The sequence below is a fragment of the Hibiscus syriacus genome, unplaced genomic scaffold (genome assembly GCF_006381635.1).
Source record: "Hibiscus syriacus cultivar Baekdansim isolate YM2019G1 unplaced genomic scaffold, ASM638163v2 tig00117021_pilon, whole genome shotgun sequence".
Taxonomy (NCBI): Eukaryota; Viridiplantae; Streptophyta; class Magnoliopsida; order Malvales; family Malvaceae; genus Hibiscus; species Hibiscus syriacus.
In genome coordinates this window covers 1,570,653-1,642,741 of record NW_024063527.1, presented here as the reverse complement: position 1 = coordinate 1,642,741, position 72,089 = coordinate 1,570,653, and the positions used below count along the sequence as shown (strand labels likewise).

The following is a 72,089-nucleotide window of genomic DNA, read 5'->3' as shown; positions in this document are numbered from 1 at the left end:
TCAATTGCCCAGTTATCAAACCAAAAACTGATTTTATCTCCAATGCCCACACGAACTTCAAACAGAATTCGAAATTTAGCTCCAAACTGATCCTCTTTGAAATGATTTTGGACTACCTATTTCCAAATCCAAGAAGTATGTGCAGGCAGTTTTCCCTTAAAAATCAGCAACCTAGGGTCCAAATTATACTTACTGCATAATACCTTTTTCCACACTGTCTCCCTTTCATTCGCAAACCTCTAAGACCACTTCCCTAGGAGAGCTCTATTCATATAATTAAGATCTAAAACACCAAGACCACCAGCACTTTTTGCAAAGCACACTGTCGACCAGTTTACCCAATGAATTTTTTTTACCTCTGCCCCTCCTCCCCATAAAAATCTGGCCATGATGGAATTAAGTTTAACAACCACGGAAGAAGGGATTTTAAACAGGGACATGTAATAGGTGGGTAATGAGCACAAAACAACCTTCAATAAGACCAATCTCCCTGCCATTGACAAAGTCCTTGCCTTCCAGCCAGCTAACTTCTTGTAGAACTTTTGCACTACCGGATCCCATAGTGCTATAGAATTCCTCTTAGCACCTAGCGGTAATCCCAAATATTCCGAAGGGAAATGACCCACTGCACAACCAATAGTATTAGCCCACTGCATTACCTCTTTCTTACTAATATTGATACCAAATAATTTACTCTTAGTGAGGTTCAATTTCAGGCCTGATATAACTTCGAAAACTCGTAGAACCCTCTTATCATTAAGAACCTGCGTCTTCGATGCAGTACAAAAAATGATCAAATTCTTATGATACTGTTGATTGGCCTATTCTGTTCAAGATAATGGGAAAATGGGATTATGCTCTACTTGGATCAGTTGGATTAGGAGATGTGTTACCATAGCTTCAATCTCGGTGTTAGTTAATGGGGTTCCAATAGAGGAGTTTCCAATGGCCAAGAGGCTAAGACATGGTTGTTCACTATCTCCCTTATTATTTAATCTAGTAGGAGAATTGATGAATTTATTAATCCTAAGGGCTATTTCAAAGGGATTATTTTCAGGTATGAGAGTTGGTAAGGAGGAAGGGTCTTTTAATCTTACACACTTACAGTTCGCGGATGATTTAATCATTTTTTGTGGGGCTTCGAAGATGCAGATTATGAATGTGAAGATAGTGCTTAGAGTATTTGAGGTTATGTCAGGGTTGCAACTTAACCTAAAGAAGAGCAGACTGTTCGAAGTAAACATATCTCAAGAGGAGGTTCAAACTTGGGTAGATTCCATTGGTTGTGTAGTTGGTAGTTTCCCCTCTAATTATCTAGGTCTTCCACTAGGTTCAATAAAGAATTCCTCACTTATTTGGGAACCGGTGGTGCAGAATTTTCACGTAAAATTAGCAGGTTGGAAGACAGCTACTCTTTCACGAGCTGGAAGAATGGTTTTGATTAAATCTGTCTTATGCTCATTACCTACGTATTTTTTGTCAATGTTTAAGATTCCAGCTTCAATCCTTAAGTCTCTTAATTCTATTATGTCTAATTTTCTATGGGGAGGTGGCAATGGTAAAAAGAAAATTCACTGGGTTAAATGGGTTGAAGTGTGTAAACCTAAGAATGAGGGAGGGTTGGGAGTACGTAATCTGAATTACATGAACATAGCTTTGCTAGGGAAATGGTCCTGGAGGTTTGCAAACGAGAGAAATTCTGTTTGGAGGAGATTTATTTGTTATAAATATAATTTTGATTCCTCCAAGTTATTGTTTGACAGTAAGCTTCCATATTTTACTTCTTGGCAGTGGAGAACAGTGGTTAATAACTATTTCAAGCAAGATTCCTTTGGTTCTAAGTTTCGTTCCTTATGCAATTTTCAAGTTGGTGATGGTAAGCACATTCAATTTTGGCAGGATGTTTGGGCAACAGATTATCCCTTACAGGTCCTATTTCTAAGATTGTTTTTGATTGCTTCTAATAAATCAGGAAAACTATGTGAGTTTGGGGATTTTCATCCATCGGGCTGGATTTGGGATGTTCAAGTTAGAAGAAATTTGAATGATTGGGAGATGGAACAATGGTGTAACTTGATGAGCATTATTTCTTCTATTTCTCTATTTAAAGAATTCAGTGATGGTTTGATTTGGAAAGGCAGTGGGGATGGTATGTTTACAGTCAGTTCTTGTGTTAAGAAGTGTGCTACCGGATCAGAAAAGGTTCATTTCTAGATGAATATTGTTTGGAGAGGTTTAGTACCACCAAGAGTTGAAACATTAGTTTGGCAAATTGTGTAGCAAAAGCTTATTGTTAAAACAGAATTGGCAAAAAGAGGAGTTCAAGGAATTGATGATGATTTATGTCCTCTTTGTAAAAAGGTTGAAGAGTCTTCATCGCATTTATTCTTTACTTGTTCGGTAGTGTGGGCATTATGGAACAAATTTTTACAATTTTGGAGTTTCAGTTCTGTTTTTTATGAAGATGCTAAAACGTTCCTCTTAGGCTGGGAAGAGTTGAAGTCAAATTTTGCTATATGGTCATTCATTCCTAGGGTTGTTATTTGGACCATTTGGAAAACCAGAAACTTTATTGTTTTTGAAGGGGGAAAGTTGGACCATATTGAATTATTCTATTTAGCAAGAGTTAGGCTTGCTTCTTGGTTCCTAGCTAAGTATAAGGATATCTCTATTCCTAAAGACTCGTTAATTTCGGACCCTTCAATAGGGGATTCTCATTCGTCCTACAATTTCCTGAAGTCTTATATAATTCCCTGGTTTCCTCCTCCTATAGGCTTCATTAAATTGAATGTGGATGCTGCCACTAGTAGTGATTGGAAGAAAAGTGGTATGGGAGGCATTTTAAGGGATCATTCAGGTGCAATCTTAGGAACTTTTCAAGAGTCAGATGGTATGGGCCCTCCAACATTGAAGGAACTCAAAGCTATTCAAAGGGGATTTCCTTTTGTCGCTTCTATCCAAGGGGAGGAAAAATTTCGACTGATTGTTGAGAGTGACAACAGGGTAGCAGTGGACTGGATTAACAATGTTGATTCTTATCCAGTTGTGTATGCTTTTATTGTTAAAGATATAGTTGAAAATCTTAGGATTTGTGGGGGGATTGTTAGATGGGTTGCAAAGACAGCTAATACGGATGTTGATGCCCTAACAAAGGCTGGTATAGGCTGAATTTTATGATTCTGGTCGAGTGGGTTTCATGTTTTTGTTCAAAAGGGGGTTTTGGCTTTTTGTAAGGGTTATTGGGTTCATCTTTCTACATGATATAATTCTTATTTTATTTAATGAAGTTCTAAGGCACTCTTTTCCATCTTCCGCTAATTAAGGAGTTTACACATAAACTCCATTAATTAAGAAGGTGGTTTTTAATGAGGCCTTCAAATCTTATAAAAAAATATTCCCATTTCAATGGATTCCCTCATTGGTGATCCATCTCTTGGAGATATATGATTTGTTCCAAAAAGTCAGCTAGCAAATCAGATTTCCTGGTCCCCTCCCCCATGGGATTTCCAAAGTTGAACGTGGATATTGTTGTCATAGGTGATGGAAGGCTAGCAGTTTAGGTAGGATTCTAAGATATGAGTCTGGCACAGTGCTAATATCTTTTCAAGAAGCTGTCGGTTCGGGTCCTCCTTTAATGGAATAAAAGGCCATTAAACATGGTTTAATTTTCTTTGAATCATTTAGCTGGTGCTCTAAGAGACGGTTGATTATTGAGAGTGATAGTAAGTTGTCTGTGGAGTGGATTAAGAATTTGGATAAATGCCCAAGTTTGTATGTTTCAATTTCTAAAGAAATTGTGGATAAGATCAGGAACTTGGAGGGCAATATTCGTTAGATAGCTAGGCCAGCAAACTTATAGGCAGACGTTTTAGCAAAGTCTAGAATTGTCTAATATAGGGAGTTTTGGTTGGGTTTTGTTTTTTTCTCATCTTTTGGTTTTATCTATTGTATGGGGGTAAGTTTGGTTGTAATCATATGCATTGTATTACTCTTTTATTAATAAAGTTTGAGGCACTCTTTTCCTCCGTCCGCTGATTTCTAGAACACCTTATGGTGTTCTAGTAATCATGAAGGGAGGTTTAACGAGGCCTCCACTTTTTATAAAAAAAATGTTAATAACTTATGGATCAAGTCATCCAACAATTCACAAGAAAAACCTACTTCGATTGGTAAAACTTTAACCTTGTCTCGGTTCCTTGCTTGTGAAGACCCTACGATTAATAATATATGAAATTCGTTGGAGGGAGCTCCTAACCTTAGACTCATTAGAAAGAGAGTTTCAAACCTGTATATATTGAAATAATTTCTATCTTATATTATCACTAAGAATTATCCCCTTAAATAGAGGTCATAGAGGGTTTTATTGTAGTAAACTAAGAAACTAAAATTAACTTGTAGAATTTATAATTAAGGAAACTAAAATTAAACACTTCTAATTGCAACAAGATACTTGCTAAATAAATTATTCTAATTAGGAATATTACTAAAATAAACTTATTTGATTTCTTGTCTTGTCCACAAAAGCAACGTTAACACTTCAAATGTAAAAACAATTTCAGAAATTTTAATTGACGTAGAACACAATTGTCCACCATCGTCAATATTTCTGATCAAACCTTATATCGAACTCTAAGACTCATCAGACATGATTGTTGTAAATTAAAGCAAACCTGTAAAAGACATTCTAATTAACCAATAACAAAATAAACACTCACAATGTATAAAAGACATTTTCAATTTGGAGAAACATTATATTTAAAAATTCTAGAGATGCTTTTAATAAAATTTTCACAGGAGCATAAAGAAAGCTTGAGATTATGACTTTACGAAGTTATTTTTACATAGAGAAATTTACCTGAACCATCTCCGGAGGTCCTTCATCCTTGGAAAGGACCCACTTTGTGAGATACATTGACAAAAGGAAGCTGACAATGCAAACTGAGAAGACAAAAACAATGATTGGAGAAGTACTTGCTCCGATGTAAAAGACATATACGAAGCCCAAAAGGAGAAGTATGACAAGAACTCGAACATTTATTCCCCTAAGAATTCGAAAAATCTGCACACATGAATTAGTCAACTAAAGAACACGCAAGAAAATGAATGGCCCAGATGGCAAGAGGAGAGAAAGATTAAAAATATGTTTAGTTACTGTTAGACAAGAGCATAGAAATGAAAAGGTAAAGGATTCCACATCACTGCTTATTTTTTTTACTAAAATATTCAACTGCGATTTTTTATTAACTTGTTTGCTTAATTCTGCCAATAACAGTCATACTGCCATCTACACCAATTCAGCAGTCTCTGTGAAGCGAATTCTAAACTTCTTTTCCTTTGTTTATGCTACACCTGAAAAACTCTAAGCCAGTATATTTTTCTCTGTTGTGTTTAATAACGCTACAACTGTAATAAACACCAATACACCATAACACCAAAAACAGCAACCGAGTGAATATTAACCACATATATGCACAAGATAATAGTCAAGGATCTTAATTGCAGTTAAGAAGGTAGAATATGACAAAAAAAAGAATCAAGATTTATTTTGTAGGCATCATAACAAGTATTTGAAATACCAATTGTGCTAGAAAAGAAATGTTAGAATGAACATTCCCACCATGGAAGCCTTAAAGCAATTGGTTAATTTTAGAGTTTTAAATCAGATAACTCTGCATATTATGAGAGAGAGAGTGTCAGAGAGAAAGCGGGAGAGAGAGGGAGGTTTTCAGTTGGTCAGTCTTCCGGCGAAGATTGGACGGTTTTCGTTGATAATCTGAGTAAGAGGGTAACTTGGAAAACACTTAAGGAAATTTTTCAACAACAGGGGAGTGTTGTACGTGTTTACATCCCGAACAATTCTAACAAGCTGAATTATAGAAATTACACGTTCTCTTTCGTCCAGTTTGCAAAGGAGGAGGGGTTGATGAAGGCGTTAGCAAATGTTAATGGTATTTGGATAGATGGCAAGAAGATCTCGGTAGAAGTTGCCAAGTACCAGAAGCAGAGACTCAAGCAGGCTGTTAGAAGCAATGGCAGAAGGGAAGAAGATAAGTGGAATAAGGATGTGTCTCGGAGTAGAAGAGTTGGATCAGAGTCTTACAGCCGACTGAGACATGAGAGATCTTACAAGGATGCGTTAGCATCTTTGGACGGAAGGAGGGAAGGTCCGGCGTCAAAAGAGATTCGGGAGGGTCATATAGTTAAGGAAGTAGGAGTGAGGAATTTGTGGGAAATGCATATCCCCTCAGATGAATATGATTGGGTGAAAAGATCATTAACTGGGATCATCAAATCCCACTTGGATCTAGAGATAGTAGTGAAGGGGCTGGCTAGTGAAGGGATCAAGGTCAAGGGAGCTAAATGGGGATATACTTGGAATTCTTGCATCTTAATATTTGGTTCGAAAGAAGAGTTCGAGGAGGTGTGGTCGAGCAGAAGAGAGGAAGTGTCCTTTTGGTTTGATTGGCTTGATCCACTTATGAGTGTAGATGGATTTCCGATGGCATTCTGTTCGGTGGAGTTGGTTGGAACCCCCTTACTATGTTATAATGTACTTTTTTTTTGGAAAATCTTGTCTCAAGGTGGGGGAAACTGGTGTGTTTCCATGAATCCATGATCAGAAGAGAGGATTTGGCGGTGGTAAGAGCTTTGTTGAGGGTGGCCAGTCCTTATGATATACAGGATACTGTCACATTGGGTTCATATGGGAGATCATACAAGGTAAAAATTAGTGTGGGTTCGGTCAATTCAAAAAAGAAAAGTTTTTCTGCAGAAATTCTTACGGTGGCCGGAGATGGAGAGTCTAGAGACGAAACTCCATCAGAGGAGAAAGAAGTACGGAGTTCAGGCAGAATAGGCAGCCCACAACTGCTACCCGAGGACTCTAGGGATTCAGTAGACAGATGGTTGGTAGGGGAAGCCCGTACAACAATAGCGGGCAGCAGTGGAAGTAAGCAATTAATGTTGTAGGAAGGAGAAGGTCAACATAGTGGTGCTAATGTGTCAGGTTTTCCTGAAGAAGATTTGAATTTCAAAGAAGATTAGCGGGGTCTTGGGCTAAGGAATGATTGTATTAATGAAGTTGATGAAGCCCAACAAGAGTACTTGAGTGAGCCCAATACAAATAATTATAGAATTTCGCCATCTGGGCCTGCTGTTAATTTATTAAAACTGGGTTATGGTAACTGTTTGGAGCCTCGGGTGGAAATGGAAGGAGAGCAGCAACAATCTGGTTCGGATGAACCAAAATTACAGATTTGGGCTACTGTCTCGTCAGACTTAAACTCTAATTCGTTGCCTGCTGGGTCCTCAGATAGAGGGCCTTCAAATAATGCAATTGAGGAAAGGTCAGAAGAAGCTATTGTCAGGGATAAGGAAGTATGCAGTGCGGTTGTAAAAGAGGTAGAAAAGGAAATAAGGCCAGTTATTTTGAGTACTCACCAGGGGCTAGGACTTAATAAGAAGTCTTTTGCAAAGGGTCTAAGGAGGTGGTGTCCTTTAGACCATTTATCCAAAAGCTTGCATTTCAGTAATACACCATTGGGAAGGTGGAATAGAGGTTCTACTTCTAGAGTGTATAGAAGATCTAAAGATAAAAAGGTGTGGTTTAATACGAGTAGTGAAAGAGTTTTACAATCTTTGAAGTTGCAAGATCATAACAGCTCTTTAATCAGCCCTCTGCTGAGCAATCAGTCTTGTCCTACTATCTTGGAGGTAAGACATATGGGGGAGGAGGAGGTTGGAGACCACTTGCAGTCTCCCCGGAGGATAAAGGATGTTTCATCAGTTGGTCAATCTGATTTAGGGGCTAGGTTTGAGGCTAGAAGAAAAAGAAGGCTTCTGATCAGGGAAGCTCTGGATAGGGTCAGTTTTCATTCTTTGTCTTCTCCAAATTTCTCGGTATTTTTGGAAGAGGCTTTGGCTACATGGGAGGTTAGCAAAATACTGGGGATCTCATTCAAAGAAGGGAAAAGGCATTCTTGGAAAAAATCATAAATTTTGAGGAGAATTTGGTGGAAAACAGGGAGGGGCTGTGAAACATCCCAAACTATGGGTTAGTGACCAAATTGTAAAGTTTCAGAAGTTGGTGACTAAAGGAGAAGAATGGATTAGTTCAGTAATTTATTTGAAAGTATTTCCTAAAAGTTGTTAGTAATCATTAAAGGAACTAAAGGGTAAAATGGTCATTTGATCATTTAAGGAATTAAAAATGTGATAGTGGGGGATATATATTTACACGTGGGAGTGTAGAAAACCAAAAACAATGTTTCTAGAATTCTCTTCTCCTCCTTTCTTCTTTGTGCGTGAAGCCCCAGCTCAAAGGTAAGTTTCTTAATTAGTTGGTTATTTGTTGAATTAAAAGTTGGGTTATGATTCTTAGGTGATACTTAAGCTTAAGGAAAGCTTAAGTTATCTTAAAATCAAAAGATAAATGAGTTAGTGAAAATTAAAGATTTGGAGTTCTTGAGTGAAATCTTGAAATGGAGTTGATAAGTTGAACTTGAAGTTAAATCTGACTTGTCATCAGCTTAATTAAGAAGTATTAAGTGTTAGAATTGGATTTGAAATATGTGGAAAATAGGGTATGATTCTTGAAGTTCCTAAAGAGGAGAGGATATTAAGGTTAAAGATCATATAAATGAATATAAATGAGTTTAAACATGTGTATGAGAGTTAGATATATTAAAGGAGGTGAAAGATGAAGAGTTGAGATGAAAAGAGAGTGAATTTCGTGCTTGCAATGGAATTTCTGGGTTGTGTGCATCGATGCATCTTCAATGTGCATCGATGCACTCTCAATTAAACAAACATCGAATGTCATTTATGCACCGATGCACAGGTAGTGCATCGATGCACCGATAGGGAATGCATCGATACACTGTATAGTGCATCGGTGCATACCTTCATTAAAGATGAAAATAGCTTTCTTTTAGCCTAAGAAGTGACAATTTAGAAGATATCAATTAGTATATTGATATGTATCAATGTATTATTATGATGTAGATATAGAATGAAGCTTATTCCAGAACAATCTAAGGATTAAGATTGATTCAAAGCAAACAAGGCTAAGGTGAGTGCACATTATTTAGTATATGAGGTTCAATGGAAAATAAGACTTGCGATAAGTCTATTTCCAATAGTGAAAAGCATGAATTCATAGAAGTATGTGTTTGTTATGATTTATATGTGTGCATGAGTATATGTGTTATCGATATGAATATGGTAAGTAAAAGGGATAAAGGGTGAGGATAAGAATAATAATAATAAGGATAATGAAATGATAGATATATATGAATATATGTATTGATGTGTTTTTGTAGGTATTGTAAGATTATATGTTTATGTGATAACATGATAAGATGATAATGATTTACATGTCATATGAACACATGAGAAATGTTATGAGCCATATGAAAGAGAAAGTATTTGTGATACATGAGGGTGAATCCTATGTTTATATGAATATGAACTCATATGAGAATTGACATGAACTACGTGATTACATGTATATGTGAATGAAACCATTAGCTTATATGAATATATAATATGGTTACATGAATATGTAAAATGATATAAAAGATAATGCCCATGTTATGTGTCATGAGAGCTAGGGGTATAGTTGGCATACCAAGGGTAGAGGGTCTACGCGGTCCTTCGGGATATATATATATTCTTTGGAACATGTGTGAAGTCTTGTGAGACACATACTTGATCCCTAGTATATGTGTATGATTCTTAAGGAATGATATGTGGTCCTTATGGACATTATTATATGGCACTACGGTGCAATTCTACGCGGCACTACGGTGCAATTCTACGTGGCACTTCGGTGCAATTCTACGTGGCACTTCGGTGCAATTCTACGTGGCACTTCGGTGTATTTATACGAGCTGTGGTGACAGCATTAGTGCACAACCTCTATGTACTCGCATATCTTTAGTTCTCACATGTGTATCATGGGCTATTAAATAGATAATATTAATAAAGGTGATATGATAATATGTTTGTTTCCTTGTGGAATTTTATGTGTGATATTGATTGTATAAATGGTAACTTATAAGACCATATGATAAAAGGAATCAATGATAGTATATATATATGGTTTACATGACATGATATATATATGTGCAATTGGTTATGGTATATGTTATATGATATACATGAGTACAGGTTAAAGTATATGTGAATGAGTATAATTGATTGAAATGATGATATAATAATAAGTCTATAAGATATATGATATGGACATAAGAGATCATAGGAACATGAGATAAGAGATATGAATGATAATGACATATATGTATGCATATATTTGTTACATGTAAAAGTATGAGTTGAATGAAATAATAGTAGTAATTGTTTATGTATGATTATTAGTTATCGTTTACCTTATATGTTTATTGCCTCACTAAGTCTTTGACTTAGCGTGTAAGTGATTTTACACATAGGTTTCGAGAAGAGTAAAGAGCAATGTGGAGCAAGACATGTCAGTTCTCCTTACTAAAGGTCATATAAGAAAATAGGTGAATAATATGTATTTTAGTATATAAAGTTCTAGTTGGCATGTTTTCAACAGAATACATTGTTTAAACTATGAATAGTTTTATAAATGTTTTGAATAGTTATATGTAAATAAATAAGTGAAATATACACGTTCTGATTGATTTTTTAATAATGAAAATGTTTTCTTTTATATAAATTAGTCATTTATATGTTATAAAAGTTTTAAATTACTCAATATTTTATACAAGTACATGTTTTGAAAGGTCAATGTGACACCTTGGATTCGTATCCGGATCGGATATGGGTTGGGGTGTTACATTTAATGGTATCATAGCTACGGTTTAGCCGATTCTAGGCATAAATCGAAGTAAAAAGTGTTTTAAAAAGTATACATGCCAACATAGAGTGAATAATTTCTGATCTGATAGTGTAAGGAGTGTATTGTCTTGCTAATAGAATTAAAATGTTATATTATATTATATGTATGATCATGAGAGCTTCCAAAGTAAAGCACAAGGCAATAGCCTGAAGGTAATAGAATTCACCTGCCCTGGCCAGGCAGGGAGAAGAGCGAAAAACCTCGGGAAGTGCCTGTGTAAACTTAGGGAATGTCTTCACCATGTTGAAGAATATTTTGATGAATTTTCAATTTATACTTCTTTAACTCATAAAATGAATGTATCGAATTAGTTGAAAAAGTTAAGAGCACCCGAGTTCAAGGATGGATTTGAGGAAGGTTCTGTTGTTACAGACCTATGGTTAGATGATATGATAGAAGGTTTTTATTTCTCCAAAGAGGAGAAATTAAATTGAGTAGTTTCGTTACTACTTTGGCAAGTTAGAGTATGGCGGACAAATGAAGCTCGAATATATGAGCTTGAAGCAAGGGAATTACCCATGCATGTGTATGAAAGTAAGTTTTATAAGTTAAGCAGATTTATTGTTGAATTGATTCTGATTAAGAAGGATAAAAAGGATACATGTGATTGATTGTTTAAGGCTTGTGCCTTAAATTAAAAGAGTTTTACTGGTTTTGAAATTGTTCTCATTTCAAGAAATGGTTGATCGTGTTAAAGCTCTAGAGAGAGCTAAGAATAAAAGGATTAAAAAAATCTCAGATGATTAAGAGAATTAGTGCTTCATAGAATTTAGCACCATCAAAGAAAGATAGAGATTCTGGTTCAACTTTAAACCAGACATGAATTAGTTGTATTCTCCGTCAGAGAATCAAATCAGATGAGAGTTCGACAGACTCCAACAATAGGTTTGATCTTGAAAGATTAAACAAAGAGTTAATTGAGGATAAGTCAGGGTTAAAGACAACCCTTATGAATTGGGTTAAAAGCTCTGTCAGAAGTTATGTAAATCGAAGCAGAAAAAGTATTTTAAATGGATTAGATGAGTATTGAAATCTAGTGATTGTTGAAACAAGTGGAGAAAACATAAGTATAAGAATGATAAAGAATAAGGTTTTGTGCAAGTAAAGTTGACTATAAAAGTAATGAAAATGTGATAAGGAGTGATAGTTAAGGATAAATGTATGTGATATAAAAGAGCATGAGAGTATGAAGAACATGATATGGTTTAATTATGTATAAGACAATGCAGATTATAAAAGGATAAATGGATAAAGACCAAGGAATGGATTAAGTGTTTTGCTAGAAATTAAATAATGTGAAGGATAAAAAGTATTTTAAATGTATCAAGTGAGGTAGATATTGTTTTTGTATTTAAGATGGAAAGAGTTAGCGTTGGCTAACAAGATTATGGGACGAAATGTATTGGAATTATAAGATTTCAAGATATGGTGGGTTATGATAACCAAATATGAAGTGGATATGGATATAATTGTATATATATTCTGATCATAGAGATATGAAATAGTGAAGTAAGTGAGGATTCATATGTTTGAGTAAAACTAAGGATTGATAAGAAGAGGTTAAGTATGAGTACATCAATGATCAGTTTATAAATAAAGGAAGTTATAATGTTAAGCTTGAACCATGGAAGTGACATGGTGTATGAGATTGAATGTTTATTTGATTAGTTGAGTAAACTATTGTTGAAATAATTCTGACTGCAAAGCATATATAGGAATGGTTCGATGAAAGTTTACGTTTTAGATTTGAAGAACCGATGTTGACTAACAGAGTTATAAGATAGTAGTGTATTAAAGTTAAAGAATTTTCTGATGATTTCAGGGTAAGCTAATTAAGTATGGTGTGGATTGAAATATGGTTATGTATTCTAATCATTGAAATGAAAGGTAATAAAGGAGACAAGGCATAATATTGTATATGAATGAGAGTATAGGTTCGATAAGTGAATTACACTGGGTTGATTTTAACTGAAATGATGTTTATGATTAATTTGATCAGGGCTTACGCTATAGATTGAAAAGTTGTTATTAATTAGCTGTAATGGCATGGATGTTAGAGTTATAAGATTTGAAGGAAACATAAAGTAAGTTAATCAAATGAGATACGAATCTGGATGTGGTTGTGTATTTTGATCATATAGATATGATATAGGCAAGTAGATAAATATTTATGTGTTTTAAAGAAAGTTTTGAAGGAAGAAAATACAAGCAAGATACGATAAGAATGAGGTTCTGTATAAGTGAAGTTGATTAGTAAAGTTATAAAGATATAATAAAGATTGGTAATCAGAGATAAGTTTAAGTGATAGGAAAAGAGTATGTGAACATGAAAGAAAGATATGATTGGTGTATAAGAAGATTTTGATTTATGAAGAAAATGAAAGGATGAAGTTTAAAGAATTAGATGTGATAAAGATTATGTTGAGATATAGATTATAAGTTTAACCAGGAGTAAGAAAGGTATGTCGGGTAATATGAGAAATTGTTTAGTTATGCAAAGTGTATGTTTAATCAGCTATGATGAATATTTAAGGTTATGTTTCTTGGTCAAGTGGATGTAGTCAGAGAAATGAAGAAAGATTTATATGTATTAAGGAAGTTTTGGAGTCAGTCAAGTAAGTATGAAATAAAAGTTTGGTTATTCTTGCAAGACAATCGAAGATTGATAAGGAATTTGATTGATTTATGAGTTTGGGTAATAAGAATTAATGTTATTGTCTATCTGATAAGTGACATGATAGGAGACATAAAGTAAAAAGGTAGTCGAATAATTGAAATGATAAGAACCAAGTTATTAATGATGATACAAAAGATTAAGTTCAGAAAGCATCATGAGAACGTTAGAAGATATGTTCTTCTTAGGATGTGCAGAGAAAATTCGAGGACGAATTTTCTTAAAAAGGAGGGGAGATTTGTAACATCCCAAACTACGGGTTAGTGACTAAATTGTAAAAATTTTAGAATTTGATGATTAAAGTGGAAAAGTTAAATTGTTCAATGACTTATTTAAAAATAATTCCTGAAGGGTTATTAGTAATTATTCAAAGAATAAGAGGGCAAAATGGTCATTTGATAGGAAATATATTTTTTCCTATATATGAATGAATCACGTGGGGAAAGGGGGAAGTTATCTTCTTCTTCTCCATCGTGAGCAAGGGAGCAAAGGTAAGATTTCTTAATTTTTTTATTATTAGCTGAATTTTAAGTTGGGTTTTGATCATTATATGATAACTAAGCTTAAGGAAAGCTTAAGTTATCTTAAAATCAAAAGATAAACGAGTTAGGGAAGATTAAAGATTTGGAGTTCTTGAGTGAAATCTTGAAATGGAGTTGATAAGTTGAACTTGAAGTTAAATCTGACTTGTCATCAGCTTAATTAAGAAGTATTAAGTGTTAGAATTGGATTTGAAATATGTGGAAAATAGGGTATGATTCTTGAAGTTCCTAAAGATGAGAGGATATTAAGGTTAAAGATCAGATAAATGAATATAAATGAGTTTAAACATGTGTATGAGAGTTAGATATATTAAAGGAGGTGAAAGATGAAGAGTTGAGATGAAAAGAGAGTGAATTTCGTGCTTGCAATGGAATTTCTGGGTTGTGTGCATCGATGCATCTTCAATGTGCATCGATGCACTCTCAATTAAACAAACATTGAATGTCATTTATGCACCGATGCACAGGTAGTGCATCGATGCACCGATAGGGAATGCATCGATACACTGTATAGTGCATCGATGCATACCTTCATTAAAGATGAAAATAACTTTCTTTTAGCCTAAGAAGTTACAATTTAGAAGATATCAATTAGTATACTGATATGTATCAATGTATTATTATGATGTAGATATAGAATGAAGCTTGTTCCAGAACAATCTAAGGATTAAGATTGATTCAAAGCAAACAAGGCTAAGGTGAGTGCACATTATTTATTATATGAGGTTCAATGGAAAATAAGACTTGCGATAAGTATATTTCCAATAGTGAAAAGTATGAATTCATAGAAGTATGTGTTTGTTATGATTTATATGTGTGCATGAGTATATGTGTTATCGATATGAATATGGTAAGTAAAAGGGATAAAGGGTGAGGATAAGAATAATAATAATAAGGATAATGAAATGATAGATATATATGAATATATGTATTGATGTGTTTTTGTAGGTATTGTAAGATTATATGTTTATGTGATAACATGATAAGATGACAATGATTTGCATGTCATATGAACACATGAGAAATGTTATGAGCCATATGAAAGAGAAAATATATGTGATACATGAGGGTGAATCCTATGTTTATATGAATATGAACTCATATGAGAATTGACATGAACTACGTGATTACATGTATATGTGAATGAAACCATGAGTTTATATGAATATATAATATGGTTACATGAATATGTAAAAGGATATAAAAGATAATGCCCATGTTATGTGTCATGAGAGCTAGAGGTATAGTTGGCATGCCAAGGGTAGAGGGTCTACGCGGTCCTTCGGGATATATATATATATTCTTTGGAACATGTGTGAAGTCTTGTGAGACACATACTTTATCCCTAGTCTATGTGTATGATTCTTAAGGAATGATATGTGGTCTTTATGGACATTATTATATGGCACTACGGTGCAATTCTATGCGGCACTTCGGTGCAATTCTACGTGGCACTTCGGTGCATTTATACGAGCTGTGGTGACATCATTAGTGCACAACCTCTATGTACTCGCATATCTTTAGTTCTCACATGTGTATCATGGGCTATTAAATAGATAATATTAATAAAAGTGATATGATAATATGTTTGTTTCCTTATGGAATTTTATGTGTGATATTGATTGTACAAATGGTAACTTATAAGACCATATGATAAAAGGAATCAATAATAGTATATATATATATATGGTTTACATGACATGATATATATATGTGCAATTGGTTATGGTATATGTTATATGATATACATGAGTACAGGTTAAAGTATATGTGAATGAGTATAATTGATTGAAATGATGATATAATAATAAGTCTATAAGATATATGATATGGACATAAGAGATCATAGGAACATGAGATAAGAGATATTAATGATAATGACATATATGTATGCATATATTTGTTACATGTAAAAGTATGAGTTGAATGAAATGATAGTAGTAATTGTTTATGTATGATTATTAGTTACCGTTTACCTTATATGTTTATTGCCTCACTAAGTCTTTGACTTAGCATGTAAGTGATTTTACACGTAGGTTTCGAGAAGAGTAAAGAGCAATGTGGAGCAAGACAGGTCAGTTCTCCTTACTAAAGGTCAGATCAGAAAAGAGGTGAATAATATGTATTTTAGTATATAAAGTTCTAGTTGGCATGTTTTCAACAGAATACATTGTTTAAACTATGAATAGTTTTATAAATGTTTTGAATAGTTATATGTAAATAAATAAGTGAAATATACACGCTCTGATTGATTTTGTAATAATGAAAATGTTTTCTTTTATATAAATTAGTCATTTATATGTTATAAAAGTTTTAAATTACTCACTATTTTATACAAGTACATGTTTTGAAAGGTCAATGTGACACCTCGGATTCGTATCCGGATCAGATACGGGTTGGGGTGTTACATTTTTAATCTTAATAGACGTCTACATAAATAAATATTTATAACACGATATTATTATTTTTTAAAAAAAACTCCAATTTTTAAGGTCGAGTCTAAGTCTTATGCTCATACATGAACCATAATTGCATGTATTGATTGATTTATGAAACTTTTGCATTTATGTTGCATATGAAAACATTTATGATGTACTTGAATCGTGTAAGGAAATTTTCTGAACTTTTAAAAGTTTTGTTGGAATTATAATTTACCAATTAAGGGTCACGATAATTTTTTATTTTTATTATTAATTTGTGATAATTGAAATGTCATGTGCGGTGGGAATTTGAAGGTCATATATTTTATACTCTTTTTAATAAAGAATTGGCCTATAGTTATTATAATAATAATAATAATAATAATAATAATAATAATAATAATAATTTGTGATAATTGAAATGTCATGTGCGGTGGGAATTTGAAGGTAATATATTTTATACTCTTTTTAATAAAGAATTGACCTATATTTATTTAATTGATAATTATAAATACATTTAATAAAAAATAATAAAACAAATATAATGTGGTTAGATAGATCTTAAGACCCATGTAAATACTAGGTCAACCACTTTAGTCTAACGTATGATGAGGTGGAGCTAATCTTAGACTTTGTACTCTTATAGGTTTGATTCGCCCAAAAAAAATTATCAAGACAAATAATATTTTACGGAATTACATTCTCACATTACGTTTGGTCATTTTCAAGAATAATTTTTTCTCTAAAGTAGCATTTTTTTATTAAAATGGCGGGAATATCATTATCTTCAAATTCTTAAGAATAAGACAATTCCCACTACTTTAGACTTGAATGCCCCTAGACTAATGAATTCCTCTTATAATGATCATTTTCAATTCTTAATTTTTATATTTTAGTCAAAATTACAAATATAATAATAATATATAAAGAGTTTAATTAAATAAAATATTAATAAATTTGAGTATTTAAAATTATTTTATATTTTTATCATTCAATATATTATTTAATTATAATTTTATGAGGTGAAAAATAATATGATTGTAAAAATATAATTATTAAAAATAATCTCTAACTTTAAGTTATTAAAAAATAGATTTTATACATTGAAAAATAATATTATTGTTCACTCGAGATCATAATATTATTTTTTTTATATTATATTATATTATATTTTATGTAAATAAATATGATGCTACTGAAAATTATTTAAAAATATAAGTTTAATACACTAATTATATATTAAATATATTTTTCTCAATAGTTAGATAGTATAGCGATTAAAATATTTCTATGAATTTTCATTCAAATATTTATAATTTAATATTAAAGTTTTACTTTTTTATAAACATATATCACAAGGATAATTTATTAAAATATACAGTCAATTAATCTTATATTTCTCTAACCAAACACTGTAATTTTACGTTACTGCTAAACAAACCAAATAAGGTAATACAAAATTCCCATAGTAATGTTACATTCAAGTAATGTTATTTCCAACGGTAATTTTACATTCCGTGAACCAAACGACTCCTTAACGATTTGCGAAAATAAGAATAAAAACCTTCTTGACAAGGATGAGTGGCACCCCATACTAAGGCTATAAACAAACTGAGTCGATCTCTGAAATGAAACTCTACTCGACTGAAAAATTCGCAAGCTTAAAATTTTCAAGCTCTAAATCATGAATTTGAAGCTCGTAAAAACTTGAAAATACTCGGAATGAAAGAAAAAAATCTTAAACTTAACTCGATTAAAGCCTTAAACTCGAACTTAAATCTTAAATACATGAAAACCTTATATTGTATTTAAAAACAACAACACATAAAATGTTAACAATATTAATAGTTTTTTAAAAAATAAAATTTTAATATATTATATTTTCGAGCTGCTCACTAGCTTTTAAAGTCGAGTATCAAATAGCTCGTTTTGACTCGTTAAGAACTCTAATCGAGCTCGAGTCGAATTGAGTCCCTTCGAACTGAATATTTATTGAGTTTTGACCGAATCGATATTAAATAACTCTCGATTTATCTCATATCATTTACAGCCCTATCCCACACCCACTCTTTACCTTTGACATCACTACCTTAAACTATTCAAAATCAAATTAAAATTAAAATTTAATTTTGTTTAGGAAAATTAAGTGTCAAAGCTCAATTAAAATATTAATTTGTCGATATTTTCAAAGTACAATGATAAACATTAACCAATGTAAAAGATAATCATAATTCATAAATTTCAACATCCACATAATATGATGACATTTATTCAATAACCCTATAGATATAGAAAGATTGATTTGAAGTCGACGGTCAAATGGATCGGATCTTGATAAATATTTCACCTAAATTTGGTCCATCAGAACCCCATATGCTAATAATACAGAATGACTAGAAACCGTTACATGGTTTGTCTGACCTGCCAAACACCCAATTTCAACCATACCACACTCAAAACATTTTGAACTAAACAATTAGATTATGGGGTAAATGACACAAATGGTCTCCCGATTATAGATAGGGTATTATATTATTGAGTCACTTGACTATTGAAAGCTATAAAGTGATCCTCCCACTATATTATGTTGTTTTGTTGAGTCCTCCGATTATTAAAAGTTATAAAATTATCAACTAATCATTCATATGTTTATAATTCGTCATTTTTCGTTGAGAAATTAACGACATTTTGAGTTTAACGTTAATCTACTCACTTAGAAATGATAAATTATGATGTTAAAATCTCAAACAACTATACAATTCAAGCGATTATGAGATCAAATTTTATCATATCATACTGCTAATCTCAACCTTTGATTTTTCTTCATCCAACGATCCTAAAAATATGTAAAACTTTTTAATTTTACACTATGTAATTGAATCCTAACTCATATATATATATATATATTCATTTTGTATTGCTGGCAAGTTATACATTCTTTTAGTTTTAATTTTAATTTTATATCAACTCATGTTAAAAGAAATTTTATTTTAATAGAACTGAAATCTCTCTCTACGCCAAAATGATTATAGGATTCGTTTTCATAATGAATATCAATCAAACATTCCCTTTTTTAATAGTCTCCTACCGTCGTTCAACACTATCACTTGTCTTTGCCGGTCGCATTGTCGACTATAATTTGACCCTAAAATTTTGAATTCACTTTTTTTTAATGTCATGATTCTCATGAATGTAAATTAGATTCTTGTTTTATTAAAAAAATAATATAAACTCAACAATTTAACTTAAAAACCTTGCACGATCCGACTTACCTCAATAGTTAAAAGAATCGTTATTTCTAGAGGTCACAGGTTCACCAGAGACTGTAGTCATAATAATTTAGCGTTTATCGTCAAATGATTGAGAATATTTAGAACAAATAATACTTTATAATCACCTTTGCTTAATCAAAAAATAATAAAAACTTAAAAACCTTCCATTTTTTTTTGTAATTGAACCACAATAATAATTTTATTATCAATATTCTTTTAAAAGTTTTATGGACTTGATTATGATATGGTTTTAGATTTTTTGTGTTCTTATTTTTAAAAGAATATTAATAATAAATTTATTATTATATTTTAATTTTAAAGCAAGCTAAAGGTTTCTATGCTAACTTTTTTGGAGTTGAGTTTTTTTTATGAAACGAACATTATATTCACGTTTGAGAGGTTAGAAAAGAGTGAACTAAAAATTGTATGGTTTACAATCGTAGTCACCGATGATCGATGATGACTGACGAAGATGTGAGACTTTGGTTAGATTTATGGGTTAAGTTGACAATTTATTTGAAATTTAAGGGTAAAATTATTATTATTTTCTAAAATGTAGAGGTTAAATTAAAATTTAAACCCTTTTACCAACCTTCCACAATATCAAACAAACGATAACTAACAGTTTAGTTATAAAAATATAATAAATTGATAATATAAATGATCAAAGTATACTTAAAAAAATTAGTGATCAAAAGTGAATAAAATTAAAACAAAAGAAACTACATATTTTTTTCTTTTGAAAAAGTAAATGCCTATTTAGAGATTACGTATCGTTAAATATTTAAAAAATTTAGGATAAATTACACGTTTACTCACTAAACTTTACTCTCTCCTCTTTTATTTATCATATTTTTAATTCTTCAATTTTCTCACTGAACTTTATACATCGATTTTTTTTGTCACTCTACCGTTAATTTCCTGACGGGGTTATGATGTGACAATTAACATTAAAATGACGTAGTTTTGGATCTTATAAAAAATCAAATTTATACAAAAACGACATAGTTTTGGTCTAAATAAAAAAATTAATTTTATTTGTTTCTTTTCATTTTTTTGCTATTTCTTCTTTCTTCTTCCTCCCATATTCCGACCACCATACTGATCGCCGTTCTAACCATAGTCGGTCACCGAAGGCCAATGATTCTAAAAAAAAAATCACCGAATATATTTTATCATTTTAAATGCAAATTTAGTGTTTTTTTAACCGAAAAATGTACCAAATCCTATAGTTGATATCACTCAAATTATATTCTTAGTGTCTCTTTCCTCGAGGAAGCAATCTCCAACGACCTCTCTTTCTCTTTAACTTAGAATGAACTCTAATTTTTGGGCCCTTCAATATAGTTATGATATACTCAATCTAGGATGAAACTTACAAATAAAATACTAACCCCTAAATAGCAAGCCTCAATGAATTATTCCTTGCCACAAGGAACTAAATCAATGACCTAACAATTTTACAAAACCACTCAACAAATAACAACACCACCTACTAGCACCAGACATGCGAAAAGAAAAAAATAGCAACAAATCCAGTAAACCGAGGATCTACGATCTGGAAATTATTGATTTCAAATTGGGGATATTTGAATTTCAAAGATATAAAATTGTAGAGTGACATTTTGGGTTTGCTTACCAAATAGAGGAGTGTGAGTTAAGTATTGGGAAGGAGAGAAAGAGACGGTGTTGTTTTGAAAGAAGGGGAGTGTTAGATGCACCATCGCATGGAGGATTTCATGGTTTTATTAGAATCAATGGACGGTATTTTGGTTAAAAAATAAAGGCAAAAGTTATAATTTCATTTTGGTAAATCAAAATACAGTTGTAAAGTTCGAAATGGTAGCCGACGTGGTGGTCAGAATTTTAGTTCATTGAAGCTGAGGAAAAACGAAGAGAACTATATTTTTTATTTAGACCCAAACTACATCGTTTTGATATAAATTTGATTTTATATAAGATCCAAAACTACGTCATTTTGATGTTAATTGTCACATCATAGCGTCGTTACAAGATTAACGACAGAGTGATAAAAAAGTTCAATATATAAAATTCAATGAGTAAACTAAAAAAATTAAAAGTATACAATAAAATTTAGTAATGTACCCAAAAATTTATTAAGTTAAAGACTAGAAACTCCACCCATTAACCGAGTAGAAAACGAAGTATTTCAATTATATGAGAGAGGGAAGAAAGACAAAGGCGGACGCGAAACCAGAAGTTGGCTGCAAAAAATGGAATTGGATGAATGGGAGTTGAGCGTTGAAGAATTGGATTCTCTTGAAAGAGACGCTCTCCAGAAGATCTCTCAGCAACGTCACTCTTCTTCTCCTCCCTACATTCAACAACCTATCATCCATTCTCTTTATCAGATGGCAATTACTGTCTTTACTTTACTAATACTTCACTTTTCTGGCATTTCTCTTCTTTTTTATATTATGAATATGGGTTTCTTTTCAATTTTTGGGTTTTCAATATTCTTCTCTTTTCATTTATGATTATAACTCAGGGTGAAGTTTTGTCCAGAGCATTGCCTCCATCAATTGCGCCAAAAGCAAAACCTGGTAAGTTGCTTTCTTTTTCATTTATGTATTCTTTTACTTCTATTATTCTATATAAATGTAAAGCGGTTGGATTTCTTTGAACGTATATTTGTCCAACAGCTGATCAATGCTCCAAGGAACAAGAACCCAGGGTTTCCCTCAAACTTTTTCTCCACGCCACTGGAAACATTGCTGCAAAATTTCCCTATAACCAGGTAAAAAAAACAGTCCTTCCTCAAAGTGAAACTGCTTTTAGTTTGCACTTACCGTCTATTCTTTTATCGTTACTTAGGTTTTAATTGATGCTTTCCGTAAGATCCCTAAAGCCACTTGGAATGCAAAAGAAAGGTTCCTGCTTTCACTCTGATGTTGACAATTTTGACTTTATGGCTGGCAAATTTTCTCTGGCATTAATGTAAATGCACCTTAGCCTGATCAGATGCTGTTGAACCTGCAGATTGTGGATGTTCCCGCAATCTTCTTTGTCATCAGCTGAAAAAGTTCTTTCTGAAATATCTGGTTGTAATGTTGAGGTCATAAATAATTTCATTTTGTTTCTCTCACATTAAGAATACACTACCTTGTTGCTAAACTGCTGAGTTTGACTTCAATATGTCTCAATATTATTTTGTGATGTTATAGGTAGAGAATTTACATCCCTTGGTGCAACGTGCTGTAGCTGCCGCCGCCACACTCCCAGATCTTCAAGGTAATTTTATATGATAGTAAGAATATCTCTTTGCCAGTTTTCCTTGATAGACCATTACCATTCACCTGTTGCCTATATTTGAGTTCTCTATTGGTATTTAGTATTTACCGTTATACTGTTTAGTAGTTCATATTTTCCCCTTATTTCTTGGCTTCTTCCTTTTCTTTTTCCCTAGAGCTGTATGACAGGATTCCTAAGTGTATTGAGTCAAAGCTTCTACCATTTCAGCGGGAGGGTGTCAGGTATGTGATAATTGTGGAGAGTTTTCCTCATCAAACCTTTTCTTTGTGATGCATGGATTAGTACTTTTTCTAAGAAAATAAGAATTTTTACCTCCTCTTTCCTTAGTTTTATATCTGTGATGCTTTTACTATAGGTTATTCTTTCCCTCAGGTTTGTGTTGCAACATGGAGGACGTGCACTTCTAGCTGATGAAATGGGACTAGGAAAGACTTTACAGGTAAGTAGTTGTTGTTGTATATATGAACTGTTCTTTTGTACAATGCATTTATAAGAATTATCTAGATAACTTGTGTTCCACACTAGGATATCTCATGGGAAATACCCCCCACCAAACAAATGGGAAATAAAGAATTAAAGACATAAAGAATCTGCAAGCGTTCTCTGAGTTATTTTTGGGGGGGGGGGGGGCTGTAGCTCATGGACATTCTCTACTGCTTTATTTTCAGTGACAGAAGCGTATATAGAGTTGAAACTCATGTTTTTCTAATTTATGCATTATGTATCAACAACGTTTTATAGTCAGGGTGTATTTTCTTCCTTTGAATTAAAACTATAATAAATGTTTAGGGCTAGTTTAACATTGCTTTTGGAAAGCGCAGTCTAGGATTTCAGTTGTTTACAACTTCAATAAAAAAGTTAAAATTTATAGTTTTAGATATGATGTTGTAAAGTAAAAAATAAGTTAATTTAAATGATATTCAAATTCATTAATATAATGATATATGGAACGTAAATTTTAAATGATTTTTTTTAAAATTTAAGTCGAATATATAAATCATATACAAACATAACTCTTACAAATTAATAAAAATTTCATAACTGATGGAATAATGAACTCGAATGAAAAGTATTCTTCTTAGTTCTTTCCTCGTGTCATTATCATTACATGTTAGTATTATTTTTGTATTAACAAATATTCAACTTAGATATACTCCTTCAAATCAAAGAACCCTTTCCGAGTCTAAGGTGTTAGTGAGAGAAGCTCCTCATTCTCTCTAAAAATCAGGTGTTTTAGATAAGTTTTTCTGTCGTTTTTCCTTTTCATTTCTATTTGATGGCGAGTAAGGTGAGAGTTCCTGTTTGGAAAAATTGTGTTACAGTGATCATTTTCAACATTCCAGAGAGTTTTCATTACCAAGGTCTTTGGTTATTTTTCGATAAATATGGCGAGGTGGTTGATTCTTTCATCCCTAATAAAAGAAGCAAGGGAGGAAGTAGGTTTGGCTTTGTTCGTTTCCCCAGACTGGAAGACGCGAGGAAGGCTATCAACTGTGTTATAGATCTTGGATTCAAGGTAACAAAGTTAGAGTTTTCATGGTGAGATATCATCCTCGTGATGTTTTCTGGAGGAAGAAGTTCTCTGGTCCATATCCAGTCGAGGGCAAGAGTGTAGTGGAGGATGTTAGTCATATGGAGGCTCCCATTGTTGGTTCTGTTGACGAGAGTAAGCTCTCAACTCTCAAAGACAGCTTGGTAGGATGGTGCAGAATTTTTATTAAGGGGGTGGAGTCGTCTTCGCTGGAAGAGGCATTCGCATCGCCGTTATCCAAGGTGGGGGAGCTCGTTGGTGTCTCTCCAGTTAAGTTCCCCGAGCTGGAGGTGGGTGCTGAAGAAGCAGGAATATTCGTGCACTCTTCGGAGCTGCAGTCTGCCGAGAGGTATTTTGAGAAAGAAGAAATTTTTTTATGTTGTTTGGGGGGTAGTGCTAGAGGCAGCTTCTTGTCGGGTGAGGGTGTGGAGGACAGGAACATAGGCGATGAATTGATGATGGGTCCGAGGAGTGCCGTTGTGGGTCAGGGGATGGTTCTTTCGCAACTTGAGGAAGTGGGGGAACACGAGACATTGCTGGTGCACGCGGAGAGAGAAGCAGTGGATGTCTTTAAGGACAATTGTTTGCCTGCACATGGTTATGAGGGGAGTAAGGATTATTTTATTAATTTTCCCATTCTGGATGGTCACTTAGTGTCAAGGGAATTGGAAGATGTGAGCCTTAAGGATAAAGTGGATCTGTTGGTTCACGCGGAGAGGGAGAAAGAAGATACCTATACTGAGCCTGCACGTGCTTTTGAGGGCTCGAAGGATTATTATATTGATTTCACCATGTTGGATGGTCGGGTTGAGTCAAGGGTGGTGGAGGATGGGATTCACGAGGGCCTGTCTTACAACTGCGCATACAAAAATCCAAAGGGCAACGCAAGGCAGTACATGAGACCTAAGGAGGGTTTTGGCAACAAATATAGATCTGACCAAATTTGTCAAGAGAATTTTATAGCTCCCAAAAGAACGTATAGGGGAAACCGAAGCAAGAGCCATCAGAGTAAGGTGCAGTGGGAGGAAGAGGTGTCTGTTATTGATGGTAGATTCATATATGATTCTGACTTTCCAGCATTGGGGCAGTCCCAACAGAAGGAAACGATCGATTCCTTGCAATTTGGGAAAGAATTGGGTTGGGAGTCTAATGGCTCAATAGTGTATCTGATTTCGGAAGACTATGGCGGGGGAAGGAGTATAAGTTTCAGGTGATCTGCTTCATGCTTATTGTTTGGAGCTAGAAGTTCGGATGGTCTTAGCCGACAAGACGAGTTAATGTGGTGGAAATGCGGCTATGTGCATGCTTTTTTGTATTCTTATCATGAGAATCTTGGTGGCATTTGAGTTAGAAGTTGGTTTCTATGGTTTTAGTCAGCTGTTACCCTTGGCTTTTTATTATTGTTGTTTTATTTTGTTTGGGCGTCTATCGGGCCACGTTTAGGCTTTGTGTTTGGCCAGTCTGTTTTGTAGGCTGTTGTTGTTGCTTTGTTGGATTAGGCTGGTTCTGGTAGGATTGTTTGAGGTTGTTTTTGGTGTTTTGTTTATATTGGGGGTGGCTCCCTGGTTGTATCGTGTATTTTCTATGGTTAATGAAATCTAAGGCACTCTTTTCCTCCTCCCGCTGATTAAGGATCTTCTTTATAAGCTCCTTTAATCATGAAGGAGGTTTTTAACGAGGCTTTCAATTCCTATAAAAATAATATTCAACTTAGATTGTAATAAAAATGTTTTAAATTTTTTTTAATGAGACCTCCAACTTCTATAAAAAAAAATGTTTTAAAAAATATTATGCTAACACATTGTTAATATTGTGATATATATAGTATAATTTTTTAATATTGTTTGTAAAATTTAATTTGAATATATAAACCATACCGATTATTTATAATTTAATATAAATGAGGGGTGAATTTATAATTTGGCACCCAAACGGGCTTTTGAGAAGCCAAAAGCTAGAAATTTTATCTTTTTGTTTTGGCTTGAAAAGTCAGTTTGAAAAGCAATGCTATTGAAGGCCTTAGTGTATTATGACCTTTTAGATGTTCAATATGTTGATAACTAGCAAATTTGTTCATGAGAAGGCATTTCAATCTTTCATTTTATGTTGCATAATACATTAACTTTTTAAATTTTTATGATTGCTAAATTTTCATTTGTTATACTAGCCATGAATATTTACCTTTTCCTTTAAGATTTATGTGACTATTCTTCTATTACTAGCTTTAAATATTGTTGTTTTTCACTAAAGAATACCTTGTAATAATGCTTCCACCTCTTTATCGTGCTCTTGTGCACAAACAATTTATTATAATAGCAAGTTTTATCAAGGAGATATTTTGGTGTTTTATGAGTGGTGTTTAATTGTTTGGACTTTGGAGTTTGATGATAAGTACTACAAACTATGTTTTATCACAAAAAACTAGAATTGACTTTCAAAACATGTTGTGCCAACATTCTTCTAAAGTTTAACAAAAGAACCTAGTTTACTACTTTTATCCCTTTTGATTATATTTTTTTAGTTTTGTGCTGCATATTAAACCCTTATTGGCTTGGCAGGCTATTGCTGTTGCTGCATGTGTTCGTGACTCTTGGCCTGTTCTTATACTTGCGCCATCTTCTTTGCGTTTGCATTGGGCTTCAGTAAGTGCCCGTCATCTTCATGTTTAAATTATTTGAGGGATTTAAAAAAGGTCTTTTTTTGGGGGGAGGGGATGCTTATACTTCTTCTGTCATGCAGACGATTCAACAATGGCTCAATATTCCTCCATCAGATATAGTTGTATGTTGTCATGATTCCATTTCATGTTTCCTACCAACATTGAAGAAAAACTGGAAATGATCCTACTAACATCTATAGGTTGTTTTCTCCCAAATGGCTGGGTCAAATAGAAGTGGATTCACAATATTATCCTCAAATAGCAAGGGTGGTATTCATCTTGATGGTCTGTTCAACATAATCTCCTATGATTTGGTAGCAAAACTTGAAAATATATTAGTGGCGTCAGATTTCAAGGTAAGTACAATCTTTGTACGTTTCAAGTTTTTTCAATCTTTTCTCCTTTTGCGTTTTATACTTGAGATAATTTCTTAGCTGATAAGAGTCTTAGGAGACCAGAAACCTAGTAGATAAAGGACTCAAGTATATCTAACACACATCCAATTTAAAAGACAGCGTGTTTCTTTTCTTAGTCGAATGTATTTCACACATAGGTGTCCGCCCGATCAAATTTTCCTTGCCAGAAATTGTTTGACGCACTTATGTTGTCTGACACCAAGTTGCAATGCTGTGGGCCTAGATGCTTGCCTTAACACCACTGCTTAGTTTATTAAGAACGAAATGACTTAATTCCTTTTTTTTTATAGTTTTTTATATTAGAGATTTTTTTTTAAATATTTTGAAAGGCTGTAGGACACATCATGTTTAGCAAGAATGGTTTGACTTGGCTGTTTTTATTTTTTGTCAACACACATTTTTGGGTTTTCAGTACATGCCTCTTGCTTGAAGCGTATAGATTTCCTGTTTATATGGACATTTTCTTTGATTGCGCATGCTTGTACCATTGATTTCCCCCTTTTTGTAGGTTGTGATTGCAGATGAATCTCATTTTTTGAAAAATGGTCAAGCAAAGAGGACAACTGCTTCCCTTCCCGTTATAAAGGTATTTCTCTTATGATAGATGGTGATAGAAGCTTAAAACTACTTTTTATTTGACTATGTTCACACTTAACTATATTATGAGTTTCTTAATTTCCCGAAAGAAATTATTCACCTTTTACCATTATAGACGGCTAGGTTTTCAAAATGCTCCAGGTTGCTGGTTTACTGAAGAAAGTGGATGATAATTCAATATAGACAATTTAAAACGCCAGAATGATACTATTTCACTTCTCAGGTAGTATGAATATGACCAATTACCCGGCTGAGTGGGGTGAAGCAATCAGCAAGAAATTTGCCAAATAGAACACAAAGTGATCAACTATAAGATCAATGAGATTGTTGATTGTTAATATGGATGGATTGAAGCATGCAGCGATGATCATAATTAGCTAAAAGTATCATGAACAGTTTACTGCATATTTTGATTCCTTTTAGTTTTTCTTAGTGTTGCTTTTTGTTGAAATTTCAGAAAGCTCAGTATGCAATATTACTTACTGGAACACCAGCTATGTCCCGGCCGATTGAGCTGTTCAAGCAGGTTCTATAAATGCTATCTAGGAAATATGCTTTGCTAGATTTAGAGCTTTATGACGTTGCATTTTAATAATTTTGTCAACATTTTTGTACAACTTGCAGCTGGAAGCTTTGTATCCTACTGTATATAGGAAAGTGTTCGATTATGGTGAGCGTTATTGCAAAGGTGTAAGTGACATTCATCCGAGGATGGCAAATCTTTAACTTTTTAAGGATTGCCACTACATTAGGTATTGAACAACTTTTGTCCTTTGTCCCATCTTCCAGGGAGTATTTGGAACTTATCAAGGTGCTAGTAATCACGAAGAATTGCACAATTTGATGAAGGCTACAGTCATGATCCGCAGGCTTAAGAAGGATGTTCTCTGTCAACTACCAATGAAGCGCAGGCAACAGGTACATATATGATAATGTTCTGTTGGCTAATTTTCCTTTTCAGTTTACTTGCCTCATTTAGTGAGCTTCATATTCAATAGTTGGATGGTAATAAATATTGCTTTTGTCTATAATCAATTACGTTATACTTTGCTTGTCTAAAGAAGTAAAAGAAGTGGGACTGGTACTTAAATCATCAGCAGTTTACTGGACTACTTAACAACCAACATATTAAAAAAAGATTAACGATGCAGCTGCGGTCTAGTTGGAAACATCCAAGATATACAGGCGGGGTGTCAATTAAACATTGCTTCTTTTGCTCTTTTGGAAGTATATTAAATCTTTATATTAAAAAGTTATTTTCTTTTGCAACCAGAAGAATTCCTTGTCAACTTGTTCGTAACATCCAATTTTTATATCTCACTGGTTCTCTGCAACTATTGATACCCATGTATGCATGTTCATTATACCGTTGTATGAATGTTTTCTTGTATGGATTTATCTTTATTTGACTTTTTCTAATTTGAAACAAATTCTCAGGTGTTCCTAGAATTAACTGACAAGGATATGAAACAAATCCGCTGTTTGTTTCGTGAGGTAAATTCAATCTGTAATAGTTGCCTGTTAATTTGAATTTGATCTGAATCAATGATGAAATTGCAATGGTATCTAGATCTTGAACTAAATTTGTTTGACTAATTTGTATATTACTTGCGGTATTAATATTGATAATTTGTTGTAAATATTGGCTAATAATGTAATTCAATGTTTTGCTGATAGATCAATAATTCAATAGACCCCTAATTTCTTACCAGCTTAGGTTCCCGCATTATTTAGGTTCTGCTTGTATGTTAACGTGCATATAGTGGCTTATAATACTTGTTTGGATCAGCAACTTTGCCATCATGTTCGACTTTTTATGTTTTAATCTTCTTGTAATTCTTCTGTATACTGAGGTGGAAATGTGAAAGTGATATGTTGGCATCAATGGGTCACTGGGTTCTTTCGGAAGGTTTTTCTGAAGGTTAATATGGATCTAAAAGTGCCACCTAATACAACTAAACTGAACTATTTTGTAGTTGGAGGTTGTAAAGGGCAAAATCACTGCATGCAAGTCAGAAGAGGAGGTTAAATCACTCAAACTTGTGCAGAAGAATCTCATAAATAAGGTCTTTTTTTTTCATTTTACTGAGTTGTAGTAGTATGTATGTGTAATTTCTTTCGTAGTGTATGTGCAATTTCTTTCGTAGTATCGGCATTATTTATTTATAATTGAAGCTTGACTAAATTCCTTATTAGCTTCATCCTCGCCCTCCAGATTTACACTGATTCTGCTGAAGCTAAGATCCCAGCAGTTCTAGATTATCTAGGAACTATCATTGAGGTGCGTTTTGTACTTGTCTTTACAAACCTTTGCATTTATAAATGTACATTGTACACTGGAACAGTTTTGTGTAAATAAGTCTCACCATGATGAAAGAGAATTCAAATTATAGTTATAAGCTTATTATTACATTTTTTTTTCTTTCAAATCCACCATGTTAATAGAATCCTATTACTAATACTACTTTTAGTTCCCAAATGCAACTTTCCTTCTTTGACACTGATTTTATGATACTATTTTGTATTTTCTGGCAAAATATCTGCCTTGTAATGCTCTCCATCTGACGCTTGAGAATAATGCCAATGGAGATATGAAATTCCATCCTACCATTGATTTAACCTGGGGAAATCTAATACAAGGATCTGCATTGGATATTGAATTCTACTACCTCAAAACTTGAAAGAAGCTGCAATTTGCGATTCCTGACACCTGAAATATCCAACCCTCGATGTGTTAATATATTTTTGCAATTATGATTCTCCAGTTTTCGTGAAACCTTATAGTTTTCTTTTCTTGTGTTGGATTTTCATACTTTTGGTCCTTGCGTACTTATTTGTTACAAGTAATCATTGCAGGCAGACTGCAAATTTATAATATTTGCACATCATCAGCCAATGATTGAAGCAATACATCAGTTTCTTCTCGTAAGGGAACTTAAATTCGTCCTGAGTTTTTCTAAAGTTTTGACCTGTTCTTATAAGATGTTCCAAACTTACAGAAGAAGAAAGTGGGTTGCATTCGAATTGACGGTACCACCCCTGCAACTGCAAGGCAAGCTTTGGTTAATGATTTTCAAGAGAAGGACGCTATCAAAGCTGCGGTGGTATCACTCTTTTTTTGTCTAATAAGTTTTATGTTTCTTATCCTTTATTTTTCAATGTAAATTGGGAGTTTTTTCCCTCTTATGGCAAATGTGATATTCATTTTGCTTTTGCTTTTCTGTGGCAGCTATCTATAAAAGCTGGAGGTGTCGGGTTGACTTTAACAGCTGCAAGTACTGTTATCTTTGCAGAGTTGTCATGGACTCCAGGTGACCTGATTCAAGCAGAAGATCGTACTCATAGGATTGGCCAGGTAAATCACCAGAGAAATTATGTCTGATGAATATCATTTTGGATATTATGGAATTTAGAATCACAATATATTTTTTGTGAAAGTGAACTCTGATGAGAACTTCAAAATTTACAATTGCATGAACCGAAAGTGTGAGTTGTGGATATACTTAGGCAGTTTTTTATGTGTTATTTGTTATTATTCTTAGTTAGTTTAGATTAGGTTAACCTTTTTTTTATAGAAAGATGGCCTCGTTAAAACCCCCATCATAACCGCCAATCTACATAGGTAGTTCAGCGGACATTGGATGGAGGAAAAGAATGCCATTAATTTTATTACTAAAAAACCAGATACAACAGCAGTACATAAGACCAATTACAATCATACTCCTACCATCAAACAACAAAACCCAATACAAACTACCAACCAATCCCTACATATTACCCCCTCGTCAAGCCTACCCAATTCCCAATTTCGCAAACTCCTCTACCTTATCTCTAATTTAAATTTCCAATGTTTTGTATAGTTATTAGACGTCCTAGCAGGGTAAAACACTAGGCTGAAGTCTTTTATAAGACTCTGTAAACTTTAATTTAAATGAAAAACACTGCAAAAACAAACCTGTTTTTCAGTTTCCACAGAAAGTGATTTAGAACAGACTTTAAAAATAGTTTGAAAGTCCCAGTAAAATCTCCAAAATTTCTCAAAAGCACTCAAAACTCTCGAATATTTTAAAATATCACTTCCTCATGAATCAAAACAGAATAACTCGACTAAATCTCAATATTAATAGTCCTAATATGTAGGTAAACCCCTCAACTGTAGTTGAAACATAAAAGAAATACCAATATAACCTTAAAGCCCTAATGCTTGGAAAATGCTAATGAATATAAATAAATAAATTATCTAATCTAAAAGATCCTTAATATATATTAAAATTAAAATTGAACCAAAAAAATATAGCATAATATCCAAATAAAATCTTAAATAAGACAGTTTCTGAAATAGTGTTCTTCCATTCCCCTTGAGTTACCATGGGGCTCATGTTTGAGGAGCTCCTAGGTCTTCTACCAAATGAAGAGTCCGGCATCTAGAATTACTTAGTTGCAGCCTGGCTTGATGTGCTGATCAAGAGAGAGGTATTGAGACAGCAATAGTACCAGATAACTAGTGATGGCGACAGATAGTGTTTATTTAGATATTTGCGGATGTACAATCTGCTTTTAGTTGATTCAGATATTGTTAATTTGGATTCAAATATTCTAATTACTTACTGTAGGAAACAGATATCAACTCTCGGATATCCATTCTTCAAATCTGTTTTACTTTTGTAGGTAACGGATTCATATATGGGCTCCACCTGAATCGGTTTTATTTCTATGGATATAGATTTGGACTCGGATATTCAAATCCATTATCCAATCCAATTTATAAAATATTTATTTTAACCTTTTTTTCTTGCTAGATTAAGATATTTAGCGACTTTGGATATCTGGTGCATTATTTATTTAATTAGGATTCAGATTCAGGTAGTAATATTTGGACTTAATGCGGATAATATACGGATTTGGGTTTTAGAGCAATTATGTGGCTTCGGATTTGGATATTACGTAACAGACTATATAGGCTGTACTCATGTTTATGACTTTTCATGAAGCCAATATTTTCATTCCAAAATTTATGCAGGTCTGAACGGACTCTGCATGAAAGTTGTAAAGGACAATCTCATTAGGCTCTGCTTGGCGCTTTAGGTTTTTTTACCTTTTGCTATGCTAAAGTTAAAATTGAATCACAGTAATTATATTTCTAATAATCTAACAGGGAAAATAGCACTAATCTTGAAAAAAGAAAAAATTGTTTTTCCATCACGTCGCTTGTTGATAATCTGACTTTATGAGTTTTACCTCTGATGATATTATGGTATCTAGGACTTGTCTGGAACAGGATGAATTTCTTTTAATTCTGTAATCATACATATTCTCCCGCTGCTCAATGTTCTGTCTGTTTATTTTGTTTTCTGACATGGATGCCTTCATATTCTTAGGTCTCTTCAGTGAATATATACTATCTGCTAGCAAATGACACAGTCGATGACATCATATGGTATGCGGTTTCATTATCTTGTTTGTTAATCTTGGTCAATCCAGTATGCCATCACACAGATGTTGATGATGAATCATTATTATATCTAATCTGCTTTACATTTTAGGGATGTTGTCCAGCACAAGTTGGAAAATCTGGGTCAGGTACTTTGCTTCTGCTTGTCTATATCACACATTCAGATACGAAGCAAAATCTAATTCGAATTTAGGGTGGAGGGTTCATAAAACTCTTCAGATCTTAATTTCTTTTAGTTGGTAAACTGAAATTGAATTGTTTTATGATTAGATGCTTGATGGCCAAGAGAATGCTTTGGAAGTTTCAAGCAGCCAAGAAGTTAAAAGTCCGATGAAGAAGAAAACTCTCGACCCCGTCCAACAAGGAAGCCCAGGGAAGCAGAAAACTCTCGATTCTTTCTTAATGAAGCGCTGTAACGACATGGACGATCCTGAAGATCAATCCAAGCTCAAATACCCCAGGAAGATGTAGAGTACAGGTAGGTGGGATAATGCACTTGGCTTTCTGATCATAATATCATAACTTAGGTTAGGTGTTAATTCTAGGAATGTAGGATTCCCTTGCCATTACCGTGAGAATAGAATCCATGCTCATATTTAACGTGCTGTTTTGATTGGAAGAAAAAATTTTCCCAAGAAAATTCACCACGAAAATGTTGCACTACTTTCTTATCAAAAAAAAAGTGTTGCACTACTTTGGACATTTTTCGTAAATGCCCTCTAAAAGGCATGTTTCCACTCTATATTTTTTAACGTTTACGTGTAAGATAATATAAATATTATTTTTACTATATACTAAAACTAGGTACATGCAGAATAAGAACAAACTAAACTGAACCATCAAGTCTTGAAATTTTCTTTTCTCAGTAATGGCAAATTCATTATTTGGGTGTAATATTTTTGCATTGGATATTTTTTTTATTAAATAAAGAGGTATTATATTTTCAAGATAAATATTGGACTTCGAATCTATACAAAATGGACCAACATGTGCACGGATATTCATATTAAAACTTTTTAGTTTGAATCTTATGCATGGTAACTGAAATTTTTTCTTGTTTTTTTATAAAGATTAAATGATAACACAAGATATGTTAATGTTTTACTAGTGATAGTGTGTTATTAATATTTATCTCATTAAGAATGGTACGTATCATCATCTTATTAAAAGTGATACGTCGTTAGAGAATTTAATGGTGGTCACTAAAATTATTATTTTTTGGTCAACAACAAATAATTAAATAAACAGTGTCCTAAAAATTGGCTCAATCGAAAAAACTTCTTTTCCGATGGTAGAATTATAAACTCTCAAAAATTAGACAACCATTTAGATACTTTACCCATCAAATTAACGTAAAAACAGTTGATAATTTAGTTGACGCTTTCGTTATCAAACGTCATAATTTAGTGGCATTTGGATATTAAATATGTCGCATAGCATAGGCAATTTTTAATTTGAGTAAATTAAATTAGATATTACCGATTTTCAATCTTTTATCGAATTTGTCATTAAATTATTAACGAGATAAATAATTTGTCATTAAATATGTCACATACTAAATTAATTTGCTAGGTCACTTTAATAAAGAGAATAATTTGTTTTTGTTACTATCAGTTTGTAAAGGCTTTGCCTTTACTAATTCATACTGATTCGAGTCGTGTACTTGGTCTTAATGAGTGAATTTTTCGGTGGAGAATTTCTACATATATATAAAGACTCAAATTTAAAATATATTTAAATGATATCAAGTTATTTACCACTTAAATCGACAGTTGATAATAAAAAAGTGAAAGCTTGGTTAAAGAACTAGCAGAGAAAGACAATGCTGTAACGCTACAATCAAATAAAAAGAAGAAGAAGAAATAACATAAAGTATGGATATAATGAAGTAGAACTAGAAAGACGTCTGTGTTGGATTTGATGGGCCCCTAAACAAAACAAAACACACAGCTCATCATCATCATCCACTTCTCTCCTCGACGGATTCCCCAAAGCTGCTGTCCTTTCCGTCTTCTCTGTTTTTGTCCTACAAATCCAATCGTATTGGTTGAAAAGAAATACTAAAATAAATGGCGTCTTCACTCTCAACAACAGCCTCCGCTGCCTTCACTTCCGTTGCTAAAACCTCCGCTACTTTGCCTCCTTCCTCTAACCTTCAGCTCTCCAACCTCTCCTTTCGCTTCTCTTCCAACCCAATCCCTCTATTCTTCTCCAAGGTAACTTAATCCTTCTTAATTTCCTCTCTTTTTTCTACATTTTAGCTGCTTCTATTATGTGAATCTTGCGTTTGATTTTATTTGCTTTCTTGCTACGTTTAAGTTTGCTAGTGGAAGAGTGTGAATTGGTGTTCTCCGTTGTTTGGTCTATTCTAAGCATGGATCCATGTGTTTTTGCTGGTAAAATTAGTAGCAAAAAGAGGAGAAGATGATTGTTTATCTTTGCAATTGATTTTTCTGGCTTTTAGAACTGTTTTGTATGCCGTTTTATTTGCATACGAGCCCCGTATTTTTGGACATAAACATTGAAAAATAATATTGAAATTGCGAGGCTCATCAATAGTTGGAACTTGACATCTTTCTGCTTGCACTGTGCAGGCCTCAAACATTTTGCTTTCTTGCTATAAATTATAGAGAGAATAAAAAAGTCCTCTGAAATTTTATGTTCTGTCAAGTTTACTTAATTCTTGTCTTTCTCTGTTGAATTGAAAATTTTACTGGTCTCTACATTGCAGAGTTTTCTACCTGGTTGGAACTCTTCTACAGTGGTGAAAAGCCAACTTAATGAGGTAAGCTTTTTTAAATGATTTTGGTTAGAGTATTGGTTTCCAAGTATTGATTCCTTATATACATGTTTTTGGGATCATCTGTTGCCTTCAAGGTTGCCATTGACGGATCATCAGATGCTTCTGCTACACCTACAGTCAAATCAGGGGCACCAAATGCAGAAGTGAAAAATGCTAAGCCATCAACCGATGATTCTCCTCCAGCTTTGGCCACGGAAGAATCAATCTCAGAATTCCTTAATCAAGTTTCAAATCTAGTAAAGTAAGCTTTTTATTGTTGATTTTTTGGCTTTTTTTCATTTCCCCAAAGTTTACTCAATTTAATTGTTATTACATGTTTTCTTCTAGGTTAGTTGATTCAAGAGATATTGTGGAGTTGCAGCTTAAACAACTTGACTGTGAACTGGTAATCCGGAAAAAGGAGGCGTTGCCCCAACCACCATCTGCAGCTCCAGTTGTTATGATGCAGTCACCCTCTCAACCACCAGTAATGTCCCCAATCCCATCTGTCCCTGCACCTCCACCTTCTGGTCAAGCATCTGCTGCCCCAACTTCAGCACCTTCGCCAGCTGCTCCTATGTCAGCCAAATCATCACTTCCACCTCTTAAAAGTCCAATGGCTGGTACATTTTACATAAGTCCGGCTCCCGGTGAACCACCATTTGTGAAGGTGAATATCCCATGTTGATTTTTATTGGATTTTAATGGTGCTGCTATTATGTCTATCCTGTGGTTGATTCACTTTGGCCCTTTGGACTTAAGCAAAATGCTTTCACTGTAGGTTGGAGACAAAGTGCAGAAGGGTCAGGTCTTATGCATCATTGAGGCAATGAAGTTGATGAATGAAATAGAGGTAAGTTCATATTTTTTCTGCCTAGAAAAGATATAATGATTTGTCATACAAATACTACTACCCTTCGACATTTTCTCCCGTTAATATTTTAGAACTTCTATCTTCCCAGTATAGAATAATGTTGATTTATTTAGGTCTGAACTTTGAAAGAAATTGTGAGATATAACTCTAAAGCTTTCGAAGAATGGGGTGTCTTACTTTACATGACAAGTTTTACAAGAAATGGGGACAGGATTTTGATAACCAATGCGCTAATGAAGGTCTCAAGGTATCTTTTGGCTTATGAGGGCTAGCGATCACCCTAAACTTATCATGTGCTTGATAGTCCAACCTGCCAGGATACCAAGTGCCCCGCAAATCCCCTTATCCTGCTTTGCAGCATGTATGCACACGGTGTTTTGTGCTGCTAGTTTTGAAGTTAATAAATTGCCCGCTAACCAACGGCAATAGCTTTTAATCTAGTAGTAGAGACTTGTTCCTTAGAGATGTTAGAGCAAGGTTGCAGTTTAAGTCTCCCAAGCATCACTAGGGGATAGGGGTGCGGTGAGATTGTTGGATTATAGGAACTAGAGACCACTTTTCATCAGGTGCTCGACAGCCCAACCCAACGAGGTATCAAGTGTCCCTAGCAAAATCCCTCAGGCCACCTGTAGCATATAAAGATGTGGGGTTTATTTTCAAGTGAGAGGAAAAATGTTCCAAACCATATTTATGAACGTCTTACAGTTTTTATGATGTATGGCATTGGTTGAGGTTCATTGCATGCATTTGTGCTCTGTTTTGTATCATATACTGCGAAAAATACACGAGTAGTTATAATGGCTTAAACTAGCCAAATATAAGCAAGACATAGTCTGGATTAGCTTTTCCTGTTGGAGCACTTTCAACAACTAACCCGAAACCATGCATTTTGGTTCTCTTTGGTGATCACAGCCCATGGTTGCAGCACTTGTAGTGGCTAACTGTAATGTGTTATACACCCCTTAATCAAGAGAATGTTGTCATAACCAGAGTATGAAATTGTCAAAACTTTTGCTTATGTCACTTAACTGGAAAATGCTTATTTCTTTAGGCTGATCAATCGGGAACCATAGTTGAGATCGTTGCAGAAGATGGTAAACAAGTCAGCGTTGACACGGTGAGTATTCTTAACTTCCTTGATTTCAATTATGTGTGTGTGTGTATTGAATTGTAAAATTGAAGTATATTTGATTCTGACATTCTTGTTTGTAATCCTTCTGCAGCCTCTATTAGTGATTGAACCTTGAAACTAGGACTCTGAGTAGGCAAAGCCAAAACGATGGAGGGTAGGTTGAGTTTTTATGGTAAACGTTGTGATATGAGGCATTGTTTTGTTGTGATATAGTGATTTGGTGTAGAGATGCAAATAACCTATTTTCTTAATGAAAAATATTTGTGATGAAAACCCTTTTCACACTTTATTAGAGTGATAAATTAGTGGCAGCTTCTACTCTTGATATAATTCCAATTTTATTGGTTCTGGAGATATGTGGTATTAGGTAATGTAATTTTATTAGATCAGAAAATGCTATGGCATTTTTCTTTTGCCTGAAAATCAGCTTTTGTGATATCATATTAAATTGGAGCCATCAACTGGATTTTACATAAACCTAACCTTTGCTAACTTCACTTACATGTTCACCAACTAGGCTTTATGTAAGCCCTTTTTAATTAATTAAAATCTTCAGTTGTTCACTTAAATTTTACCTAATCGAATCTCAGTTTTAATTTTGTATTTTGCTGTGTGATTATTAAATGTATTAGTCACAGATAACAGTCTAGTTGAAATTAATGGTAAACTACAAAAATGGCCCTTGAATTTTTATAACACTTGCATTTTGATCACTGAATTTTTAAAATTTGCAATACATTTATTGAACGTATAATTTATTTTCATTATAGTTATAATTGTAATATGGCGATAAAAAATTTGATATGACACGTTAAAGTTCTTTCCTTAAAAAAAATTTCTTAAGTCTCTCATACTTCAAATTGATAGTTACTTTTTTGTCATTTGATTATTTTTTTGATTGAAAAGATCATTGAATTACTCTTTTTTTCTTTCCGATTCATTCATCGAAAAACCTTATATTCTCTTCAAATCCTAGCCAAAACTAAAAGTTTAGTTTTTTCAATATGTCATTGTCAATTGTTAGATTAGCTTGAAGTGGAACTATGTTAATCTTTTAGTTGAACATAGCTTTCTTACAATTAAAATTAATCGACGATCATTTCGTTATCAGGATTGAGATGATACTTTTTCATTTCTTTTGTTTTTACCTCTTTGTTTGCTTTTGTTGTTGTTTATTGTCTATTGCCTATATTAATATTTTATCTAAAGTTTAGGGGTTAAAATTAAAATTAAACTTTTTTACTAACATGTCACGACATCAAACTAACAACATTTAACGTCTTAGTGATTAAAACTTGTAATTTACCCTTGCTTATAAAACCAGTGCCTAAAGTTTTTTTTTTTGGGTTGAAGTAGGATCTAACTTTCATTCCAAAAGTATCTTTTATCGTCATTATAAGTGAAATCAAAGTGCTTTTGCACTAATTTTTGAGAGTTGAAGTTTTGATTTCACCTACGAATAGTTTGATTTTTGCAATCAAAACGTGTGAAACTAATTTGTTATGACTTAGAATATTTTATTTTCGTAAGAAAATGAGAATGAAAAGGAAGAAATGAAAAAGATCAACGGAGGTCACATGTCCCACTTTTATTGGGCAATTTCTTTTAAGGTGTGACCTGAAAATGGAAACGGAATGAAATCTTACTATACACTTAAAATTAACAAGAATTTAAACACCTGTTTTACAATCAAAACTTATACATACATTCTGTTTGAAAGATTACAAATTCAACTTTCCAAACATGCCAAAAAAAAAACTGCATTTATGAGAACGTAAAGAGAAATGATTATTAAAGAATAAAGACTATGGTACATAGCACTTAAAAAACTGCTAGAAATACATAAGAATCTATGAAAAGAATAAATAATGGAAATAATCAAACAATTTCATATTCAGTGTCAGTTGTCCGGCAAGAAGATGAAAGATCTTCCTTCATGTTTAAGGTTGATTGTTGAACTAACCGTACCAATGCTTGCACCACCTGAGATATCGGAGCTCTACGTTCCGGATCCGTCTGACCAAACAAGCCAGAATAACTGTTACAACTTGAACTCATGATAGTAAATGCCCTTCACAAGAATCAAAACCAATATCATGTTCTCTAGTTATGAATTTCATCTTCTTTACCCATAACCAACATTTTCACTGAGTACGTGTAACATAGAGATAATATGGTGACTGTAATGTTGCAGTTTACCTGTACACAGAGGGAAACAATATCGGCAAACGGAGGGAGTGATTTGGGAGGATAGAGTCCCCTTAAGGCAGGATCAACCATTCCTGCCAGTGCATCAATGTCATGAAGCAGAGGTCTGGCCCATTTCACTAAGCATTGCTCTGATCTTGGTCTTTCACTGATACACAAAGCACCAGCATTTCAACTATTAACTCAACACACTTTGGCTAAATGATACAAGGATTGATTGAATGATTTAGGCTTACTTATCGACGGGCATCCGGCCGGTCAATAGCTCCAACATTACCACCCCGAAACTGTACACATCACTCTTTAGTGTATATGCTGATGGCTTTGTACATTCTGGAGCATTGTATCCCATCCCCAGGTTCTGGCTTGTACGCTGAAAATAAAATGAAGTTATAATATTTATTTTTCTAACATGACATTATGGTTGAAATACTAACCATAGAATCCTAAAACAGGAGCTGATATGTTTCTTTCATACAATATCATGCCAATTTCCTCATAAAACTGAAAATAATATGAAAGCTAAGACTGAAACTCCTAGAATAAACTACCAAGTTCCACAGCACAGAAGTTAACCATCATTTCGATTTCCGACTTCGAAAACCGTGAGGTAATATTTTCCATTAATCCAAGCTTGAAAAATGAACTATAATTGCCTCAAAAGCCAAACACCCTTTATCAAATCAGCACAGTAATCAATTATAGAATGAAATCATCTTGAATCATATAATTCTATGCTCAAATTTATGGACTAAATCATGCATTAATCCTTCTTTTATTAACTAGAACTTTATAGGTTACTTGCAGGACAAACAAAACACTTCTAGATTTTATAACATTGAAAAAGGTATGATAGGTTTCAGGGTACATTTGAAATGATCAGAAATTTGAGCAACTATTAAAATTGAGTGGACATATATATACTCTAACCAGGAAAAAGACTAAAAGAAAGGATCTATTAGATTCCAAGTAATGCTAACCAGATGAAAGCATGCCATGCCATAGTCAGATAGATGAGGATTGAGTTCAAGATCAAGCAATATATTAGATGACTTGATGTTCTTATGAACCATAGATGGAGAACAAACATCATGGAGATACCTGAACAAAGCAATTTGCACCACTGGGTTAAAATTTTAAGGAAAAAATCAGCAACATTTCTAACATATCATATCATCACTCGGTAGGTAGGTATAACTTTTTGGCAAGTTACTGCAATGTTCTATGAGTTAAGAAAAATAGGTGTTATCTCAGCTAACTCCTGATCCATTTTAAACTCTACAACTGCAAACATATAATATCCGGATTGAGTATTCAAGTTGACGTCTGAAACTGCAAGCTCAAGTGCACACAAAATCTACGTGCTAAAATTTGTGAACATTGCAGGTTTGAAACTCTCGGAGTAATGTGATCATTGTTCAATATAACCAATACTGAAAAAGAGTGAATAAAGAAGATACCCCCCAAAAAAAGAATGTATAATGACTTACTCAACAGCCCTGGCTACACCTAAAGCTATTCTGACTCTGGTATTCCAAGTTAGGGGTTTGCTGAAATCATCAGCTACGTGTAGGAACTCATGAAGTGAGCCATTTCTGAAATAGTCATATATTAGCATATTATGCCCTTGTTCTGAACAATAGCCAACGAGTTCAGCAATGTTAGGATGATGAAGCTTTGAGATATTTGTAACAAGTTTTGAGAAATCTTCTGGCTTCTGGCCTTGAAAAAGTGAGGAATCTATCTTTTTCACTGCTAAAACCTGAGAACAAGTACAGAAGCTAGTGAGATGGCATCTTAAAAATGTATTTAATAAGAAATGGAGAAAAGGGGAACAAAAAATGCTAACCTTTCCTTCTGGATATTTTGCCCTATAAACACGTCCAATGGTGCCCTCGCCCAAAAGGCGTTCTGGTGCAAAATTATCAGTGTTTTTCTGTAAATCTGCCAAAGAATAAGGTACAACTTGAACAGAAGTGCTTTTTCTTCCTTTCAGGCGGTTTGCAAACTCATTCTCACTGAAGGACACACGGCCTGATATCGAACGTCTAAGGCCCATTGATGGAGATTTTAGCAATGACTTAATATCAGCGTTACCTGGATCCGTCGACTTAAAATCTGTCATCAATAAACATCATATAATCAGTTAAACTATTATTAGTTAGTTACCAAGCAATCAAAAGATGCTCCAAAGGCCAAAAATGACAGGGAGTAGCCGGTCAAGATATCTCTAAAACATGTCAATCCTATTCTCTGCAGAAAACTTAGTGCCACAGTAAAAAATATCTACTTGAAAAGTTTGTCCAGCCTCTTTTGCAAATTCCAAAAATTCACATAAATGTGTACTTTGATTGGCACCATGCATTGTGGGAAAACTAGCATATACTGTAACAATTTGAAATGTTGAGAAAACTCCTGCATGTTTATGCAAAACGAGTATGATGCAAACAGTTAGAAAGGCAAGTCTACTTGTGATTGTTACATGCAGAAACCACATATAAATGTATACCTTTGGGTTCTTTCAAAATGCCAACATAAGTTCCAGTGCCCAACTCCTGTGAATGAAGGGGAGTAAAACCTTTATGCGCACTGATCATATCTTCATCAAGGAAATGAGAGGATGGGGGAGGTGGCTTTCTTCTTGTAAATACAAAAAGAAGAAAAAGGAGAAGAGAGATTCCGCCAAAACATGAAAAACCTATAATTAATCCTTTTCGAAGAGATTTATTTGAACCTTCACTATCCTTCTCTTGTTTATTAGGGCGACGGCGGTGTTGTGCACCAGGGGGTGGAGGGGGAGCTGGCCCTGTTGACCAAGAATTTCCTCCAGTTCTTCCAAATGGATGATTACAAGTAAGGAAACCACTTTTAGAGAACTAATAGAATTATAAATGGTGGAATTTGAAGATACTCACCTTAGTTTGTCAATCCCCTTCAACTCATTAGGAATCCATCCAGTAAATTTGTTATTTTCAACATTCCTGAAAGAAATGACAGTGATTGATAGTTGTGTGGTCTCCTTGAATTATCATCAGCTTCAATGAATGAATGGGAAAAAAACTATCATTTTAAACAAGTTTTATCGGCTGGCTACTTACAGATCATTGAGGGGAAGGTCGGTAAGGACATTTATTGTACCAGTGAATTGGTTGTTCTGCAGATGCCTGCACAAGAGAAAACAGAATTATCAACAAGGCACCTGTAAGAGTAAAGATAAGAAAAATAAAACTTAAAAAAAAGAACGGAAAATTTTGCCACTTACAAACTGTTTAAATTTGAAAGATTTGCAAGAGAATTTGGCAGCTTGTCAGACAGTTGGTTGTTTGATACATCACTGTATGCCAGTTCATATGTTAGTAAGCGCTAAGGTTTGCAAAAGATTTGCAACAAGAAAAAAATCATTTTTTCACCAATACTTACAATGATTTAATTTTTTGAACTTTCGCAAACATATCACTCAACTGTCCATTGAGTTGATTATGGCTAAGATTTCTACAGGAACCAACCAACTACTTAGACATGGTAAGAACGGGCCAAACTGTAATGAAATAAGAAAGAAAAAAAATACTTCACTTACATTTCTTCAAGGTTGGTCATCTGAGATATCGAGTAAGGCACATTGCCATTGAAATTGTTTTCAGAAAGTTCTCTGCAAATTGAGCTAGTAAGATATGTGTGATATTGTAGAGAATCAAACAAATGCACCTTGGATATGTCATGAAGATTAAAGAGATCAAAAACAAACTTTTTCATCATTTGTAAGGTGAGAATGTAACAAATGATGTTTGTATTAAAACAAATTAATCTTACTTAGGTGATTTGATCAAGTAAATCTAGAAAGATAATAGGTGTTAGTCTTGACCTTTTAGTATTACCAGAAATGGATAAAAGGATAAATTTAAATAAGCAAGTTCAAAGTATTAGTGAAACAATAATTTGCTACTTTTCAAAAGCTGTAACCAACATAACTTTAAGGAAGGAAAACCAATGACCAGAAATTTGGATCGACTCCATTATCTATGAAAAACCAATGGTCAAAAAGTTATATCAAACATATGATACAGAGTTACAAAAGAAATTGAAGAAAAGAGTTTTCAAGTTGATTAATTTAGATCATATGACTTACATGCGTTGAGCATTGGGAGGTAGTTGATATGGAATATCACCATTGAGGTTGTTCTTGCTGACATCACTGTATTAGGACCAACAATGCGTAGCCTTCAGATTATACTTTCTAACAAGTAAAAACTAAAATAATAATAAGAAACAGAATATATGACATTAAACTTCGCCTATTTCGGGAAGCAAATGCTCACAAGATCTTTACTGAAGACAAGCTCGATAACTGGTACCCCAATTGTCCACTGAGATTATGGTCTCGTAAGTTTCTGCAATATTTTTAATCCAATTATAACCTGTTGAATAATAGAAAAAATGCAAGATTGGTTCCCAAGACAGGTAGGGAAGAATAACAGAAGTAATGGGAATAACATACATTTCGGTTACGGATGAGCCTGAACATGTGATCCCTTCCCAGTAATCACCACAAGGGTCACCACCACTGCTTTTCCAACCGCGCAATTGAGAAGGACTATTTAGGCTTTTAAACATCACATTAAGGGCAGAAACTACGAGAATGCAATTACCAAGAGTCAGAATCTATGGGTTTACGTTTATGTTGATCAGTTTGATGCATTAGACATACAAGTTCTTGAGCCGAAACGGTTGATGCTTTCAGGGGATAATATAAACAACAGTGGCAGATCTAGAAACTAAAAAATGGGTCTATAATTCTAATACTCTTATAAAAATTTCCTTAATTTTTTTCCTTCACCTTAACACATTAAACTAAATTTAGCAGCTTTCCCAAAATAATATATATGCAGTTGCTACCCTCCAAGGCTGCATACATCAGCCCCTGATAAACAATGCTCAGATATATGACAATTGAAAAGCATATAATATATCTAAGAATTGAAGCATTAGAAATCCTAGATAGAACAAGGGAAATAGTGTACATACCATCTGGGGAATCTGTCTTTGAATGGACCAAAGAAATAAGGGTCCCAAGAAAGAGAAGCAAACATCTTGCAACAAAATGATGCATATTCCAGTGGCAGGAATGAGGGGTTCGAATCCTTTCATGCATAAACCCAATGATGGGGAAAAAGAAACAACAAACATCAACGACGACGATCTCTCCAACAAGTGGAGAAAATATTGAAAAAAACGAAAGCAAAACCTAAAACCGATTTGGGGTTCCCTTAGTTTTTTGAAAAAGTTGAAAAGGTTGGCTAAATTTGGCTACTAACAATGGCGAGAGGAGAAACAGGGGGGCGTTTCAATGGTTCCGGATCTTTCTAACACTTGTTTCCCGCCTTCTACAATTCTCACCGTTCACTAATATTTCCATCTCCAAACGTTTAAACTGTTCACCATAAAAAGAGTAAAGTATAGCAATGGTCACTAAACTTTTCTGATGCTTTCATTTAGGTCCCTCAACTTTTAAAACTTGCAATAAAGTCCCTCAACATTTAGTCTATTTACAATATGGTCCCCAAAGTAACTGAGGGACCATATTGCAAATGAACTAAATGTTGGGGGACTGTATTATAAGTTTTAAAAGTTGAGGGACCTAAATGAAAGCTTCAAAAAAATTCAGTGACCATTACTATACTTTACCCTTAAATTTAAATTGATTTGTGTGTTTTTTATAGTAGAAGCGACCAAGTGTTAGGCATGTTATTGAGGTAGTTTAATTTGTTATAGATGCAGGGCAAAAGGCGTGGCAGAGCTGAGAACGTGCTTACATCTGTCAAATTACACTATACAGACCAAACAAGATCTGATAAAGAAGATGGTTTCGAATCATTCAGTTTGACAGATTCCGGTTTGACCGCAGTTGTTGTTGGGTTTTCTAAACTAGAAAAGTTGAGCTTAATCTGGTGTTCTAATGTTACAAGTTTTGGTATAATGTCTCTTGGACAGAAATGCATTTTCTTAAAATCCTTGGATTTGCAGGTAATTCATTGTATGCTAGGGGAGGCTTTGGTAATATTTTACTTCTGTGTATCTCAATTTGATTGATTATACCTTATTCTTTCAACATATTAGTTTTACTTCAAAGTGATGTAAATATTGTGCTCTTAAATGTCTGTCCCTAGTCATTAATACATAAAATTCATTGTTATGCACTCGACATGGATATGTTTAATTTTCTAAAAGTTTTTCCATGTATTTGGATGGTCATATTTTCATGCTCATGCTTGAGTATATATCAGGCATGGTACATCAAGAAACAGAATCGGAGCAACATGATGAAACTTTACTTGTCATGTTCTGTGAGTAATTCACTAGGCAAATTTAAGTTGCTTATGATGATTTTTTTGTAGGGTTGCTATGTTGGAGATCAAGGTCTAGCTGCTCGAGGACCTAAATTTGTGTTTATGTGAAAGCTTGACTGATTCAGGATTGGTTGAGTTGGCAACCAAATATGGGAAATTGTTGGTGTGGCTGCTTGTGTCAGAATAACTGACAAATCACTGGAAGCTGTGGGATTTCATTGCAAATATCTTGAGACCTTGTCATTGGATTCAGAGTTTATTAGCAATGAGGGAGTCTTTGCTATTGCACAAGGATGCCCTCTTTTGAAAGTCTTGAAGATACAATGTATTAATGTCACAGATAGGGCTTTGATGGTTGTGGGAGTTTCTTGTTTATTGTTGGAAATGATGGCTTTACACACTTTCCAGTAATTTACAAACGAGTTTGCACTTTCCCTAGATTTCTTATGCATGATGATTAAAATATCTCCCTCATTGAATTGCATTGTTGAAGACTATTTGGCCTTTAGGTTCTATTGCCTAATTCAATGATCTTTGTTTTACTATGTTTCATATGGATAACATGATTATTGAAGTATGACTTCCTTTCGTGTCCCAGGGGTCTTCGTTCTGCGGAAAAGGGTGTAAGAAGCTAAACATTCTTCCTTTGAGTGATTGCAATTTCCTTGGTGATAGGCGTCTAGAGGCAATTACCACCGGCTGCACTGAAGTTACGCATCTTGAAGTTAATGACTGCCACAATATTGTAACTATTGGACTGAAATCTGTGGGGAAATCTTGCCTGTATGTTTATCTTTTATTGTTTTCCCTTACTACTGAATTTTTAAGGGACAAGAGTCTAGGCTTTAGCTGTAGCTAGGTCTCATATACAATCCCTATGATTGGGTGACAGACTGTATGCCTTTTTAAAAAAAATTAAGTTATGTCAATTCTGAAGTTATTGACTTTGTACAGGTGTCTGACTGAGTTGGCTTTATTATACTGCCAAAGGATTGGTAATTTCGCCCTTAGTGAAGTTAGAAGGGGCTATAAATACTTGCAAGCTCTTCACTTGGTAGATTGCTCCAGCCTAGGCGATGAATGTAACACCCCTAACCCGTATCCGACCCGAATATGAGTCCGAGGTGTAACATTGACTTTTCAAACTTTGCCACTTAAAGAAAAACATGGAAATTTTAAACTTTCATTAAAACAAAATACGTTAATTTACATAAAAGAGATCACGAAATACAAAATCGACCAGAGAATTCGTAATTAACAACTTATTACATGCCAACCCTCTATACACAACCCAAAATACCTACTTTGCCAATTACTTCTGATCTGATCTTTTAGTAGTGATTCTAGTACTGCTCTTCTTGTTTCCTGGTACCTACGTGTAAATCACTTACACGCTAAGTCATAGACTTAGTGAGGCAATAAATAAACATGTAGCTATAGACTCATGAATATGCATTCTTACCATTTGATCATGACATTTCAATATGCATGTATACATTTCACTATAACCGATATAATCATGTCATGTACATATGAAACTTATCTTCTTGTATCACTTTCACCTTAATTTATCTTTCAATTGCCCATGTACATTATTGAGAACAGAGGTATTTGAGTACATTGAGGTTGTGCACTAATGCTGTCACCACAACTCAATAATTTCCCTCATGGGGCACTGAACATTTGTTCAGTATTTGTCCCGAAGGACCACTGGATACGTCCCGAATGACTAATATACCCTCGACTCTTGGCATGCCAACTATACCTATAGCTCTCGTATCATATAACATGGGCTTTAATATGAATACATTTCTCATTTCATATCTCTTTATTACTTTTCATATAAACTCATAATCTTTTCCATTATTTCACATACCTGGATTATATTCTCTGGCAATGATATTCGTTAATTCAATGTCATATGAACATATAATGAATTATGCATGCAATCACTATTACAATAGTATATGTATGCATATACATGGGTATGGAATCATTAATTCAACTATCAGAGATAAACTTATCACAAGTCTTGTCTCTATACAATTTAACTATAAAATGCACTCACCTTAGCCTTGATTTGATTCGATTCTAATCCTTCGATTGTTTTGGAATAAGATTATGCTATAAATCTACAGAGTAATACATTGATACTTATCAGCATATGAATTGATATATTCCAAACTATAAATCCTTATGCTAAAAGAAAGCTATTTCCATCTCTTATTGAAGGTATGCATCGATGCACTACACCATGTATCGATGCATCCCTTGACGGGTACATCGATGCACTACCCATGCATCGGTGCATAAATCTTATTCGATGTTTGTATTTTAAGCAGGTGCATCGATGCACTCCTTATGCATCGATGCACTAATGGCATTAGATGTTCATTTATTTTAAATGAGTGCATCGATACACTCCATGTGCAACGATGCACCTTCAACAAATTCTGGGATTTTCTCTTGATGCATCGGTACACGTTGAATGTGCACCGATGCACTCTGCCCAGAATTCTTTTCTTGAACCCGAAAACTTATCCATTTCAGTTTAAATCTTTCATGTTTTATCCCCTTTTATATTCTTAACTCCGGTACACATACTTAAACCAATCTATACTCATTTATTTCATCTTAAACCTCAGAATCCTATCCTCCTTATGAAATCCTAGAATTATACCAACTTTGCAACATGATTTAATTCCACTTCTAACCCTTAATATGTCTTAACTAGATTTATGACAAGTCAAATTTAACTTCCAATTCTAGATATGAACTCTATTCTAAGATTTCATTCAAGAACCTCTAATCTTTAATCTCTTATAACTCCATCATCCTTTGATTTTAAGATAACCTAAGCTTTCCTTAAGCTTAATTATCATCTAATAATCAAAACCTAATCTTAAATTTAACAAGAAACTCAATAATCAGAAAACTTGCATTTGTTTTGCATTACACGCACAAGGAAGAAAGAAGAAGAAAAGAACTCTGGAAGCCTTTGTGTTCTCCCCTCTTCAACCCACGTGGATACATATATAACCCTTCTTTTCTTATTCCCTTAGAAATAACCTCTTTGCCCTTCTATTCCTTCTTCATTTCAATTCAAATCCATACAATAATTTACAAATAAATCTTTATATTGTTCAATCATTCTATTTTACTTTCCCTATATTTCTTATGCATGATGATTGAAATATCTCCCTCATTGAATTGCATTGCTGAAGGCTATTTGGCCTTTAGGTTCTATTGCCTAATTCAATGGTCTTTGTTTTACTATGTTTCATATGGATAGCATGATTATTGAAGTATGACTTCCTTTCGTATCCCAGGGGTCTTCATTCTACGGAAAAGGGTGTAAGAAGCTAAACAATCTTTCTTTGAGTGATTGAAATTTCCTTGGTGATAGGTGTCTAGAGGTAATTGCCACCGGCTGCACTGAAGTTACGCATCTTGAAGTTAATGACTGCCACAATATTGTAACTATTGGACTGAAATCTGTGGGGAAATCTTGCCTGTATGTTTATCTTTTATTGTTTTCCCTTGCTACTGAATTTTTAAGGGACAAGAGTCTAGGCTTTAGCTGTAGCTAGGTCTTATATCCAATCCCTATGATTGGGTGGCAGACTGTGTAACACCCCCAACCCGTACCCGACCAGGATACGAGTCCGAGGTGTCACATTGACTTTTCAAACTTTGACTCATGACAAAAACTCGAGAAAATTTAAAACTTTCATTAAAGTCACATAGGTTTGTTTAACTCAATCAATTAGTACATGCCAACTATATTCAATATACAGAATACATCTAATTCAAGACATCTTTTCTGATCTGATCTTCGGTAAGAAGTAACTGACCGGTCTTGCTCCTCTTCACTTTTCTTATAGCTTTCCGAAACCTACGTGTGAAACACTCACACGCTAAGTCGATGACTTAGTGAGGCATAAAAACATATAACCACTACTAATGCATTCATAATCTATACTTATTATATCATACAAAATCATACATTCTGTCATGCAACCACTATTCACTTGTACACACACATCATTCACATATTCTTATAACATGTTTCCTAGCACAAAACATGTAAATCATATGTAAGGTATTTATTATTATCTCTTTATTAGTCTTATTTTCGTTCTTTATCTTTTTGTCATATGTTCTTGCATCAATTCCTCTTAAACAAGCTATATTCACATCATCATATCACATATATCACTTTATACCATAAAGATTACAAACTAATCACATACTATCATGCAAGGTTCTTTTATATTATTTCCTTTATTAGCCCATGTAAACATGTGAGAACCATAGATATGTGAGTCTATAGAGGTTGTGCACTAATGCTGTCACCACAGCTCGTAAAATTGCACCGAAGTGCCACGTAGAATTGCACCGGAGTGCCACGTAGAATTGCACCGTAGTGCCATATAATAATATCTATAAGGACCACATATCATTCCTTAAGAATCATATACATATACTAGGGATCAAGTATGTGTCTCACAAGACTTCACACATGTTCCAAAGAATATATATATATCCCGAAGGACCGCGTAGACCCTCGACTCTTGGCATGCCAACTATACCCCTAGCTCTCAAGACACATAACATGGGCACTATCTTTTATATCCTTGCACATATTCATGTAACATATCACATATTCATATAAGCTCGTAGCTTCATTCACACATACATGTAATCACGTAGTTCATGTAAATTCTCATATGATTTCATATTCATATAATCACATAATTCACTTACACATAGCACATTTTTCATGTAATTCATAGATATCCCTTAGTTTATATCTCTTGATCATTTAATCATAACTTCTTATCACATATCTCATAGTCATGTCTTCATATATTCATTTCATCACACAGGCTTATAGTTTCTAGTCATATTATTCACATTCTCTGACTTATCTCTTATGATCTGGTAATCACTACACTTATTTCATATAACTTATTACCGAATAATTCACATATAATCACCTAGATCACTTTCACATAGCTTATATAAGTTTCCTGAATCCTTTCATATTACCTGATAACGTATATCATATAGTTATATAATAACTTATCTCATTTCGTCTACTTTATGCTTTATTTCTTTATATTCCCTTAGTTTATATTATTCTCATTCCATTCTATAATTTAATCTTATTTAGTTTCCTCAATTCTCATTAAATCAAATAACTCGATTTTACTAATTCTCATAACCATGTATTTCACATAGTCTTATATTTCATTATCTTATTACTTATATTTATTCTCCTATGATTCTTCATAACCCTCTATTTCCATTTCCCTACATCTCTTGACTTATCTTCTATATTCATATAATTTCATAACTTATTTGATATTCTCTTATTAACACTTAATAGGGTGTGTACATAAACCACATAGCACATACAAAACATATCAATTCATATAATCGAGCATACATACACTCATATTCAACTCATGCCTTTAATCATGAATTCATATGTAACTCTTCAGGAAATAGACTCATCGCAAGTCTTCTTCCCATCACCTATCATATACTATTGAATATGCACTCACCTGGCCTCACTAGTCAATTCCAATCTCTTATCTTTCCCTTTGATCGATCTTACTTGACAATGATTCTGGAACTCGTTCAGGCGCTAAATCTACATAATTATACATTTTCAAGACAACTATTAGATACATACACCTTGTAATTTGATACTAGCAACTTAAATGAACTTAATAAACCCATATTTACATTTTCCTTAGGGGTACATCGATGCACTATAGGTGCATCGATACACAAAATGGCTTCGAATTTTTTATGCATCGATGCATCCCCTTAACGCATCGATGCACCTTCAAAATTTATCTTGGTGCATCGGTGCATACTCAAACTGCATTGATGCATTCCAGGCATTCGATGTTCTTCTTTTAAGAGTGCATCGATACATATTGAATGTGTACCGATGCATCATGCCCAGAAATTATATTCAAGCCCGAAAATCATCAACTCTTCACTCAATTCTTCTATTTTAAGCCCCTAAGATGTCATTAAATTCAACTACCGCTTTATAAACCAACTTATATCCATATAAGCTATCTTTATCTTTCATATCTCTTCATGATTCTTAAAATTAAGAATCATTCCCAATTTTCCATGTTATCCAAACTTTGATTTAACACTTATAACTTCTTATTCACACCTATGACAAGTCAAATTCCATCACCACATTCATTTATTAACTCTTTTTCAGAAATTCGCTTTGAAACTCATTTTCTTTAATCTTTTGTAACTCCTTTATGTTTTGATTTCTAAGATAACTTAAGCTTCCTTAAGCTTAGTTATTATCTAATGATCAAAACCCAACCTTTAATTCCACAAATAATCAAGAATTCATAAAACTCACATTTCTCTTGAAGCTCACGGCTGGAGAAGAAGAAGAAAGAAAGAAAGCTCTGGAGAATTATCTCCTTTCCCACGTGCTTATTACCCTTTATAAAGGGAAATAAAATCTTTCATGAGAAATGACCATAATACCCTTATTACTTCCAAACTTTGTTATAAAATCCAACACCAACATATTTCATTAAAATCTCTAAACTTTTAATCTTTCTGAGATTGGTCACTAAATTACCAAAAATTCCATTTTGGTCATTGACCCGACTTTTGAGATGTTACAGACTGTATGCCTTTTTTTAAAAAAAAAATTGAGTTATGTCAATTCTGAAGTTATTGACTTTGTGCAAGTGTCTGACTGAGTTGGCTTTATTATACTGTCAGAGGATTGGTAATTTCGCCCTTACTGAAGTTGGAAGGGGTTGTAAGCAAGCTCTTCACTTGGTAGATTGCTCCAGCCTAGGCGATGAAGCCATTTGCAGTATAGCTAGAGGTTGCCGAAATCTAAAGAAACTTCATATCAGGATATGTTATGAGGTCTCTCTTTATGTCTATTGGATATATTCCTCTACCTTCAATATGTTTGAACCACTAGTACCGACTTCACCAGGAAAACGACTGCATTTGTAGACTTGCATCTTTTAGGTGTTGGCAATAATTTATTTTTTAAATTTATGCAATTCCATATCGGATATAAATCCTTAACTTGTATCACGCCAATAGGTTGGAAGCAACGAAATCATAGCTGTTGGTGAGAACTGTCACTCTCTCACGGATCTTAGTGTCCGCTTTTATGATAGATCTCTCATTGTACTTTCCTTCCAGGTTTATGTGGCAGTTCTGTTTGTCCATGCTGTTTCATGTTGTCAGTTGTGCTTCGAGTTTTTGTTTTGGGTGTTAAATATGGTTTACACATGGACTTTATTTTGGGTGTGAATTATGGTTTACACATATGGAGCTTTTTTCGGGTGTGAACTATGGTTTACACATATGGAGCTTTTTTTGGGTATGAATTATGGTTTACAAATATGGACTGTACATTTAAGCTTTTTTGCTATTTTTCTACTAGGGTACAGGATGAGGCTCTTATTGCTGTCTGTCAGGGATGCCCATTACAATATCTAAATGTTAGTGGCTGCAACCAAATAGGTGATGCCGGAATTGTAGCCATTGCAAGAGGATGCCCAGCACTTGCATACCTCAATGTGAGTGTTCTCCAGGTGTGCCCTCCCTCTCCCTCTCTTTGCTTCTTTATGTAGATAAGCTTCTGTTCAATTTGATTGTTTACTCTTGTAATTTTTCTGCTTCTTCCAATACTTCTCCGAACCGCAGGGGTGTGCCAACCTGAGTGTTATTTTATTTTATGTGTTATTCCGATCCATTACTTGCTTATCAAACCCTTTTGATTGCAGAATTTAGGCGATATGGAACTGGCTGAGTTAGGGAGAAGGTTGTCCCTTACTCAAGGATATAGTACTGTCACGTTGCCATCAAATAACATACATTGGTCTTTCCCAACTGGTTAAAAATTGCCAAATGCTCAAGTCATGCCACATGGTGTACTGCCCCAACATAACTGGCGCCGGAGTTGCCACTGTAGTTTCTAGTTGCCCGAACATAAAAAGATCCTGGTCGAGAAATGGAAGGTGAGTCCTAGAACGAAGAGAAGAGTCAGTTCAGTCCTTTCCTTTCTCTGTGTGGACCTCTAATTAGGACATCGAAGTTTGCATTGACCATGCTGGTCTGGTCGCATCTCAAACAACATAACATTACTTGAATATTTAAGGGCTCTTCCTAGGTTACACTGTTTGTAGCAAGCCTTCTGTTGTATGAAATTTTCCAAAATTTTTGTGTAATCCAACCCTTGGGTTTTCCCTTTACATCTTGTCGAACGTCAAACACTGGCTTTCAAGGCTTGCATTCACATAGTTTGAAACGGCACCGATTAGAAAATTCGAATCGGCAATAAACATCGAAATTGCGTATCTTTTTTAAAAAAAAAATTATTATCTTTTTATTATATAAAGTGTTACTATATGCAAAAAATAAGTTTATATAGTGTTTAGATTATGATATGTGAAATTATTTTTTGTTATTGAAATAATAACCTTTATATAAGCTGGTATCTAGATTTGGTAATTTCTTTTAAATTGGTATCTATTTTTTTTATATTTTAAATTAGTATTTGAATTTAAGAATCTTTTAAAATTTGCCCATGGCTTGTTCAATGTATGGATTATACTGAAGTTTTAATGTTATATGTTTATTTTATTCAGTTTTTTACTACAAAATCTGACGTAATAATATTGATATATTTTTTAATGTTGTTTTTAATATTTAAAATACAAAAAAAATAAATATTTATTTTTAAAATAAATGTGTTATATTAAAATATTAATAAGATACGTTAGATCATAAGAAAATATTAATAAAATAAAGGGTAAGTATAGTAATGGTCACTAAACTTTTCTAAAGCTTTCATTTAGGTCCCTCAACTTTTAAAATTTGCAATACAGTCCCCTAATATTTAGTTCATTTGTAATATGGTCCCCTAACATTTAGTCCGTTTGCAATATGGTCCCCAACGTAACTGTTGGGGACCATATTGCAAACGGACTAAATGTTGGGAGACTATATTGCAAATTTTAAAAGTTAGAGGACCTAAATGAAATCTTTAGAAAAGTTTAGTGACCATTATTATACTTTACCCTTAAAAAAATTAATAGTGATATTGATGTGTAATCATTGATTTTTTTAAATGTTTCATAAGTAGTTCAGTTGATTTTGTAACAACGAATGAATGACTAAAATGAAATCAAAACATTATGTTATGAATGATTTAAAAAATAATTTTGTGATCAAAACAAGAAAAAAATAATAATTGTAGTACTAAATGTGTAATTTATCCCATTCAAAATAATAAACTCTATTTTTTAAAAAATAGTAAATATGGCTTTGAATTTAATATTAAATCTGTTTTTTATAGAAAAAGTAATTGTCTTCAATGTGTAAATATTTCTTCAAATAACCAAAACCTGTAAAAAAAAATGAACAGCAAATCTTTTGATTTCAGAGAAATTGGGTTGTAGGGTTTAGTAAACTTAAAGGTTTGTAAAATTGGACGTTAATTCCATTTCTCACATGTAATTATTCATTTTCCCCTTCCATTTATTTTTAATTAAATATTTTAGATCCCTGTCATTATTTATAAAAAAATTACCACCTAATTAAACGTGCTCCAATCAGCAATTCATTAGGCTGTTCAGAACTCTCCCAATCTAGACAAAATAGGCTTTTCTTTGAACATATTACCAGCTCAAACTTAACTCGAATTTTGAACGAGTCGAAATAAACTATTTGATATCCAGTTTGAAGAGTTTGCGAACAATTCAAAAAAATATATTAAATTTCTGTTTTTTTAAAATTAAATTATTAATAATATTAGCATCTATATGTTGTTTTTTAAATACAATATAAGACTTTTATGTACTTAAGGTTCAGGTTCGAACTTCAATTCGAGCTTGAATCGAGCTAAGTCTGAGAAATTTTAAAGTTTATTTTTTAGCTCGAGTCGAGCTTCAATTTTTTATTTTGGGTCAAACTTAAAATTTTTTAGCTCACGAGCTTTTGAGTTGAGTCGAGTCATAGTTAAATTTTTTATTTTGATTTGAGATGAGTTTGACAATTTTAAACTTACGAGCTTTCGAAACGAGTTAAGTTTAGGTTTAAAATTTTTGAGTCGCGTCGAGACTAGTAATACTCGAGTTCGGCTCGTATATAGCCCTAATCATCAGAGGTGGAAGCACAAGAAGCACCATGTAGACACACCAGGAGATTTCGGTGGTGTTTGTTTTTGTAGAGGTAAAAGGTCTGCAGTCTACGAACCACATCTGCAGGCATCTGCAGTAGAAGAGGTGGACCAAAAGTCTGCAGTCTACAAGAAGAAGACTGTTTGTTTTTTAACGTCTGCAAACTGCTAAAATTAACTTAAATATAAATAAACTGCTTTTTTAAACTTAAAAGAGTTTTGCAATACTGAGATTTAAATAATTTTAGTTTTACAATACTGAAATTTAAATAATCCATACAACTACAATAATAAATTATTTAAAATAAATAAATCCATATTTTAAAATAAATCAATCCATACTAATAATTATTTAAAATAAATCAATCCATACTAATAAATTATTTAAAATAAATCAATCCATATTTTAAAATAAATCAATCTATACTAATAAATTATTTAAAATAAATCAATCCATACAAGTACAATAATAAATCAATCCATATTTTAAAATAAATCAATCCATACTAATAAATTATTTAAAATAAATCAATCCATATTTTAAAATAAATCAATCCATACTAATAAATTATTTAAAATAAATCAATCCATACTAATAAATTATTTAAAATAAATCAATCCATATTTTAAAATAAATCAATCTATACTAATAAATTATTTAAAATAAATCAATCCATACAACTACAATAATAAATCAATCCATACTAATAAATTATTTAAAATAAATCAATCCATATTTTAAAATAAATCAATCCATACTAATAAATTATTTAAAATAAATCAATATATACAACTACAATAAATCAATCCATACTAATAAATTATTTAAAATAAATTATTTTAAAATAAATCAATCCATACTAATAAATTATTTAAAATAAATCAATCCATACAACTACAATAATAAATCAATCCATATTTTAAAATAAATCAATCCATACTAATAAATTATTTAAAATAAATCAATCCATATTTTAAAATAAATCAATCTATACTAATAACTTATTTATAATAAATTAATCTATACAACTACAATAAATCAATCCATACTAATAAATTATTTAAAATAAATTATTTTAAAATAAATTATTTTAAAATAAATTATTTTTAAATAAATAACCTTATTAAATTATTTAAAATTATTTTAATAAATAACCATATTTTATAATTGTTCTTGAAGAGGTTTGAAGACCTTTGAAGACATAAAACCATGTCTGCACCAAGAAGAGCTCGCGCAGACGTTAGAAGAACTTCTGTCTTCTAAAAAACAAACGGTCTGCGAAGCGTAATGTCTGCGCGTAGTCTGCGCGGCGCAGACATAAGAGGTTTGAAGAGGTTGCACAGTAAAAACAAACTAAGCCTTCTTCTTTTTTTCTTTTTCTAAAACAATTGTATATCATACTTGTTTATAATTGCATTTAGGATTAATACATTTTCAATATTATATATTATATATATAATAATAATAAGGCTAATTTATTTAATAAGTGACTATTGCACGAACATCAACAACTGCAACAAGGTGATTGAGCGTTTATTGTCAAATGATCGAGAGTATATAGAACATATACTACTTTGTAATCACATTAGTTTAATAAAAAATTAATGTGTGATTAGTTACATTTAATAAGTCGATTTTTTTTGTATTTGTTGCTTAAATTTTACTAAGTCTAATTTCGTGACAGAGGTGTCTAACTGACAATTTTATATTAAAAAATTTAAATAAATAATTATTTAAAGAAATAGGACCCTCCAGAAATTATTTGAAAGAATAACCCCCAAATCACCCACATAAGACGACCTTGCGCCCTGCAAACAGCGTGTTAAATTCTCGCACCTTTCAACACGCGAGATACGTCCGACGTGGACAGACTTTCCAGGTAAGCCAATAAAAGAATTGAATAAAATAACCTCGCGCATTGCGAAGCACGAGGTAGCCTGATAACCAAAATATCGCGAGATTTATGAGAGACTTCGCGGCTTGCAACGTGTGGGGATCTTTCAAATTGAAATTAATTACAAATAAATATTGTAGATGCTCGTTTTTATCTGGGGCTAAGTCGGAACATACCCGAAGCAAGGGCAGGCCTAAAGAATAACCCAACCAGCTGGAGGCCCATCCCAAGCCCAATGGACAATAACTATATGCAAAAGTGGAGAGAAATTGGGGTCGATTTTTAGCAGTTAATATAATCAGATAGTGGAGGGGTTAACTACTAAAAACTAAAAAGAACTTAACCACTAAAAACAGAGGGAGAAAGACGGGCAAAAAAAAAAGAAAGAAAAGAAAACACAAGAAGAACCGGTGACCACGGACAGAAAAAAAGAATGGGAGAGAGGAATTGGCAGAGAAACACATTAACCATCGCGAGAAGACGAGGAGCAAAAAACCCGATTAACTATCAGCAATTTCACATAGTGTAAAGGGATACAGAAGAAAAACAAGGGTGATCCCATAATTCAAAAGCAGAGAAAACATTAGAATTGCAAGTATTTTCGAGGTACTCTTCTGGGATTTATTTTTGTTTCCAATTTTTTTATGTGTGTTTGTGTCATTTGGAGAAACTAGATGGGATCAACTTTAGGATTGGATTATACTGTAATAATTAGACTGTAAAATTATCTAGGTTCTTATAAAATCCATAGCAATAATTCGTATTGGAATCCTTTTCACGTTTTTTTATTGAAGCGATACAAAACCAAGCAATACCAATCGTTTCCCTATTCTTTGTTCCCATTTCTATTTCGACAGAACCACGCAAGATTTGTAAACAGAACTAACTCTTTCCCATTTCTATTTCTTGTGACAGAAATCGTACCAAAGCAAAAGATTTCAAGCAGTTTTCATTTTCTACTTTCGTTTTATAGATTTTCCAAAGATGTATGTTTTTAATTGAAAGTAAATTAAAAGGAAGAGTTTAGTGTTTGACTAGGAGTCGGTCGCCGGAGTTGAAGCCATCGGGATGGAGAGACTCGAGAGATAGAGAGTAACGGTGGTCGTTTGGCTTTGTTTGAAGTCCAGTAGTGGTCGGGGTTTAGGGTGGTCGCCGTTAGGGGGCCGACAGGTGGCTATGGCGGCTGAGGTTTCGAGCGTAGGTGAGTGGAGAGAATGGAAAAGGGCCTTGAGGGCCTTGGTTAACCGGTGATGGCCAGGTTAGCGTTGGGAAAGGGTGAAGCTTCGGTCCGATTGGGGTGTGGTTTTGAGTGTTTTCGGTAAGGATTTGTGGTGTCCCTGGTTTTGCCGAATATGGGAGAGAGGAGAAGATGAGTTGAGAGTGAAGATGAGCGTGATGTGGATGAGTAGTTATTGTAATATTAGGTTAGGTTTTTTATTTTAGTTAGATTATATATTAAATATTTATTAAAAGGTCACATGTATTAGCTTAAAATAAGTTCATATAGATTATGTCTATTAAAAGTTCACGTATACCTATGCCTTAGGTACTGTTACCATACTTTTCATTTTATTTAAGTTTTTTTGTGTTTTGATTAATTAGCTTTGCATTTTTTATATATGTTGGTTATTTATATAGGCTTTTATTTGGAAATAATTAAGTTTTAGTCCTCCCAGATTTGCAATGAATGTGCATTTAAGTCACGGGTTTATTTCGAATTTTACATGTTTAATTTTGCATATATTTAAATTTAGCCATTATTTCAATATGTGTATACGCTTTTTAAAATGTATAGTTTGACATGTTATGTTTTTGTTTTTATATTTAAGTCACATTTGTACATTGTATGTTAATATGCATGGTTTATAATCCTTAATTAAAATATATGTATGTAATTTTTTGCATGTCATGTTGCATAATATTTTTAATTTTGTTTAATTAATTTTGGCATGACATCCACTTTTTGCATAATTTGCATGATAGCCTCACGTGCATAACTCAACCTATTACATAATCGGACTAAGGGTAATACCCTTTTAATTTAAAATTGTTTCGAGTGGTCTGTCTTAACTGATTAGAGGGTCGTTTTGACTATTTTAAATTAAAAGTGTATCCCGAAAGTGAAACAAAAAAATTTGATTCGTTACCTAAAATTTGGGAACGAAAGAAAAGGAAATGTTCATTTATTTAAATATATCAAGAAAAGGTTGTTATATCTTTAAGATCTGGTCTCGATATTTGTAAATAATCGAACATTCTTTATCTTCCTAAAACGACTTGGTAATTTTAATTTAATTTATTTGAGTGCTTTTGAATGTTTTAAATTTACATCTTTGTTTTATGGGATCAAAAATCAAATTAAATTCGAATTTGTAAAGTTCATTGCAAAGACGTTAATTAATCGACTAGGTACCGATTTAGGGCGTTGTGGGGGTGCTAATCCTTCTCCACACGTAATCGACTCCCGAACTCAGATTTTGATAACGCAGACCTCAATTTGTTGTTTTAATTAAAATTAATTTTTATTTAAAATGACAAAGAATTTTTGGGTGCCCAATCACACCCTAATCAAAGACGCAATATAGCTGTTGATAATTTGGGAATTGTAAGGTGCAAGAAGGTCGAGCCGAGAAGCTTTCTCATGATTTACAAATTGAAGAAAAAAGACGCAATATAGTTGTTGATAATTTGGGAAGATATCAGGCTGAAATTCAGACGTTGAACAGATCCTTTGCCAATATGAAAATCTCATATCAACACCACAAGTGAGAGAATGATGCTGAGCTAGAAGTCGTTAGAGCCAAGAACGAGAAGTTGATGAAGATTGTGGATGATTGTAGTGATATTATACAAGAGCTTCATAACCACAATGACTTTCTTACAAGGAAGATTCAACAGCAGTGTCTACAGCTCCGAGAATCGGCACTCAAGATAGAGAAAAGAGACAACGTCATGAAAGAAGCTATGACCCAAGCAAGCAATGTGGCTCAGAAATGGGTTGATTTAGCTGGCTTTGAAAGAGAATTGAAGCAGATTGACAACTCGACCCCCGAGCATGAGTGGAAATTAAATTGGCTTTTGAAGGAGATAGAAAAGTTCGGAGTGAAAGCTGTCCATTATATGTAAAGTTTGTTTGATGTATCGAGACCTTTATGTTCAATGAAAGTTGTTTTAAGATGGTCACTCTGGAATGACACCTTTTGTATTTGTATTTGGCATTTGCATTTGCATTACATGTATTTATTTAAGCATTTTACATGCATTAATTATAAAAACACAGAAATAATTTATGGAAGGTTATGTGACAGTAATAACAAGATCATCCATTCATACTACTTCCTCATCGTCATGAATAAGCAAATGGAAACAATTGAGCAATCTCATAAGGGATCACAAGATCAGCTGCAAGAGCAGTTAGTCGGGTCACAACAAGATACGGGGAATCAAGCATCGAGTTCTTTACAAGGCATATCGAATCAAATGATCCAGGTACTGGTACCACAAGTTGCTGGTAAAGAGAAAATATAGGATAAAGGAAATCAATCTCATCAGACTGGCACATCAAGAGTGATAATTTGCCCTGGAGCGTCTAACTCAGACCTATGTATGAGCCTCGTCGATTTTGAGCAATTTGAAGACAAATTCAGGTGGTTGAATGAAGCCATTAAAGATATGAAGGTTGTTAATGCCTCTCACAAGGAGTTAGAAGCTAGATAACTCAGTTTAGTCCCTGATTTGGTCATCCCACATGAATTTAGGGTGCCTAATTTTGAGAATTATGATGGCACTAGTTGTCCCCTAATTCATCTGAAGATGTTTTGTAGAAAGATGGAAGGGTACCTAAATAATGACAATCTGTTGATTCATTACTTCCATGATAGTCTTGCTGGGCCAGCTGTAGTATGCTATAACCGTTTGAACAAAGAACAGATCAAGATATGGGTTAACTTAGCTGATGCTTTTATGGGGCAATATCAATATGTTAAAGGCTTAGCCCTAAAACGTCATGACCTTCAAAGGATAAGAATGAAAGCTACTGAGAGATTTAAAGAATATGCCCTAAGATGGAGAAGAGTGGCAGCACAAGTTCAACCTCTTTTGTTAGAAAAAGAAATATCATATATGTTTCACGATTCTCTTCCAGCTCCTTTCTTTGAGTTAATACTGGGAAAGTCGATGAATAACTTCAAGGATCTTATGACAACTGGGGAGTTAATTGAGGATGCGATCAACAAAGGAAACTTGAAAGACACTTCTAAAAACCCAACCGATCAAAAGGAACAAACTGATGAGGTGAATGAATGTTACGTCCAGAGCTCTCAAAGCCGTAAAAGAAAAGGGGTAGCGGGTTACTCGAGGCGCCCAAAGAAAGTCCCAAGATCGAAAAATTCTTTGAAATTGTTTTAAACTCCTATCTCAAATCTGTATCCCCATTTGATTGAAGGTCAATATCTCACACTGAGGCCAGTGAAAGTGCAACCAGACCCTTCTGCTCATAGCTATGATCAATATAGTGTCTGTGATTTCCACTTGGGGGCATTGGGACATTCTACGAGAAACTGTAGGCCGCTGTTAAAGGAGATAGAGATGCTTGTGGCAAATGGGACGTTAACCGAGGAATTGGTGGAACAGTGGATGACGAGCTCGAGTGGGGCATCAAAGAGCAATATGTAACATCCATTTGAGTTAAGTACCACGACATTATATGGGTAATGGGGCATCCTAGGTAGAAAGAGATCATTTCATTCTATCATGAAGCTTTATTCCATTTGCAACATCATGTTTGAACTTGTTTTTCATCATTTCTCAGTTTTTTATAATGATGTTTAAATAAATTCATGTTACTTTGAGGATGGTGAGCATTGAATCAAATTTGCAATTTGATATTCTTTGAATATCAACTGAATTAAAAAACTCTGTAAATGGTCAGAGTTATTGTTCTTTGACAAAGTGACATGATTAAAACCTGATAAAACAAGGACCTTAACCTTATCCCCAGAAGATACAATCGAACACTATACCATTTTCTTGAAGGGACCGATATAACATTCTTCTATCATAAGAGAATGAACCATAGGCTTGGTATTCATGTATGTATAGGAGCGGACAACATGGGGCATCTTTTGTGTATGATGTTACAAAACCAACTAGATTTCACTTTTGTTGATGATGTTCAAGGATGATTATGATCTTTACAGATGGAATAGTCGAGTAGGTGAATCTAGTTTAGGTCAGTTGCTTGGAAATTGAACTCTAACGATGAGATTTTCTGACTTTCAACAACACCTGGACTATGACAGGTTCTTCTTGACAAGCTTAAGAAATTGGATCCGTATGCCCAGATTATAATATTATATGTATACAATAAAGCTTGAGTTGTCCCTCTAGAGCAATTGGTTAAACGCCTTGACTTTATGGACATAATTCAGCTAGCCTGATAAAGGTGATTATTGTAACACCCCAACCCGTACCCGACCCGGATACGAGTCTGAGGTGTCACATTGACTTTTCAAACTTTGACTCTTGATAAAATTCAAAGAATTTTTAAAACATTTCATTAAAGTAAAAGAGGTTTAGTTACATAAACTGACCACAATAACCAAAATCAATCAGAACATATTTAATTCAACCAATTAGTACATGCCAACTATACTCAAAATAACCAAAAACATTTAAATCCTCTATTTTCTGATCTGAAATTTTGTAAGGGAGGTGCTGACCTGTCTTACTCTTCTTCTCTTCTCTTCTTGCTTCTGTACCCTACGTGTGAAACAATCACACGCTAAGTCGAAGACTTAGTGAGGCATAAAAAAACTTATAATGCACTTTATAACATATATCAATACATGCATGTTCTGTTCTATCATGTTATACCAAATTACATGCTTTCTTCGTATCATATAAAATCATATCATATTAATTACAGTAAATACATACATACACATAACTCATCATTAACAGTTTTATCATGTAATCACCTACTTTTATGCTTAACCTTTTCAATCAAACACTATACACACACAACATCATATCATTTCTATAACATTTATCATACCACTAACATATATTTGTTTATATCTCTTGATTAGCCCATGTACATATGTGAGAACTATAGATATGTGAGTTTATGGAGGTTGTGCACTAATGTTGTCACCACAGCTCATATAAATGCACCGAAGTGCCACATAGAATTGCACCGTAGTGCCGCGTAGAATTACACCGTAGTGCCATATAATAATGTCCATAAGGACCACATATCATTCCTTAAGAATCATATACATATACTAGGGATCAAGTATGTGTCTCACCAGACTTCACACATGTTCCAAAGAATACATATATGTCCCGAAGGACCACATATCATTCCTTAAGAATCATATACATATGCCAAGGATCAAGTATGTGTCTCACCAGACTTCACACATGTTCCAAAGAATACATATATGTCCCGAATGACCTCATATCATTCCTTAAGAATCATATACATATGCCAAGGATCAAGTATGTGTCTCACCAGACTTCACACATGTTCCAAAGAATACATATATATCCCGAATGACCACATAGACCCTCGACTCTTGGCATGCCAACTATACCCCTAGCTCTCATGACACATAACATGGGCATTGTCATTTATATCATTTCATATTCACACATGCATATTAATTATCTTTTATCACATGTCTGATCTCTTATAATCATGTAATCACATAGCTCATGTCATTTCTTGTAAAATCACATATATCATGTAATACATATAACTTATACACTTTCTCATATGTTCACATGGTTCACATCACATGAATCATATCTTTTCATATAGTTTATGCTTTATTCTCTTATATTCCCATACATGTAATATATATCAAGCATGGTTACACAACTCCTTTCGATATAACTTGCATGTACCTATATTCTTTTTCATATACTCACATAGTCATATAGTATAATATTTCATATAACCTCATGAAACAACTCACATGGATACATACTCAAATACTCATAGTTACATATCACTTAAATTATTCATATTTACCTAATCCATGGTCATATAGTTTTTATCACCAAGTCACTTATCTAATCTCTTATTCTCATATGTTCATATTTATCATATAACACATAAGTTTTATTGCATATTTATATCTCATTCCTACATCACTAATTCATAATATAATTTACATCATATCATCTACCTTATTCTGTATTTCTTAGTATACACTTACATTACCTAACCTACATTATACTTATAAACCTGAATATATTACTTCTATTATTTCTTTTATGTACAATTTAATCTATTTACTTAACTCAATTCCGTACAACTCCTATAATCATTTCATATCACTCCATAGCTTCTATTATACAACTAATGTATCATAATTTTATTTAAGCATATGAATCTTTCTCCTCTATCTTATCTTATATGCTCATAGTATCACTGAAGTTCAAGTCTCCTGGTTAATATATATTATTTATATAACTTTTGCTTACTTAGTTCATATCATTTCTCATAAACTCACTTTTACCATATTCTCATGTTATTACTTAAATTATCTCATAACATGTATTCACGTAGTAATATTTCATTTATATATCAAAGATCTTATCACATAACTTATCTTTTATATTCATATAATTTATTATCATATCATATGGTTTATATCATCATAACATATCACACATTCACATCAACCATATAATACATATATACAATACATGTCAACACGTATGAATCATACACATATATACTTGTATTTATGAATTCATGTATTTTACTATGGAAAATAGACTTGTCGCAAGTCTTATTTCCATTTAACATCATATAATACTAATATGCACTCACCTGGCCTCACTAGTCCATTCCAATCTCTTATCTTCCTTTTTTATCGATCTTACTTGTCAATGATTCCGGAACTCGTTTAGGCTTTAAATCTACATAATTATACATTTTAAGACAATTATTAGATACCTACACCTTGTAATTTGATACTAGCAACTTAAACGAACTTATTAAACCAATATTTACAATTTTCCTTTAGGGGGAATCGGTTCCCTACTAAGGGGGTATCGATTCCCTCATGACATTCTGGAAATTTTTGTTCGTTTGAAGGGGTATCGGTTCCCCTTGAATGGGTACCGATTCCCCTTGCCCAGAAATCATATTTTTAGCTCGAAAATCACTTCATTTTCAGCTCAACACTTCATATATCATCCCCCTTTTCATTCTTAACTCTAGTACACATACTTAAACCAATCTATATTCATTTATTTCATCTTAAACCTCAAAATACTATCTTCCATATGCAATTCAAGAATCATACCAAATTTTCTATATGTTCTAAATCCAATTCTATCACTCCAAATCTCTTAATTTAACCATTGACAAGTCAAATTTAACTTCCAATTTAAGAAATAAACTTTATTCCAAGATTTCATTTGTAAACTCTAAATCTTTAATCTCTCCTAACTCCACCATCCTTTGCTTTTAAGATGATTTAAGCTTTCCTTAAGCTTAGTTATCATCTAATAATTAAAACCCAACCTTAAAATCAACAATTCAATTATAAACAAAGAAACTTACCTTTGGCTCTTGGCTTCCACGTGAAGAACAAGAAGAAAGGAGAAGAGAACTCTGGAGAATTCTCTCCCTTTCCACGTGTATTTATAATCCCATTTTTAATTCATTTCTTTGTCAATTGACCCTTTTGCCCTTTATTTCCTTTAATAATTACTAAATAACCTTCATCATATATATCCAATAATCATTGAACTATTTCATTCTTATACTTTAGTCACCAAATTCTGAAACTTTACAATTTGGTCACTAACCCGGTATTGCGGATGTTACAATTATATTATATATATACAATAAAGCTGAGCTATTCCGCTAAAGCAATTGGTTATAGAGGAAACTCGAAAGCCCTGGCTTTATGAATAGATTATATTTAAACCATGACCTTGATTGGATACTTGGCAATTCGGTGTATGCTCCACTGTGATTGTCAAGTCAAAGATTTTGTGATGAGATGAACCCTTCAGCTAGCCCGATAGAGGCAAATTACAATAAAGCTGATTTCAGCTAGCCAGATAATGACAAATTAAATCAATTTTATGAATAAGGAGATTCGGTAAAAATGGACTAAGGGAGTTAAGGAACACCTGTTATAGTCAATTTCACACGGGCACTCAGGAATTTCATTTTTAGACCGATATTTCTGCACTACCTTTGTTAGAGGAGTCTACGAGGCTTGAACAAATGGAAGATTTCAGAGAACTTAAATAGAAGTGTTCTAGAAAGTCTAGTAATTGATTATGCAAGTTGCGTCATTTTGTCCGTATCCGATTAAAATACCAAGCCAATAGAGAGGTGCATGTTAAAATGTTCACGAAGACTGAGAAAGAAATGAAATTTTGGTGGCCGAAACCTTAAAAAAAAAAAAAGGAAAGCCAACCTGAAGCCAACTCATCAATTTCGGCACTTGTCAAAGAGTTATAACTCTGAAAACATTAAAAACAATTATTGATTCTTTTTTATATTCTTTGAACTCATGTTTATGATTTGATTTAATTGTGAGCTTGAATTAAGGGGTAATTTTTTATAAAATTCTTTCATTCTTTGATCTTTAAAATAAGAGAAAGAGAAAAACATTTTCAAACAGGACAGTCTCAAATGTCAAAGGTCCTTGAAGCTGGAAAGATTCATTCTGCCTCTGTTGTAGAAAAAAATAAATGATGCCAGAATAGTGAAGCATTTCACAGTATTAAAAGCAAGTGGTCCGAGAGATTAGAAAGACTAAAGAATACAGCTTGTAGCATTTCCTTGTGACGTTGTTAGTAACCCGCCAAGAAGAAGATGGTCTCATTATTCGGAAGGGGCATTATCCCAGCTTGTATAAAAATGCAAGATATTTTGTTAAAAGAGTTGACCACTTCTTAAGTGTTTGTGGAGACATGAAGAGAAGCCCTTGAGCTATTTGATAATACAGTTGTTTAGTGACACCAGATTGAGACTATTCAAGTTATGATATATTGGGCACAAAGAAATCCATGAGTACCCACTTTGGGGCATAACCAGAAATCCAGATCATGTTAGGATGACAAGATTTAAACCAAGAAGATATTGAGAATGGGTCTCATAACTCAAAGTGTCAGGGGCAAATCGTGAATTTGAGCAGAGCTTAAGTTGTAGAGGAAGCCAACCGAACATCAATCAATGGCAGAGTCCTTAAAGAACAACTCAGAAATCGTAATTGAGCCAAGGACAGAAATGGGGTAACACAGTGGTATTTCTGATCATAGCAAGAAGTTGAGAGAGAAAGCAATTTCTCCAAAATAAAGATAGAAAATGAAGACAACAAGAAGATAGAAGAAGATTAGATGGCTCTTCGGAAGAATGCAAGCTTGAAATTATGAGTTGCTACACTGATATCAAAGCAAACCTCGGAGAGGAATGATCAAGTAGAAGACGACTGAGTTCACCACTTTGAAGTCAAATGAAGATTGAATCGACATTTATACATTCATGAGAACATCATTTGCATAAAATAAAATGCATTACACTGATATATTTAATTGCATTCGTGTTTCATGCATGAGAACATCATTTGCATAAAAGAAAATGCATTACACTGATACAATTAATTGCATTCGTGTTTCATGCATAAGCACATGATTTTGACAGATTTTCCAGTAAAAAGAGAAGATGCAGGATGTTAAAATCCCGAAAATTGAAAGGTAAAAGTTAAACATCAAATACAGGGAATCATGTTTAGAGAGACAAAACCTGAGGAACGCAGGGGTCAATCCACAGAAGAAGCTTTACTTTGAAGCAGGGCACAAGACCCGACCATTAAGTAATTTTTATGAAGTAAAATGGGAAGGATTTCTCATTAAAATATGAAGTTTGAAATTTTGAAAAATAAGAAAGGTTTCTTATCCAGTAAACAATTTAAGTCCTTCGGGACCATTAGTAAGTATTTCGAGCATGATGATTAAAATTCCTTTGGGTCATCATAAGCCTTTAAAGCAAGATGATAAGTCCATCGGGCCATCTATAAGACCTTTGGGTAGGATGTTTTCACATGAGTTTGAAAAATAAGAAAGTGATGTTTTAAGAAAATAAAACCTTTGAAAACTAAGAAGGATTTTTTCCAAAATTTCGCACTTAGTAAGTTCTTCGGGCCATCAATAAGTCTTTCGAGCATGATGCTTAAATCCTTAAGGCCATCAGTAAGTCTTTCGAGCATGATGATTAAATCATTCGGGTAATTTGTAAGCCTTCACCGAAGAGTAGTGAAGCAAATCCATCAGTAAGTGCCATCAGTAAGGCTTTCGAGCATGATGATTAAATCCTTCGGGTAATTTGTAAGCCTTCACCGAAGAGTAGTGAAGCAAATCCATCAGTAAGTGCCATCAGTAAGGCTTTCGAGCATGATGATTAAGTCTTTCAGGTAATTTGTAAGCCTTAACCGAAGAGTAGTGAAGCAAATCCATCAGTAAGTGTCATCAGTAAGTCTTTCGAGCACGATGATTAAATCCTTCGGGTCATCAGTAAGTCTTTCGAGCATGATGATGAAGTCCTTCGGGCCATCAGTAAGTCTTTCGAGCATGATGATTAAATCCTTCGGGTAATTTGTAAGCCTTCACCGAAGAGTAATAAAGCAAATCCATCAGTAAGTCTTTCGAGCATGATGATGAAATCCTTCGGGTCATTTGTAAGTCTTTCGAGCAAGATGATAAGTCCTTCGGGCCATTTTAAGCCTTCTCGGAAAAGTGTTAGAGCAAACATCAGATCATTAGATGTGAGAGGAAAGCGAAGGTTCTCGAGTACAAAGAAGTTGATCAATTGATTAAAAGGAAATGCGCACGGGAGTCATTAGCCAATTCAAAGTCCCAGGAAGAGATAGGTTCAGATGGCAGTCGAGTCCAAGAAGATTCTCATATCTAGTTGTTGCGAGACAAGCTCCCTAAAGAGAAATGGATTCTCAAAGATTCTCTTAAATTCTAAATTTTTTTGAGTATAATATTTTTCAAATCTTCAAGCATACATTAATAAGTGGAAACGTTTGATTTTCAGGTTTAACCTTCGAAGTTGAGCCTTCATGGAAGAATAGTGAAGCAGAATCACATCAGAAGATTGTTCGAGTTCTACTCCCTGAAGCAAGAGGGAGCGAACCCGTAGGCAGAAGATTGTTCGAGTTCTACTCCCTAAAGCAAGAGGGATCAAACCCGTAAACAGAAGATTGTTCGAGTTCTACTCCCTGAAGCAAGAGGGAGCGAACCCGTAAACAGAAGATTGTTCGAGTTATACTCCCTGAAGCAATAGGGAGCGAACCCGTTTTTAGAAGATTGTTCGAGTTCCTTAATCCCTGAACAAGAGAGAGCGGACACATCATTCGAAGATTTTTCAAGTTTCATTTATCCCGAAGTAATAATATAGTGCTTTAATCTTTTGAAGTTCTCAAGACCGGACAAACTCGATCATCTTTTGATCTTTTCTCTATTCTCGTTACACGACAATGAGTAAAGAGGGGCAGCTGTAGATGCTCATTTTTATCCGGGGCTAAGTCGGAACATACCCGAAGCAAGGGCAGGCCTAAAGAAGAACCCAACCAGCTGGAGGCCCATCCCAAGCCCAATGGACAGCAACTATATGCAAAAGTGGAGAGAAATTGGGGTCGGTTTTTAGCAGTTAATATAACCAGATAGTGGAGGGGTTAACTACTAAAAACTAAAAAGAACTTAACTACTAAAAACAGAGGTAGAAAGACGGGCAAAAAAAAGAAAGAAAAGAAAATAAAAGAAAACACAATAAGAACCGGTGACCACGGACAGAAAAAAAGAACGGGAGAGAGGAATTGGCAGAGAAACACATTAACCATCGCGAGAAGATGAGGAGCAGAAAACCCGATTAACTATCAGCAATTTCACAT

The 72,089-nt window shown here is 33.6% G+C and overlaps 4 protein-coding genes and 1 pseudogene across 4 annotated transcripts in view; 3 read left to right on the top strand and 2 right to left on the bottom strand.

The window, feature by feature from the left end:
* The window catches only part of LOC120195928, a 1,813-nt gene extending 1,252 nt beyond the window's left edge, over positions 1–561 (bottom strand). The window contains exon 1 of the mRNA XM_039197856.1: positions 471–561. Within this exon, the coding sequence (XP_039053787.1) occupies positions 471–561 (91 nt within the window). The remainder of the gene's footprint in view (positions 1–470) is intronic.
* Positions 562–21,952: 21,391 nt separating this feature from the next.
* Positions 21,953–34,318, top strand: LOC120195886 (SWI/SNF-related matrix-associated actin-dependent regulator of chromatin subfamily A-like protein 1). Its single transcript, XM_039197825.1, has 24 exons — positions 21,953–22,165; positions 22,300–22,354; positions 22,454–22,548; positions 22,626–22,681; positions 22,791–22,866; positions 22,976–23,042; positions 23,218–23,284; positions 23,436–23,502; positions 27,153–27,236; positions 27,334–27,375; positions 27,454–27,609; positions 28,178–28,255; positions 28,724–28,792; positions 28,891–28,956; positions 29,056–29,184; positions 29,704–29,760; positions 30,243–30,332; positions 30,482–30,547; positions 31,123–31,191; positions 31,266–31,370; positions 31,496–31,621; positions 33,645–33,703; positions 33,810–33,846; positions 33,989–34,318. The coding sequence occupies exons 1-24, from the start codon at positions 22,025–22,027 to the stop codon at positions 34,187–34,189; spliced, it is 2,058 nt and encodes a 685-aa protein (XP_039053756.1). The 5' UTR covers positions 21,953–22,024; the 3' UTR covers positions 34,190–34,318.
* LOC120195887 (biotin carboxyl carrier protein of acetyl-CoA carboxylase 1, chloroplastic-like) lies at positions 30,003–38,831 on the top strand. Its single transcript, XM_039197826.1, has 8 exons — positions 30,003–30,013; positions 35,774–35,934; positions 36,450–36,503; positions 36,596–36,762; positions 36,849–37,170; positions 37,282–37,353; positions 38,426–38,491; positions 38,598–38,831. The coding sequence occupies exons 2-8, from the start codon at positions 35,788–35,790 to the stop codon at positions 38,619–38,621; spliced, it is 852 nt and encodes a 283-aa protein (XP_039053757.1). The 5' UTR covers positions 30,003–30,013; positions 35,774–35,787; the 3' UTR covers positions 38,622–38,831.
* A 1,510-nt stretch (positions 38,832–40,341) lies between these two features.
* LOC120195885 (protein STRUBBELIG-RECEPTOR FAMILY 5) lies at positions 40,342–45,856 on the bottom strand. The gene is made up of 16 exons (XM_039197824.1): positions 45,737–45,856; positions 45,210–45,342; positions 45,031–45,102; positions 44,841–44,906; positions 44,292–44,363; positions 44,135–44,206; positions 43,977–44,048; positions 43,813–43,878; positions 43,630–43,695; positions 43,224–43,546; positions 42,564–42,832; positions 42,205–42,476; positions 41,695–41,815; positions 40,951–41,087; positions 40,706–40,862; positions 40,342–40,522 (listed from the first exon to the last, which is right to left on the bottom strand). Exons 1-16 carry the CDS (start codon positions 45,819–45,821, stop codon positions 40,385–40,387), a joined length of 2,121 nt encoding a protein of 706 aa, XP_039053755.1. The 5' UTR covers positions 45,822–45,856; the 3' UTR covers positions 40,342–40,384.
* Positions 45,857–46,483: 627 nt separating this feature from the next.
* On the top strand, positions 46,484–55,163 carry LOC120195927 (annotated as a pseudogene).
* Positions 55,164–72,089: the final 16,926 nt, after the last annotated feature.

Bases quoted from the DNA above. Each gene is read 5' to 3' on its own strand.
- LOC120195887 (XM_039197826.1), top strand. From the start codon at position 35,788: ATGGCGTCTTCACTCTCAACAACAGCCTCCGCTGCCTTCACTTCCGTT. The intron at 36,763-36,848 runs GTAAGCTTTTTA...GTTTTCTTCTAG, and splicing joins CAAGTTTCAAATCTAGTAAA to GTTAGTTGATTCAAGAGATA. The intron at 37,354-38,425 runs GTAAGTTCATAT...TTATTTCTTTAG, and splicing joins AGTTGATGAATGAAATAGAG to GCTGATCAATCGGGAACCAT.
- LOC120195885 (XM_039197824.1), bottom strand. From the start codon at position 45,821: ATGCATCATTTTGTTGCAAGATGTTTGCTTCTCTTTCTTGGGACCCTT. The intron at 44,049-44,134 runs GTAAGTATTGGT...ACTGGCATACAG, and splicing joins GTTCAAAAAATTAAATCATT to TGATGTATCAAACAACCAAC. The intron at 41,816-42,204 runs GTAAGTCATTAT...TGCTTTGTTCAG, and splicing joins GGTGTAGCCAGGGCTGTTGA to GTATCTCCATGATGTTTGTT.
- LOC120195886 (XM_039197825.1), top strand. From the start codon at position 22,025: ATGGAATTGGATGAATGGGAGTTGAGCGTTGAAGAATTGGATTCTCTT. The intron at 22,355-22,453 runs GTAAGTTGCTTT...TTTGTCCAACAG, and splicing joins TGCGCCAAAAGCAAAACCTG to CTGATCAATGCTCCAAGGAA. The intron at 29,761-30,242 runs GTAAATTCAATC...ACTATTTTGTAG, and splicing joins TCCGCTGTTTGTTTCGTGAG to TTGGAGGTTGTAAAGGGCAA.